Source organism: Parus major, chromosome 6 (assembly GCF_001522545.3).
Source record: "Parus major isolate Abel chromosome 6, Parus_major1.1, whole genome shotgun sequence".
Taxonomy (NCBI): domain Eukaryota; kingdom Metazoa; phylum Chordata; class Aves; order Passeriformes; family Paridae; genus Parus; species Parus major.
Window position 1 is genome coordinate 24,482,924 of NC_031775.1, and position 51,094 is coordinate 24,534,017.

A 51,094-nucleotide genomic window follows, 5' to 3' on the forward strand; every position below is an offset into this window, starting at 1 on the left:
AGGGAAGGGAAGGGAAGGGAAGGGAAGGGAAGGGAAGGGAAGGGAAGGGATAAAAGAAAAAGGAAATTAGCTCTCCCAACATTGGAATGTGAACAATTCTCTCTTATTAGCCAGGAGCAGTCACCTCAGGAGATGGTTATGTGTAATGAACCAGTCATAAAGAGTGGGAGTATGTTAAAAATCAAGAAATGGAGTGGAAGGGAGGCTGGGAGGTAGTCTTGGAAATGAGTAGTTCTCTCCCACTCAGCAACCCAGTTCCATTATCTGAATCAGTATAAAAATACCCACCCACCCATAGGAATGCGCTAAGTCACTCCCTCCGTGCCACGTATCTCTGACTGAGAGTAACTGCTTGCTTTTGAGAGCCTGGAGTGGATCTCTGTGGAGTGCTTGAGTAGGAGGTGAAAAATCGGCAGCTAATGTGATGGCTTCTGGGTTTGTTTTATTTATTCTGAAACAGTTTTTCAAGCCCAAACAGCAGCCTGCCAGGGAAGGTGTGTCTGCTTAGGATTCATTATAGTTACTAACAGGAGCAACATGCCTCTGGCTAATTACACTTGGTTTGTGAGTGACAGTCTTTGATTGGACAGTGTTGCACTCCCCTCCTGGGCAGGGGGTTCCTTCTCAGGTCACAGATTAAGTCATTGCTAGATGATAATTTCATGGTAGGTTATGGCAGTACATGCTTGAACTGAAGACTGCCACTGCTTGACTCTCAAGCTAGTTTTTTCACACATCTCCCGGAAACAAGAGACAGGGACTAGATGCTGCATTTCTGTTACTGCCAGTTTGTAGCAGAACAAAGATCTTCTTGAAGAAATTTGCCACTTCAAACTATCTCTAATAGGAGCTGAATATAGAGTTCAATAATTTGGTGCAATGCTGTCTAAGTTGTCCATGTGGATGCAGGAACAGTGGAGGCAGGTTTTTGGTTGGGATCTTCAAGATTAAGCATTTCAAAGAGTGACTTGTCTGGACAATCTATAGGCTTTTGGGTACAATTTCAAGAAACTTAGGAGCTCTTGAAAAAACAGGTTGCTGTCAATAATAATTAAAACATTCCCCTTTGTCATTCAGTCTGCTGGACAATGTTTCTGACAAGCATTGCTGCGACCCTATGCCACCTTTGACACCGAGTGTGGGGTATCATTCAAAGACCCATCTGCTCATTCATTAGTAGCTTTTGGTCCCCGGTCTTTGTTGAGGCCAGTGCTTTAGAAATGTCTTGAGGAATGTGCAATTCCTGTAGTGTTTTGAACTGAGGTGCTTAAAGAATGTTTGTGGCATTTTGCTGACATTTTAAATACCATCTGCGACCCTTAATGAACACAATGTCCCTCTTCTTGCCCTGACTGTAGTTCTCAGTTTGCACTACTGCTGATGTGGAAAAATCATGCAGATAGCCTGCTATCAGTATTACTCTCTCTATGAACTATGAAACTCTTGGCTGTGCAGAATGGAGGGACTCTCCCCACTAGTTGCAACACTTGACATGAAAGTTTTTTTTATGAATCTGGTTTGAAGTGCAGCAGCTCTTTTTACAATCTGAAATTATTGGTTCTCTTTGCCTAGGGGAAACCTGGCACTGCTTAAATAACTGAAAAATTACTAATTTCTAAAAAAGTCAGAAGACACTGCTTGTTTAGAAACTCTAAAATTTCCTCCTAAAATCATAGCTCCCTGTCCATAAGGCTCACAGCAGTTGTCAGTAATGGTCAGTGGCTGGATTGTCAGCATTGTCCCTGCATTCCTTAAATGAAAGAGAGAGTGGGATTTGGGCAATGATAAGTATTAGCAATATACATCTCACAAAGAGATTTCCCTGAATTCTTGTGAGGAAATGTCTCAACTTTGACATTTAGAAAGGGTTGGGTTTCTCCACTAGAAGGGAGGTGATACCCTGAGGTCAGCTGTGTCTCTTCAGCAGCTCAATCACTCCAAAACTTCCTCTTCTGGGTACCTCATTTGTCAGAGACAGGCCAGCTGTTCTGAAAAGTCAAAGAAGAGTCAAATCTTTCTTCCTGGAGGGTATATGAGTTATGGAGAGGCAAGAGAGGAAGGAAGGCAGGGGAAACAACTGATCTCTTCATTGCTTTTCTTTATTTCTGTTTTCAAAAGGGTTATAAATGTCACTTCTCTTTTAATGTATCTGGAAGCTGAAGTATTCCTATAATGGAAATGGTCATATGGTTTTGGCACCACTGTAAGTTTCCTTTGTGCTATTTTTCATCTCTCTTCTTGAAAGAATCATCTAAGGGCAAGATAGGTAGGTGTTTATCCTTTCCCTATTAGAAAGCTTGGGTTTGAATGCCTTCTGGTTTTGATTTTTGTTTCTGTTGGTTCTTATAAAAATAATCTAAAATAATTCAGTGGTCTTTATCACTCCAATAACAAGCAGGGGGCTACCTCATATAGAGTTTTTATTTTTATTCTCCCTTCCTAGCTATAACCCATTAGCTGGTAGTTTTAGGACAGAATTGAATGAATGGGTACATTCCTTCCTGTCTTTCCTGGAACGTTCCTCAGGTTGACATGTATTGAGTAGCAGTAAAATTGGCCTTGTGTTTGCCCTTTGACTTCTTTGTAAGTAAACTAAAGAATTGAGCTCAGAGAGGTGTCAGTCAATTTTGGTTCCTTTTGCTTGCACAGAGTTCACTTAACTTTCTTTACAGAGAAATTTATGAAGCTATAATTAATATTTTTTTGTGTACCTTGAAGTATTCTGGTGAGCAGAGCCCTGAATGCAAAGGTTTAAACAGCTGAGGCAAACTATACCACAATGTGCTTAGAAAAGCATTTGTAAAATGCTTTGTGAAATGATGAAGTTTGCTTCCCCCACACACCTACGTGTGATGCATCATGCACTGTCTGCCGAATGAACTCTGGGGTGGACAGGAGCAGAGCCTTATCTTTAGAGACATGTTACAGAAATAGAGGCAGTGAAAGGAGAGTTTTCTGTCTCTGTCAGCTGCTGGCTTGTCTAAAGGCTTAGTCTACCTCAATTTATTTGTTACAGGACAATCTCTGATTTTGTTTCAACGTCAGCTTGGTAGATAGCAGAGCTTGCCACCAGCTCAAACATTCTTTTGGGACTTCGTTTTTGGGACACAATATAAAGAGGTAAATAGGTGAGAGATAGGAAGCTGAAATGCCTGTAGGCAATACAGGTGAAAATACAGCTATCAGCTGTACAGCAGTCTATGCTTCACAGCCTCTAGCCTCCCGTGTTTGTAATGGATGGTGTAGGCTGTAGGCAGTGATGACTTGTCTGCTAGGCTGGTTCCTCCATTTGCTGTTCTTTTCACATGAGTAACTTTTTCTTAAAAAGTAAAATCCTTTTAAAAAGCTTTGGGACTGATTGTGGTAAAACAATTTAATTATATTCTATTGCACACACTGACTATCTTTGCAATAACATACCTGAGTATGGGGAGTGGCTGAGATTGGGTATAAATGTTATGTCTTGAACCTAAATGCAGTGGAAATTAAACCTCCAAAACATGCAGACAATTTGCACATGGAGACTTTGTCATATGCTAATGCTCTCATTTCCAGCATATTTGCATGTGCTGGTGAATGAAATTCCTCTCCAGCCTCTCTTTTCTCAGAGGCATGATTTATAGCTTTTAGCCACCCACAGTCACAGAGAAAGCTGGTAACAGAATCTGACTCTGAGTTGAGTTAACCATGGAACCATCCCTCCATGTGTTGAGTGGGTTTGGAAAAGTGTAGGAGGATTGACCTGGTTGTTACTCCTAAAGATCAATATTTCATTTCTCACCAGAAGGTCAGAAATGGGGAAAAGAATTCAAAAACATAACTGAAATCCACCAATCTAGAAATTATGAAGTCAGATATGGAAGGCTGCTTTACTCTCTTGATACTCATCTGCCTTATAAATGGGACAAATCCAGGCTGTTGGTAGAATTTTTCTATTTATTTGATTTACATATCTTCCCTTGTTCCTTGAAAAGGAAATGCATGAAGTTGTACCTTTCTGATATGTGTCAGACTTTTCTGTCCTGCCACATTGCTGTTTATTTTATATTGAAACTCTCTGTGGTTCATCATAGCTATTTCCCAAAAATACTACTTTATATGTACATTTAGTGTCTTAAGTTAATTGACAATTATGCACATGTGCTCAGTTCAACAATGTTGTCCAGCTGTCTTTGTTTGAGCAAGAGCTTTGTAAAAAACAACTGAGCTACTATAATAGGGTCAGAGTAGCCAACTAATATTTGTTATATCCTATTAATCTACATAATTTCATCAGTGCTTTATAATCTCCCTCATGTGATGACATGAAAGAATTTTGCTAACAGCAGTAATCTGTTAATAGGACTTGGACTATGCCCCATTTTTAAGAACTTTAACTGATCACTTCATGAAATTCAAGGAGAAAGTGGGTTATAGAATGATTTTTAATGTGCTCAGCTGCAATTTCAGATATAAATTGTTCTTTGTTGAAATAATTGAAGTTAACTGATGACTATGCTGACAGCATAGGAGAAAAGAGAAAGAGTTCAGCTGAACCAGTTGGAAGGTGGGATAGCTCTGTGCTTTGGTTTGCCAGACCTAAGTTGTTTCGGGTCTTTGGGAAAATTATCTGATCCCTCAGAGGTTTAGTCTGCCCCATGGTAAGGATGATATGACTGCTTCCTACCTCTGCAGTGCTTGTGGTAATAAATACCTTAAAGATTATGAGGTGACAGAGCTGGGTTACTGTTGCACTAACCTCTTCTAACAAGTAGAAATGAGGGCATGGTGGTTGAGTTTTCAGCAGCAGGTTTCTTTTTCTCTTTTCCCACTGTTCCAACTTCATCTCAGCACAAACAGAGGTGGGAAAATGTCTTGAAAGTGCTAGTGGAGTCTCAATAATATCAGTCCCACCAACTGATTTAGGTAAATTATATCAGTGATATAATCAAGGGCAGGTTTTTCTCTTGTTCCTCCCACCAAGGTGTAGCTTCAGTTTTTAATTATGACCTTCAGTGTGGTTTAAAAATAGGTCTATGCCTTTTCCCTTTGTTTTTTTTTTCCCACTTGTACAAGAAAATATCTAATCCAATGCAGCTTTTTCAGCCACTGAATATTTACAGGGATATCAGAGACCTGGTTCTAAACCAGACAGTGGTTTGATGAGTTTCTCTGACAGTGCTTGGTGTAATGAGCAAACTGTTTCTGCTGGTTCTAACCCTAATGGAGAAGCTCTCCTTTCTATCTGTACTTTTTTCTAAATCTTTTTGAACACAATGTTTTCTGCAAATTGTGGTGACAGGAGACCAGTGAAGAAGATTCTCATGTCACTGGTTCTGCAGTAGAGTGCTGGGCAACCCTCATCACCAGATTTTAATAAACACAAGCCAGAGGCCATAAGCAGTAGGAGAAACTCTCGTGAGTGGAATCAAGCAGCAATTTGAAGTTGTGTTGCCTGGCTCCTGCAGCTACCCAGAAGACAGGTATACTCTGTAGCCTGTAAAACAGCTAAAAGTCAGAGAAGCCAATGGAAATGAGTAGAGAAGTCTCTGTCAGAGAGATGCACAATAGAGGTTTTGGAGCAGGATTCTTGCCCAATATAACCTACACTGGCTACAGATTGGTACCATACAGTGCTGCAGTCATGTAGCTCTATCTTCCTCATCTGGAGTTCCAGGAAGGGAAAAGGGAGATTCTCTACAGTATATTTTTTCTTATATTTATGTATCTTTTGTCTAGCAAAGAATACTATAGTGTTGCTTTTTTACCCAATGCAGATTTTCTGGCCATCTCACCATCATCTTTCTTCTGTTTTAACTTCACATCAAAAATAGCCATGTTAGCACTGAAATTGTCACTAAAGCCTCACTGAAATTAGTGTGATGTGTTACTGTCAACAGATGATCTATATGTCTTCATTTACATTTCAGGCAAGCAGTCTCTGAAAATGCAAATACATGGTTTGATGCAGTATGGGCTGTAAGGAGGAGGAACAGATGTGTAGGAAAGCTTTTTACTACTGCTTCCTTTCATCACGGTGATGGTAATTAGCAAAGGAAGATATAATTTTATTAGCATGTGTGTATTGTAGAAAAAAGTATTAGCCAGGGCCTGTGACTCACTGAAGAGAGACATGGAAAATGCAAAATCTTACACTACACAGCTCTTGGGTTCAAATCTAGCCCAGGGTGTTTGCTGGATACTGTTGGATATTGAATTTCTTATTACAGTAGCAATAAGCAGCTCTATCCAGCAACCAGACACCAGGTATTAAGCACAACAGCAATGTAGCCAACAGTGGTTATGTTCTAAAAAGTTTATAATCTCAATACTTCTTTAAAAACAAAAAGCAATAAACCAAAATAAAACAAAGTCCCAAAGAGGTTTGAGGTGCCCACATGCTGGGTTTGGCCTCAGGAAGACAGCCTCCCTGAGACTTCCCTTGTATTCTTCCAGCACCTCTGTGCAGCTCTGAGGATATTTCTTGTGGTTCTCCTATTCCACATACCCAAGGCCCATGTAATTAATTGATAGCTTTACAGAATGCTGGGTGTGCAAAATAAGCCGTCCTCTCCTCTTGACAGTGATTCTCATTGCTGGAGAGTTGCAATGCACCCTCTGACTTTTCCAGCTCTTTTTCAGCAGTTCCATTCAGGCATTAGCTGGGCTGCCCTTAAAGGCTGTGGTGGTTCTCCCCACCTTAGGGGGTCCCCAAGCTTCAGTGCCTAGTGTTGTGACCAGGGCAGCTGCATGGCATTTAATTAACTGACCATCTTGCCTTTGGCAGCTGTGATCAGCAGTCAGGAGTGGCAAAAGCCCTGGATTTTTCAAAGTACAGAAAGCACAATTTCAGCTGTGGAATATCCTTACAGGGAGGATGCAGCTCCCACATTTCTGGACTCTCTGGTTCTTCAGTACCCTGTATGTTACAGTCCCTTCAGCCTCTATGCTTTCATCCACTGCAACTTTTTGTTCCAGATTATTTTTTTGCTAGGGATCTTCTTGGAGCATAGAAGGTGAGAGTTTGCCTTTATTTGCCCACTTGCCCTTCATTTCCTATTACACTAGTAAATGTAAGGAGTATCTTTAGACTGTTCCCTTCCTTTATACCACTAGTTTAGCAAATCCCTAAAACAGGGAAGCAGTCCAATATAACAGGACAAACAGATGGAGAAACAGCATTCATGGTATCTACAGTAGTGTAGTGTTTCTTGCCTCTTCCTCTTGTCTAGAATCTACCATGTCTGGTAGATGCTGTAAAGACAGGATACTAAAGTCAATGAATTTCAGGTCTAATTCAAAATATAGGTATTTCACTATACATTTCTTCTGTTGTTTTTAGTTTTTGCTGCTTTGTTTTATGTGTTTGTTTCATCTGTAGTACATCAAAAGAAAAGAACATACAGTTCAAGGCAGGTTCAGTAATGAAAATACGTCAATATCAAATCCAAACAATATTGTAAAGCTCACACTGAGACTTCTCCATATGGTATGTTGATATTGCCAGCCAAAAACACAACATGCAACTTCCAGAGCTGGGTTCGGTGAACTTTTAAATCTGTACAAAAATAACTGGCAACAGCTTTCCTCATTGCAAAATCCTTTCTACTCTCTCCCAGAAAGAGCTGTTCCCCTGCCGGTTTTCAGCACCTCCTCCTCCCCGTCTGCTTGTTCCTTCCTCCCTCTGTTCTGCTTTTTCTCACGTTTATGTGAATATTCTCCATCCTCAGTTCTTGTGACGGAGAGAGGATGCATCGGAGCTCTCTGCCCATCTTGCTTTCCAGAGACATTACATCACCTGCTGCTGAGCAAAGCTGATTCCCTGCAGCTCTCCCCTTCCCAAACATGGCCTGTCTTGGATCAGTGCAGTCGTCTGGGTGTGTGAATCAGTATTGTTGACCAGTCTGCAGGGTCTGCTGGTTTCCTTGTCCTCAAAATTCCAAAACAGCAAGCAGTTCCCCAGTCGTGGAGCAAAACAAACTTGTGGCTGAAACCTCAGCTCAAGTTGAGGAGAGTGCAGCTGTGGGGTGATGTTCACTGACAACAAGATGTGTGAGAGAGGAGGCCAGAGGCTTCCCCCATCACAGACATGTTCTCTGCAGCCTACATGACAGTGGACTAGATGGTTCTGCTTTTTCTCTCCATTATTGTCCCTAGATTTGGGAGCCTGCTACTGCTGTAGTTCACAAGAAGAGCCAAATATGATGTTAGTGTGTAATAATTTACCATCTAAGTGTTGTAGGCCAGTAAGAAGTGAGGGTAATGACCTCCAGCCTTCTTTGTAGGTCACCATGATTCACTTGGTTTTTGTCAGGAATAATTCTAATATTGCACCTCTGGGTATAATACTCAGGATATCTTTCATAGATGTGATTTCCAGGAGAACTATGAAAGACCTCTCCATCAGAGGTGTTGGTGTGAAGAACACAGGAGTTGTGATCAGAGCATGAAGTACTTGTTGCACTGAAGTGGGAAATCAGGGAGCAGAGTGCTGAGCTGGGAGCAATGCTAATAGCTGCATGGGCCACTGCTGATGGCAGTGAGATGTGGCCATAAGGTGATTGCAGGACAACAGGAGGTGGCAGCATAAAATGTTGTTTTCCTGTTGCTATTTCCTGGGAAGGCTATCTGTCCTCAGATTGCTGTTGCCAATGATTTGATTTGTCTCTTTTCTGTCTCCCTAAATAACGCCTTTTTATCACATCCTACTCTCTCACTACTCATTTGGGCTGTTAAGTACCACCTGTTATCTACTCATCTTTTTCATGTGAAGAAACCTGCTGTGTTAGTGCATTCCTGTTCCTGGAAGCAGAGCTTATTGGGTTAGTCTGGCTCGTGGGCCACACAAGTATGGGCATTAATGTGATTTCTGGCAAAACCCATGAAAATGCCAAGGACAATGATAGGCATAATAGGTTCCGTTAAACATGTCAGTGTAGCTATTTGTTGTGTTCTTTGATTAGGTCAGTTACCCTTAAATCCTCCATCCCTGAGGGGGTGAAACCACCCTTGGGGCCAGAGGTGGTGTGTGCCACACCTTTGTGCCTGGTTTGTGCCGATGTGACTGTAAATGTGGGCATGTCTGCATGGCATGAGCCCGCTGATAAATGGAGCAGTTAAATGAGAATAGAAGTCCCTACATCAGTAGGACTTATTCATGACATATAAGCACTTTTTCAAAGCTAATGTTTGATAGACATTTCTTAGAGAAATGGCTCATCTTTAACCTCTGGTTACACAGTGCAAAATGTGCATAGAACAGCACTGAGTGGGAATGTAATGAATTAACCAGCGGTGATTAATGACATCCAGCTCAAGAAAGGCTGTTATTTTGAGGGAATAGAGGTTTTCTCCTGTGCTGGTGGGGATTCTAATGAAAAATGTGTCATTGTGGAGTAACCAGCTGACATGAGATCAGTAGGAAAGTCCTTTTTTTCCTATCACTTCTCTTTTTTGAGCCATATCTGTCCATCAGTGTAGAAGGGAAAATGCATCATAGTACTGTAAGGCATGAATTAGAAATGACAGGAGAGATAATAGTGGACATCACAGAAATGAGTCAATGCTGAAAGAGGTGGATGAACAATATGAACACCAGATGTTCTGAATGACCAAAAAAAAAGATATTTTTTACACTGTGGAAAGAGTCAGAAGTATCAGTGGTATAAAAGGTTGAAATGAAACTTAAAAAAAAAAAAAGCCATGTCTGGTGAAGAATTAAAAATTCTAATCCACTTAAAAATAAGAAGTAAAAAGATGTTAAGTTAGCTTAAGTTGGAAAATCACTTCATAAAGAGACAAAAATGAGGTGTGCTTCTTTCAAAATCTGATATTTTCCATGTCTCAACAGACATTGTAGGCCCCTTTTTTTGGTGAAAGCCAAGGAGTACTAATATCACTGTGCAATTTCAATTGTGTTAGTTATAAATTTATGGACATCCCATGAAAGTATTTCTGTGGAAAAAATAATTTTAAACAGATGCCTAAGGTTTCATTAATAAGACACCCATGTAATGGAGCTGCAGTACTGTGGAATCAGTAGAAACTTGATTATAATTTTACCAGTTATTATCATTAATAATGCTATACAAGCTTTGTTTTGGCTAATCATAGCTAGATTTTGGTGCAGGGGTTTAGGGACAACTGTGTAGTTTTGAAGTACATCTTAGTAGTACTGCTAAGCAGGTTTTTTTTTATTCTGTTTCTTCTTCCTGTTTTTTTATTGGTATCTTTCAGGCAGACTGTATAATTGTAATACTAAAGTTGAAGGAATTGGGAGTTTCTCAGCAAAAGGTCTAGTAAGAAAAATTAACTAACTTAAACCAGAAATATATCATAGAATGGATTCAGATTTGGCATAAAGGGCAGAAAATTAAGGTTGTAAGGAATACATGTTATCTCCTTGAGTCATCTGGGGTTTTTCCACTGAACCATGGCAGCACAAGGAACGTCCTGGTTAGCATCGAGGTCCTCTCTGTTCTCCTCCCTGCTTACTGGCATTGCTGGGAACTTTCTTAAGTAAAGGCAAGCTTTCAAGTTACTGGACCAAAGGATTCCCATGAATTGCTTTTAAGGCATTTTCTGGTTTTAAGTATCACATTTCTCCCCACCTGCGCTCTTCTCAAGAAAAGGAAAAGAAAGCAGTTAGAATGATGCAAATTTCATTGCAATGTGTTTGATTTAATATCTCTCAAGCTCTTCAATCATGTTACCTTGCTTCATGCTGTGTTAGTCCCTGTCAGGGTAGAAAAAAGAAGCTGTGAAAGGATGATTTGCAATGCTGATGTGCTAGAAATATGAATCTGTTGCTGCATACCCACCACTAACGTTATGGCAGAGTCTGAAAATACATCCGTCCTCTATGTGGCCATTTTTAAAAGTCGAGCCTCAAATTTTCTTCCTGGGTCACAAAAAGAGCTGGACAATGGTGGGCTCAGGTGTGATTACACTCCAAGACTGGCATCCTCAGAGTGTGTACATGCCTCCAACCTTGGCTCCATGGAGCCTATTCCTGCCCAGAAGATTTTGATAGCAGATAGAGGCCAAGGACAACTAATAGTAGATCACAGGCTGAATTATTGAATTCACTTGTCACCTTCATGATTTTAAGAAAAATGTGCTTTCATGTCATCATTAAGATCACATGAAAAAAAAGCTTCCCATGACTGCTGTCCAACCAGAAAGCCTTATATTTTATCTAAAGTGTTATGTTTAAAGCAATTTTTTGTGTATTGGCTATTCAGAGAACAGGGATATCTCTGCAAGCATAAATAAGACAAAATACCCAAGGAATTTTTTCACCTACAGCCTACACCGTTGGGTTTTTGCCCCATTGAAACAACAAGTCTTTTTTCATGTATGTAATTTCTTTTATAGGATGCTCTGGGTCTTGTTCCCATGGACATATACAGAAATATCTTCTTGGCTGGCACTTGCTGTGATTCACTAATAAAAGAATAAGTGTTAAGTAGTGGTGGCACGAGCCTTGAAAACTGGAGCTCTGCTCATAGCCTGAAAGCAGTGTTTGTGTTCAGATGTGCAAGCGCAGCAGCAGAAGAAACTATCACTTGAAGTTTTTTCTGATAAGTGCATCTGTGAAGTCTTTCCCAGCAATGTGGTTTGTTAAGGATTTAGACATGTAATTATTGTTATGTTGGGTGTCTGTTGTGCATGCAAATCTTGTATGAATCACTAAGAAAACAGTTTTGTCTGTCACATGCAACTTCCACTCTGTCATCTAGAAATGTCTATAGGGAACATATTTCCTGTGCAATGCCTTGGCCCCTGAGCAGTGTGCTAGGGTCTTCTAGTGCCAAGCTGGAAATTTAAAACATTTCTCCTCTACCAGGAGCAAAAAAGTTTAACAAAATGCTTAAAACCTGGTCATGGCAAGATATGAGAGATTTTGTGGCAACTATTGACAAAGACAGTACAAATTGATTTTAGAGGATTATAAATGTGGGCAGAATGATTATTAGGTTTAGGCTTTGTCAGGCTTTTACCTCTGAGAAGTATTGTATTGTATCAAAATTTGTATTGTGCAAAAGAGAAATCTAGAAAATTAAAAGTGGTAAAGAAAGCCAGAAGGGACAGGGAGATTAAGCAAAAACAGCAAAAATGTCAAATTTGAAAGTGTTTGGAAGAGTGATAGGTGTGGGTCTTGATCAGAAGCAACAGTTCAGTCTAGACCTGACTAACACATGGTCACTACCTTCCTTAGCCAGCACCTGAGGCAACCCAGAAGGGTTTATGTGGGCCAAAATTAATGACACGTCAATACAAAACATTATATTGTTTTAATTATCAGCAGTAAACTGAATCTTTGCAGAATAAACCAGCCTGTAGAGAGTTTCCTGGTGTGCAGTGAGATTGTGTGCTCAGACTAGCTCCTTTACAGTTAGCAAAAAAAAATAATGAGTAAGCATGTAGAGTTTATTCTTCTTTGAAACTCTTATTTAAGCAAGCATGATGACAACATATCTTAATATCATCTATAGTTATTTTGAATACACTGATAGTCATTTTTGGTTTTGTGAAAGGCTAGGTAGTTATTTGTCTTGGCTTTCTTTCAAGTTCTTTAGGCTCAGGGTTTTTTGAGGGGAGGAACATAGGTCTTCATATTTCCTTCCCTTTTGCAATCCTTTAGTGAAGTTATGGGCCTGTGCGTGGGAAGTAGTTTCCAATTTTATTCCTGCAATCAGCTGTGGTTGCAGTGAAAGCCCTCAGGAGATCTGGCTACCTGATGCTTTCTGCACATTAGGCAGATAATTTACAATTATCATTTGTGACTTTAGTTACTTATACATGCAAAAGAATATAGCTGCAGTGAAGATTTCTGGGGCCCTTGGAAAAATGTGAGCCCAAAATTGATAGCATTTTTATTTCTTATTCTTAAAGTGTATTTGAACTGAATCTGAAGTCTGGAATGAAGAACTAAAATTAGTTCATTGGGCCAATTAAACTTGTTGGTCCTTTGCAGGATGATTAAATGTACTCTCCAGGAGGAGAAAGGAAATTGCATCTTGCTGAGGACAAGAAAGAAGTGGTCCTAAAGACTTTCTGAGAGGTTCACTCAAGAAAACTGCTTCAGTGAAGGTTAATGAATAAAAACCACTTTGCACAATTACAGCTACCCCTGCCCCATGCTGGGGACATTGTGATCACTGCAGTGGCATTCTTTTGTTCAGGAGAGGCTTCTTCCACCACTGTGCACAGCCCCAGGCACCTTCTGATGCCTTGATTTCAGATGGAAGAGTTTCCTGCTTTGAGACACCCACGTGGATGAGCAGCATGTGGAGCTACTCCACCTCAAGCTGTGTGGTGGGAAAAACCTCTTTCTGCATGTGTGCACATCCTTTCTGTGTTCAGAGCTGCCTTGTAGGTTTATCCTGGAAACAGGCTTAGGCCAGAAGTCCTTGAGCCAGTGCACACACACTGCTGGCCTCTGTGTTTTTGTCCATCTGGTGAGGCAGATTAGAGCCTGGGCTCTGTTTGAAGGTGAGCTCTGACCTGCCCACACTGCAGGAGGCTGTAGATTAAGTCAGGGGAAAGGAGATCAGTTGTTATATTCCACCATGCTCCTACTAGTTACTGGGCATGGGTATTCCTCAGGCAGCTCTCTTCTTTCTAAGAGACTATTTTGACCAGGAGGATTTTGAGGATTTTGCATACTGGTTTGGGATTTTAGGATATCTCACAGTCCAACTGCAAGTGCAGAGCATGAGGTCCAGGGCTCCAGGTGAACTGTAACTACAGTGTATGTGAAATGGAATTGACACCATTGTGGACATATCAGACTACCCCTTTCTCATGTGTTCCCTTACATAGATATCTACTGCATGACTACTTCCCTCTGAGGTGCCCTGTGAAAAAGTGGATAGTCTTGGGCCTATAAGGAGCTATTTCTGTGTGCCTGTGAGAGCCAAACCCTTAGTGGTTCCTGGCTTTCTTCAGGAAAGGGTGTGGTGCCTCAAGTCTGTGTTCCTATGGTTGTGACGCTGGAGATGGCCTCAAGAAAAAGGTTCCATGGTGAAGCCTCTTGGATTTCTGTAGCTACTTCACTACTTTTCAGGACACTAGGAGAAACTTTCAAAGGAACGCCTGTCCTCATATAACTGATGGCACATCCAGAACTATATGTCATGTCCAGGTCTCCTGCCTTGGTGTACAGCTACTGTCCAAGCTCCTCCACAGTCCTCCAAAAGTTTTGTGCCAGCTCTGTACCCAGTCTCACAGGACAGATGTTCTGGGAACAACAAAGAATGAGGCTCTCAGAATCTTCTCCAGAGAATGTGAAGAAAATTTTTATCTTCAACAATTCACATGCCTGCTTTTTCCTCATTCTTTGTTTGACAAATTGTTTTCTATTTACAGCCAGCACATTTTAATGCCTTCTCCCTCCCCCCAGCCTACTGGGTTCTTTTTTTCTCCTTCTGACAATGTTACCATATGGTTCTATTATTCAGAGATTCCTCAACATGTATTGCAACAGTCCTGAAAAATAATTAGGTGCTGCTGTGGTGTAAAAGCACATCTGTGATCAATGGCTTCCTCCAGAAATTATGGGATAAAATGTCCCAAGACATTTTTCTGTCTTTCTACTTTCTCTCTGCCCTTTTCTGCCCCTCCTGCCCCCCCAAAAGTATTGTAATAAAGGGAAGAAATTCTGTGGGAACTGCTATTTTAATTTTCTTTCTTAAAAGTACTGCACAGTGTGATTGGTAGATTTTTTTGAGCTGTGATTAGGGAAAGAAATCTCTGGGGAGAAAAAGGTATATATTTAGCCTCTGTACATTTAGAATAGAACTTAATTCTATGGTGATAACCAATGATTTACACCCTTTAATCCAAAAGTCCTCCCATGCCCTGTGGGGAATACAACATATGTCCAGCAAATTGGTAACCATATGCTTCAGTGAACACATGGTCTCTCAGCCCTTCCCCTGCTTCATTCCATTCATGGTTCCCTGCTAAAATGCTCTGGTCTCACAATTTATTCTGCCTTCATTGAAGTCCTTGTGAAGAGAAGAGTTATTTTCAGATTCCTTCTAGTATTGCACATTCTGTGTTTTTGCAAGGTTTCAGGCAGTCGTTTTTGCTGGGGAACTTCACAAGTGAATCGATGAGTTAAAGTTTTCTCAGCTCCTGATGAGAGTCAGGCATATCTCCTACACAACTTTTTCTCTCAAGTGTGTATTGGGAAAATAAATTAAAATCAAGGTTCTCAAAAACAAGTTTTACAGAGGCTCTTCAAAACTGATTTGTTCCTAAATCCTTTCTTTCACCTCCTCGTTTTATCAGCCCTCTAGTGTTGCCACTGAAACTGTAAGATTGTAATGAATAATCCTTTTTGTCTATTTGGCACATGGTGAAATAGAAAGAAAAGGGACACCTATATATATATATTTCTTCTTTGTGGTCACTTTTATACAGAAATGCTGTAACAGAGCAGCAGCACTGTCTGAAAGATAAAACTAGTTCATGCAAAGGGGGACCAAATACATTAGCCTGCAGCTACCCTCCTCCAGCAGGAAAGATTATCCCAGATAAGCAACAGCAGGGTAATGTTGAACAAATTAGCTTGACTGATGAACCCTGAACTCTTGTCAGTATTAATGCCTGCTAAGTTAAGCAGGCCCAGGCTCTATTATGAGGACTTATCCTCATAGGCCAATGCAATATAACCTATTTTTTTCTTACAAATATCATGTAGGAAGGGCTCTGGGTCTTTTCCAATGATCCCAACAGGCTTTTACAGTTTTGGTTTTTTCCCTAACCTGAAGGAGTCATTGTACTGACAGTGGCTGGAGGTGACTGGCTTTGGTGGTGCTCTGGTGCTAAGTTCTTTACATAAGGATGGACTTCGTTTTGTGTTTGCACCATGAGGAGAAGCCTGGGCTGGCTCCCTAGGCATTGCTGCAACAGTGGTAACCCAGGCAAGCTAGTCCTGATTACCTTTCTGACAGCATAGTGTCTTAGAGTTCATTTGCCTTTTCTACATTTAGACATTTGTTTTCTCCCACTGCATACCCTTAAGCCTTTTCCAAAATCAAACTTAGAAAACCAGAGCCCATCAGTCCTGTATCAAAGGGTGCTTCTGAGTGAGCACGGCATTATGAAGGTTTACCACCCTCTCTTCCTCTTAGCAGCCAGGTGCTACATGGTCATTTTGTGGAGGTTTTCTCAGAGGGAGGTAGAAAAATGTATATATTGCAGACTGTCATGGCAGTGGAGTCAGCCTGCTGCCACATAAGAACTCTACTGCGCTGTGGGATTCATGGGCTGGTAGAGGACTGGGTTGTGACTGATGTGCAAAGGTGGGGACAGTGTGTCTTCCAGGGTGTCAAAGCTGAAAAGCACCTCTTCTGTTTGTCTGGCCTTTCTCATGAAGGCAGCCTGCTCTTTAGCACCAGCCAGGGGACAGCAGTGAGAGAAAGGTGGCACAGGGAGTTGGTGCAATGCCACCAGCCAAAGATGATGGGAGAACCTGGGGTGATGGGTGCCAGCTGCTGGGGTTGATGGGCTGAGGCATCCTAAGGGGCACCACTGGGCATCTAGAGTATGGAACTGAGCTTTGATTCAGTGTGGTTTAATGTGTTGAAGAATGGTTTCACAGGTAAAGTTTTTTAATTATTTGGGAAATGAGGTACAGGAGAAATGTGACACACTTGTCTGACTCTTCATTTCCTCCCTTATTCTTTCATTCATGGGCATTTCTTTAAGCCATAAAGAAAAGCATTTGCTAAAAAGGAAAAATACACCTTAAATATTTATGGATATGTATTTGAAAATCCTCTGGAATGAGTGGCATGATTGGTGTAGGATGTGAACTATCCTGGGATGTCATGAAAGGGATGGGAAAAGTGGGTGCTCTGATTTTAGTGCTTATCTATGGGTTCCCAGTGCTTCTGAGGTACAAGAACAAAGATCAGCCTTTTCTTTGAGCTCCAGCATCTGCTGGAAGGGGCCTTAGTGATACATGTTCCCATGAGGAAGAGAATATTTGTCCTGTCACAATGTCAAATTCTTTTCCTTCCTCTTCCCAATTTGGCATGGTGCTTGCATATTTCCTTCCCAAGGGTATTTATTTGGTTTTAGTTGCCTAAGGGGCAGAAATCAAGATTTTTATTCTTGCCTCTGCCAGAATATTCTTGTAACCTTGGGCAAGCAGATTTCTGTGCAAGACTGAAATAATCTTTTATATAAGGCAGTCATTCCCTGTTTCAGAGCAGTATGAGGAATTTGGTTTACATTTATAGGATTCAGACACAAGTTGAATTTGCTTAGACTGGTTAGGAGAATCTGAGGTTGAGACTTGAGTTCAATCTGTTCAGTTCATTTTTGAGATTCTCCTGGGGAGGCTGCTCAAACTGAAAAATCTTCCCAGCAGATAGGCTAAAATATCTATGTTTATTCTGGAGGAGTAACACCAATAGTGTATATGTATCTATATATATAGATAGACATAAAAATTCTCCAGAAATGTGTAGACTTCAGTGGAGGAGCTATTTTTATTACAGGAAAGGCTCAAAAAGAAAATATCCCTGGAAAGCTGTGCTATGTTCATTGAGTAATGCTGTGTGTCTTTGCTTCTCATCTACTCGCTGGAAAGGAGTGACAAACAAAAGCCCTTTTGTCATGAAAATCACACACCAACCTCTGCCAACTGTCAGTCAGAGAAACAATAATTTTGAGAGCCAGATGTGCCACCCACCAAAAAAGTGTATGTGAGATTGGGTTAAAGGACAGAGAAAGAAATTTGCTCTCATAATAGTCTACCACAACAGTGCAAAAGCAGTTCTGCCAGCATTGCTCCTCTCCCCCATTAAGGGAGTTGAAGTGACCATCTGGCTTTCTCTGGGTTCAAGTTTTCATGGGCACAGTTCCCATCAACACCACAAAACGGAAATAATTTGTTCCCAGACCTGATTGCAACACAAGTTGTAATTGAGTCCTTGACTGTTACAGTCTAGATTGGGCCATGGGCTAATTTAGGATGAACCAAGAATATAGATGGGAACAAATATGACAAAGGAATGTCATAGGTTGAAACAAAATCTGGCTGCATAATTAAAAATTGAAATAAAAAATCCCCAAGCAAGTACAGAGGGGTTTATGAGGCTATTCTTGTTCACATGATGCAATCTCATGGTTTAATGCCACCAGCAGTAATGACTTTTCACCATGTCCTTTCACCTTCCTGATGTCAGCTGGTACTTTTGGGGACTCAGGACTCTCTGATGATGCTGCACCCTGCACACACACGTCCTACTGTGGCTTCAGAATAGGAGCTGGAACAATGGCAAGTGCACTGGAGTAAGTTGAAGGAGCAGTTGAAGGGAACTATCCAAGAAAACAGCTGGTTGCTTTAGGTGTATGCTGAAATCATTGGAATAATATAATTTTATATTGATGTTGTAGCTCTGAGACTGACTTCAGGCTATTCAAACCAGTTATCTGCACAGCAAGCCCAAAATTACAGTGCCATGTGCTTAGTTTGCCTGAAAGGACAAGCAAAGGGAGTAATCACAGTGACAGTCAATTACTGCACCAGAGCAGCTTTAATAGAGTAGGGTATCAACAGGGACATCTGCAGTGGCTTTTCAGCATTTACTGGAACAGTGGCAATTTTGAAGCAGGAAAAATATTTCACAATAGAATTAATTCCCTTTTACCCTCAGGTAAATATGTACACCATAATAATGTTATAGGTATTATGTAATGCAGGGATACTTTTGTCCCTGGTAGCTGGCTCAGGGTTCCTGCTATCCAGAAATTTCCAAATGCTTTATTTGGCATGCCAAATCACAGGTGCTCATCTGATCCAGCCTGGTGTCTTCTTGTAGGTGGCAGGGGCATGTGGTACTGGTGTAACTGTAATGATCAGGTGTGTGGTTACTTCTGTTTTGTTTTTCACAGGAGAGTTACAAAGCTGCTCATGACTGTGCCGCTGTACAAAGAGGAATTTCTTTATATAACACAACTTACTCCCGGCTCTGCAAACTGCAACTCTCTGCTAGGTACAGATGGGTCTCCACCAGCAACACTGGGAGACTGGCTAAAGCATAATATAATCTCCCTCTATAGGAGCACCCTAGGTACTTCTGGGATTCTTAGTCTTCACAGCACTAAGCTGTACTTTTGCCTGACATAGCCAGGAAAGAGTTGGTGATAAAATCCCTTTCTGAAGGATTGTGTTCTTAGAAGCCATGTATGTGACCTGAAGCTTTGACTGCATAATCTTTGGGTTTTTGTTCCATTACCCACAGATATTGGATATATTCAACTAATTTCCTGCTTTTCAAAAACATTGATCAAAACAGTTCTGTGGGGCTGCACTGGCCATTGCCCAAAAATATTTTATAAGGGCTGTACAGCTACTGACAAAAACAGCAGAGTATGTCCATCAAGCCCATAACAAACTACAGACATATTTCTTCTCCCTCTCCCCCCGTAACTCCTCTCTGCCTCAAAAGAAATATCTTGATATTTCCCATTGATGAAGCAATAATGTGTTACTCTTTACGAAGTCAAAAAACCTTCCTGACTATAGCACAAAAAGCTGCAAACCAGGCTTTCAAAAGATAATAATGCTTTAGTGCAGCTACATACAGGACAAAAATTGTTTGAGGGAAGCAAGATGCCAGAATTAGAAATTCAATGCCGGAAAACAGCATGCATTTCCTGTCACTGTGATGTTATTATATAGAAAAGACTGCTGCCAGGCCAGCTCTTCTGTGCGTCTCTTTGATAAATAGAGAGAATCTACCCAAATATCAGCCCCTCTCTGCATCAGCTCAGTGATGTTCTTAGTAACTTGTGAATAACTGGCTCTAACAGACTTGCTCTGATATAGCCAGCATGTAAATAAGTGCTTCTTATATAAATTTCTACCTGGTTCATGGTGTGACACCAAATCACTCCTTCATTTGCTGTTTTGTTACATGAAGTGTTGATTTGGGCAGCCTGATAACTAAATGGGGAACCAGGAGGCATTACCAGGCTCTCACACTGTTTGCAGACCAGATTTACTCAATATTCATGGCAAAATCAGGGATACAGCACATCTCATTCTCCTCCAATGGCATGAACTTGGATCACTCTCAGTATCAACCCCATTTGTGTTCCCATTCCCCTGGTTCACACCATAGACGTTAACTGCTGATGTTCAGACTTGAAACATGTTTTTCTAGATAAGTTCATCCTGGTGCTGAGCTCAGTAACTTTTGGGTTAGTTTCTTTTTGTGGGTTTATTTGGGGTTTTTTTAAAGCACATTCCTCAGCTATATATCCTTGTTTTCTGTTTGAAAATCTACAGAAGAGTCCAACTCTGCCATGGTTAATGAAGACACAGGTGATGCAAGAGTGAAACAAAGATCTGCAAATTCGCTGTCTCCTTCTTTGTTCCCACTGAGCTGTTGTATCAAAGTTCATGTAACATTGCAGAAGGTTGTTTTCAGCATTAAGATCTGAAAAAAGATGGAAATACTGGGTCCTGTCAGTGGTTTCTTCACCAAGTTCTGACTTGGAGATGGGCCTGGACTGAAGATTTTAGCCTTTTGCTTTTCTAGTGTTTGTGAAAGCACAGATTCCAGTTTGGACTAAAATCCTTACAAATTAAAATAAGGTACATTAGAAATCAAAAGGCCAAATTCTTAAATGTGTGATGGGTTATAACCATGTAAATTACATGCCTTTGCTTGTTGCCAGCCCAATGAATCTTCTAGATGGGATGAGTCAGACAACGGGTGAAAGTTGAACTGTTACCTTGTCTCTCCAGAGAGAGGTTTGGAAAAAGTCAGTCTTGTCCACATGCTGCAGTGATGAAACTGTGGCCCCGGGGATAAGCAAATCCAGACATTTCATTCACTCTCCCAGGACTTGGCAGTTGAGAGCTGTTTCCACACTGCCAGGACCCGCCTGTGCCCTTTGCACTGCCTGGCATCTATGTTAGGGGACTGGGGGAAAAGGTCTGAATGGCTTCTGTCTCTGCTGGGAGAGACCATCCCCTCAGGGTTGAGATATTTGCTAAAAGAACATCTCACATCCAACTGGTGCTTATACTGTTCCACAGGGAACACCGTGGATAGAGGGAATCAAGTTCAAGTCTCTAAATTGATGTTTACAGTATTTCTTTATGGTTTATGTTGTTTCCCTTGCAGCTTTCCCTGCTAAAGAGGGGAAGTGTTCATTTGGGAAGGATGTCTCATTTCAATGTGCAGATTTAGGACCAATTTAAGGCTGATATTCTTTTCAGAAGTCCAGAGCACTCTTGAGATGATTTGATGTTGCTCAGGCGAGTGGTATAGGGCTGCCACTCCCACATGCTCTAAAATTAAACATTCACAAATCTCAGAAATTCATTACTGGGATATTCAATGCTTCACATCAGCCCAGCTTTACAGAACTGCATGCACAGATATCCAACATGATGTTTTCTAAAAGGGAAAAATCTGCTGTCACAAAACTTCCTCCACTAAAATTTAATGGCCTGTACCCACATGAGGCCAGAAGAAATTGTGCAGTGTAGTGAGTCTCATATTTTAATGTGTAATTACGTGTGTCATTAATCCTAAAATATTATTGGCTAAGTAAATATAAGTAAACCACTCTGCCTTGGAATTTATTTTTATTTGTATTGTATCAATGCTAAAGACCCTCAGTACATGCAAAGCAGATTGGTTTGCAGCTGATGAAGCAAATATGTATTTCTATTATTATGTCTGACAGATGCAGAATGAACTTTCAGTAAAAAAGGTCAGCATTCAAACATGTCACCTTGCAGGTGGTGCTATTATGCTGCTACTGCAGTTCAGTTTCTGGTTTCCTCTAGGTCATCTTCAGTTTCTCATGAAAGTTCAGCTCAGAGGTGAGCTTGCTCAGTGGGGATGCTGAGCATGTAATCTAGCATATTCCAAATTAAAATGGATTCTGTAGAGTGCTTGGAGTGTGGATTTATGCTTTAGGTTTGCACTGTAGACAAAAGCAGCAATTGTGTCCTCCCTGGAACACCTGGCTATGTCTTCCTGCCACCTCCATTCTTGGTGCTGGCACTTGGGGTAGGGAGAAATATTAGTTTCTGCCTGTCCCAAGACTTTTCCTTTTCAGGATTTTGGTTTTCAGCTGGATCAGCAGTCAGTTTGGCACTGCACCTAACCCTGTGATGATCCATACACACACGAGAGCTGATGGCAGTCTATGGCAGGGAGGAGGCAGACTCAGAGTGGCTTAAACTGATGATGGAAATAAGTCCATAATGAAAGCTGCTAGCCTGTGTTAGTGCTGGTTCTCTTTCTACCTCTGTTATAGCCATACTACCTTTAAGTTCTTGCTGGATTTCCTCCTTGGAGTAGATTGCAAATTCTTCCTTCTCAGTAAGGTCCAGCTTTGATGCAGGCCACATTATGGAGTCAGAAGGAGACTCCAGTTTTCATCTGATTTGATCTGTCTGGGGATTTACCCTCACCCTAAGGTTTCACTTCTTGCTTTTCATTCAAAGGAAATACAAAACCTGAAACAAAAATTAGTTGAATCTACAATAGTTCCCTTGCTATCTTTTTGCTTTTGCTTGCAAAGGCATGGAAACTCAGTCTCTGAGTGGTGCTGAACATCATCTTCAACTTAATTCAAGAGGTCTTTAGCAAACTTAGCAAGCCAAGGTGTAGGTTGGGCCCAGAGCCGGCTATGCAGCTGTGGTGTTAGGTTCGGTGGTGAGGGGTTTGTGTTTTTAGGGATAACCTCTGCATTGGGGTTTGCTCTCCAGGTCCCGCTGTGTGTTTCTAAGGCACATTGGCTAGATGGCGCTGAGACACACTTGTGTCCTGGCTGGAATGGGGCTGGTTTAGGATCAAGTCAAAGGGCTGTTTGAGGGTGAAAAAAATACAGCCGACACAGTTTTTCAGTGCAGACATGACTTCATGAGTATCCCATGCAGGGCTGAAAGGCAATTTCTGCAATTTGTTGTATCCTCCAAGCCCTTATATTTGGGACAAGGCACTGATGAAGTGCAGGATCATTCAAGATGTCAGTAGAGTTGGAGTCTGTCAGCAAGTCTGCACAGGATGTCCCTTAAAGGGTCACCTGGTGGGGAATGGCTCTGCTTCTCTTCTGCATGAGAAAGATAGTGTGAGATTTGTGTGACTGCTGCTTTCTTTGAAGAGCTGGGAGGCATGATTTAGGGGAATTAGTAAACTTACTTCATTCCTGATATCTAGGCTGTCTCATAAGCAAAGTCTGAGCTCTATGTTGTTTGCAGACTAAGAACTGAAATGGGAAATATCTGTTCTGTGGTTGCTTTTATGAGAAGAGGACTTTTAAGGTTTTCTCGTCAACTGAAACTATACAAAGCTGCACTCACTGTGAAAACACTTCACCTCTGTTCTGAGGGTATTAGAAGATTGTATATGTTTTTTGTGACCTCTGACCCAAGTCCCAGTGCATCTGGGTTGAGCTTCTTCACAAGTTATCTGTGATGGTTTCAGCCACTCAATGAGGCCCTGTGCAGGTTCTGAGTGCTTGAACTGGTCTCCTTCATAAGACAGCATCATGTAAAGCAACGTGATCCATTCATGACCCTATAAAACCATGCAAAATGGGAGAGGATGTCTAAAGAAGGTTCTTACAAGGCATCTTGGGTTTTTTTGCTTGTCACCAGTCATCCCTTCTGGACCTCCTTTCTTGACATGATGCTTGTCCCCAGATGGAGACATGTCAGTTGCATGGCACTGCACAATGAAGGCTATTTGTTTCCCGCCTGGCAGCTGGGGGATGCCTGCACCCTGCTTTGAGCTCTCCCTCTGTGACTTATTTCTCTCCTGAAGGGTTTCCACTGGTAATTCACACTTTTTTCAAAGACCAGCATTATTTTGTAGGTTTCTTTTACTCGCTGCATCCTACCGATCCAGCTCTCTTCCAGTAGCTGTGAGCAGATAGCAGGGTTGATCCAAACTGCTTCCACCAGAAGCTCTTCTTTATATCTATCCAACATCTCCAAGTTTCTGTGGGAAGACACACCTCTAAGCACAGATTAAATCAACATCTGAAGAACTCTGAGTCCTGGGCAGCTGCTTCTCTCTGTTAGAAACTTGGCTTGGGGAGGAGCTGAAGGCAGTCAATGAGCAGAACTGACTCTGGTCTGTATCCAGGCCATTACAACTCTGCCTTTTTTCAAAAGTTCTCTATTACAAACAAGTAGTAGAGAGTCTCTAGGGGAAAAGATAGCATTTCTTTTGTGGCTATTAATAGTTGCTTGGGATTTGAAGTCCTGCAGCAATTAAGTGCCTTAATGTTGCACTCATAAGAGTGCTTTCTCGCACCTGCCTCTCTTAGGAGCTGTCTATCTTCAAAGGCTGAGTAAGTCAGACAGGAGAATAGCTAATTGGGCATGACTAGAAATAGCATGAAAACTTAGTAGAGGAAATAGCATTCCTCATGGGGATATCCATGAGGCAGCATTGTGAAGGAAGTGGTTGAAAGCCATGAAAGTTGTGTCATGGCAGGCTGAGTTGAGCAAAGTGCTGAGGCAGGGAATGGTCGTGGACTGCTCACAGATGACTCCCAGGTCCAGTGGCTGGATGGAAAATCCTGGAGCCCCATGAAACCCTTACTTCTCAGTGGCCTGGCAAGACTGGCAAGCAGGGGGGATATTCTTCAGAGGTTGGGTGTAGCTAAAGTCTATCTCTAGGTAATCCTTCTGGAGTTGTCAGCAGGGATTTCTGCTGCTTCAGCTCAGCCCACTCCCAGGCAGAAGGGTTAGGGTCAGTTGTTAACCTTTGCTGGCCTGCACTCCTCCAGAAGGCTGAGAGGCACAGGCTGCTTTGTATATGAAATTCTCAGTCTCTGAGGAAAAGGCACTGCCCAAACCAACCATTGCAGCTCTCCCACCCCCAGTTATCCCACAGCTTGGTTCCCACGTTGTAGCAGCAGAGAGGAAACAGTGAGCTAGAGCAAAGGCATTGCTGCTACTTAGTCACTTCGGCCACCAAACTCCTCCTTTCATGCTTTTGTGGAAAGGTGGATTTTTCTGCAAGTCTCAGCTTTTTCCCCTCTCATCTGAGGGAAGCTCACCAGATGTGGGACCTGCCTTTTTGGGTGGATGTGCTCTTTCTTTTATCTGCAGGTCAAAGTTTGCTTCTAAAATCAGTGCTCATAATGAACCAGACAAGTTGTGAGGTTTTTCTTAATGAGGGAAGGGAATTTTACCAGAATAATTATACTTCATGTTACACATGTATTTCCACCCTATATGACTTTTCTTATTTTGAAATAAGCATGTCCAAACAGAGGTATACTGGTATTTTTAGCATTATAATTATGTTAGCAAGTTCTGAGTGAAGACCAGCTTTTAGATACCAGGGTTGTTTTGTAGGGTGAAAAACATTACAGACAACCATTATGTTCTGATTGCTGGTAATCTTGTGTAGTTTTATTCTATTACTTATTTTCACACCATCACTTTTTCAGTCTCTTCCAGAGTTATCTTTAATTATCTGAGGACCTTTTTCCTTGTTCCACATCTGAAATAAATAGCTTTCTTTTATAGGCTGACTTTTTTGCAGTCACAAGTGCAATCTGAAAACATGGCAGTTCTGAAAAGCAAGTGTAGAATTTCATAACACACAAGACCCTTCAGACAGTATATACAGCATGTGGCTGTCCCCACAAGCCCAGCAGCACTGCACTTAATAATTCAGGCTCAGCATTATTGTCAGTATATTTTTCAGATGGCAACAGCTTATGCCATGTGAGAGGGAAGGGACATTTCCTAGCAGAGTGCCCTTATGTACAAGCTTAATAGAGACACCTTTAGAAGGACTCTGTCATTAATTAGAATCACAGTTCCCCCCAGGATATTGATGCAGGCTGTGCTTGCAATGTGTGCAAAACCACGGCTCTCGGAAATAGGTTTGGTGAAGCAAACAAGAAACACGCGGCATCCTGAGATTCTCCACCTGAGGAAAAATCAATGTTGCTTTCCTTAAAGTACTTGTGAACATCAGCACCCAGCAGTCAGGAAACATTATGAAAGGAAGGGGCAATAATTTAACAGATCATTATCTGTATTCCAGTATGGACAGAAGGTCAATTTAGCTGGGCAGTGTAAGCACGAATTAATGCCCAGCAGCACCAGGCCAGGGTACATCTGCATGGTCACGTTCCAGTGCCCGGGATTAAGTGATCCTGAGATGGTCCCTGCTGATGCATCTAAATGGCTTCAGGAGCCCAGCAGCCCCCAGCCCTCTGGCAAGGCAGAGGTACCACATGACTCTCTGCATCTGACCATGTAGATGCTTCCTGTGGTATGGGACGGGCTGTGCTGGCATCTGTGTACAGCACAGCTTGTGATGAATGCAGCCAGAAAAGTCAAGCAAAAGATCCTTCTCTTTCAGTGGCAAAGGCTTGTGCATTGTCTCACAGTTGTCTCACTTCCCATCGGTTCCCCTGGTTCACTGTGGAACCCTAGAGGGGACCCGGGGCTGTACAACCAATTGGTTCTCAGTATGCAGCCATCTCACCCTGGGCATCTTTTTAGTGAGAGGAGAGGCAGTTTGTATCAAAGCCACATGGTCAGTAGTCTGATGCTAAAATTCTTGTGAAATAGAGATCTAAGAAAAGTTTCAGTTACCCAAAGTTCTCTGTTTTTTTCCCAGCTATATTCAATTGTCTCAAGGAAAGTTTGTTACTTCTCTCCAAAATCTGCCTTCCCAAAGGGCAAAGAGAGTGTCTACCAAAAGCCCACATTGAATAAAGGAGCTTTTTAAGGAAATCAGTAGGAAACTGAGAAGAAAATAATTTCAATTTTACCCCATCCTGTGGCCCGTTGTGGGGCCTGCTGGGCTTTGCAATACTTGAAGGTCAGTGTTGGTGCCATTTCTTTCAAGAGTTAAGCAAAAAAACATTTCTTTCCAGCAGAATCCAGAAGATAGGACACCCCAGTTGTTGTTGCGCCCTGGGGTCTTCTCAAGAGGAGAGATGCCTTTTTAGATCCCTGACTCATCTGCCCAAGAGCTGTCCTGACTACTTTGTGGAAGAAAGGGGTGTGCAAGATGTGCTCTTGATCTACACTTGTTGGAGTTGGCCACACTACATAAATTAGTTCACCACTGAGCCAGAGTTGTGTTTCTGCAGTCTAGTGGCCCAGAGACTTTATGAGGGACAGAGGTGCCAGTTTCAGTCAGTGACTACTTCAGGCCCTTAGACAGGGCTGGGAGAAATAATGGTACTGGAAAAAAAAAAATCAGATTTTAGCCCGAGTCCATATTGTGAATGCTGGGGTTCTTGTATTTGGACCAGTTGTGTATCTGCTGAAGTAGAGATGGGCTCAAAAGGCAAGAAGAGTTGTGAAGGGAGCCCACCACCTCAGCAATAGAAATGACAATAAACAATGGTTATTTCTTCCCTGTTACAGGTTTTGCAGGATGCCCTAATTACCTTGACATTATTAGTGCGGAAGTTGTGCTCTATCCACCCACTAAGTACAGGAAACATGCCCAGAGTGTAATTCTATCCTTCACCTCACATGCCTCCGATGGGCTGGAGTCTGAGAGGAAACTGAATAGCCTGGAAAGGTTAGTCAGAGACAGTGAGAAATTAACCCTTTCATTTTCATTCACTGTCCATTATTTTCTGAAAGTAGAATTGGTGGGTGGAGCGCAGATGTTGCCTTGGAGAGGCTTAGAGAAATCTTGCAGTATTAGATCCACCAGTTGCACATAATCACAAGGGGTGCTTGTTGTGCAGCTTGTTTCAGATAGGTTCAGTAAATGAGAAAAATTTATTACGGTTTGTTACTGGCTATTTACTATCCTGTCACTAAGGTTGAAGTCAACGTTGGAATTTCCTCATGTCAGACTGGGAACAGAGACACTGCACAGAGCAAAGAGTTTGCAGTCTAATGTATGACATGTAATAGATGAAAGAAGAGCTACAGAAGAGAGGCTGGAGTCATTGTCTTTATTTCCTAAATATGCAAATTAAAAAGAAATATTAATAGTCAAAAGAGGCCTTGCCATTGTGGACTAATTATTTCCTCTCCATGCCCTGCTTGGAATGGGTGTCCAGCAGAGCAGCAGCTCACCGAGACTCTGATTATTCTGAGTGGATAGATACAAACCCACCTGTGATTCTGTGTCTGAGCTGCTCAGAGGTATTTACACACTAAAAGGGTGGTGCAGTCTGGTAAAAGAGCAGACACAGGTGGAGAAGGGAATATGGGGGGGCACAGGATAAGAATAGATGAATTTTTTCGGTGCAGATGTATTGTTTGAGTTTTGGAATTGAAAACAGTAGGAATATATTCATTAAGGCAAGAGAGGCGAGAGAGCAACAAGCAAGAAAACCGTAAGTTAAACACAAAGGTTGAGTTGGCTTGTGTGCATTTGAAGTGATGCTCTAATTTGTATCTATAGGACAACAAGGATTAAATAGAGATAATCTCCTTACAATGGTTTAATTGGTACAGGTGAGTCAGCATCAGGATTGTATAAGTGTAGAAATAATTGTTTAAGTAAGTCAGGCAAAGGGATTGAAGGAAATACTGGAGAGTAGAGCAAGACGTATTCATAGAAATGTTTATTCCCTATTATAGTCACTTGGAATGAGGTAAAGAACAAGTCAAAATAACATTTCACTGTCTTATTTGCACACTGAGTACAGGAACACAGAGTCTCTGCACAAGAAAAAAAGGAATTGGCCACATTTATATTAAGAGAGTGAAAAAGAGCTTTGCCTTTCACAGTTCATCCATTCTTGATTGTCCATGAAGGAAAGGACAGGTCTATAAATTTTATGCATATAACTATGAAGTGTCATTGCAGTGCTCTGAAGTCTTCCATCTGTGAGTGGTCTGTAAGGGCAGGGATGCTTTTCATGGTCCATTTTGAAGACTGCCATAGGAGGGAATTGCTATGCAGGAGACTTGGCTTTTGCTCTCATTTGTTCTGTGTGTTTCTCAATCAGACATAAAAATCATTCTGCTTGAAATTACCCATCTGCTCTCTGTGATTCAGGACAAAGCTACAAAAAAAAAAATCAAGACAGATCCTTCTCCTCTCTCTACTCATTACTGTGTACTTGAAAACTACAGTCAGCTCTGAAAGCAGATTTTTATTTGCGTTTAAACACTTCTCTGAAATATTTGCTGTAGTAAAGTAGGAAATGAGGGAGGGTGAAAATGCAAAAGTCCCAAAACAGTATGAATCCTGAGAACTTCAAGTCTGAAAGTGTTATAATTGAGTTGTTTGTGGTTTAAAGCTTTTCTCAGGAGCACTTTCACAAAACTAGATATTAGATTTACATGAAATGCTCACTTTGAAACCATGATTTGGATGATTTGTCATGTTATGCTTTGTGGGTGGCTTCTTTGTTTATTTATTTCTTAAGAAAATAAAATGAATGTTTTCTTTACCCCAGATGAAAAGATTCATGTTGGTTAATTAAGAACTTGATAGGAAAAGTGTAACATTTCTGAGCTTACTGAATTCCTCTGTTTTCCATACCTCTGCTGATAATGCAATTAAGGATGCTTAGAGAAGGGGTAGAAGGAGACAGCTTGGTTGTATTCATCTTCTCCAGCTTTTAAAAATATCCCAGTATTGTTTTGAAAAATTTGCAGACTAAGCACTTTCAGATGATTCAGCTGACAAATTTATTTCCATTTTCAAACTTGTTACTGTGAAAGGAAAAAAATGCAATTTTCTGGTTGCAAACTTCTTTTAAGGACAACTGACTCTTGCTTATTTTGTAACATTTGCATTTGCATTTTGGATCAATTGTTCCTGTCATCAGGTGACTGGCACAACTGGAATAACAGGCTTCTTTCTGCCAGTTCCTTTTACAGATTTGACAGAAAGAGTTGCTTTTCCAGCAGGTCCTGGAGAAGCACAGGTCACATTTGTTTTCCTGCTCTTGCCTTCCAGCAATATGGACATCAGAGGAATGGATGCCGAGGAAGTGATGTGAGGAGGTGACACGCAGCTTCTTGATGGCACTGTATGGGTGCCCTGGGATTATCCTCTAATTGATGCCTCTGGGCTGGCGGAAGATGATGTGGTGCAGGAACAGGAGCATGAAGGAGGAATGCAGGAGGTTCTGCGGGCTGATAATGCCTTCTGTGAAGCCTGGAGAACAAGCATAATCCGTTTCAACCAGAGACCAGGGAAATAACATTTTAAAGCCAAGCAAACAGCTGACTGACCCAGGAAGGATAATTAACGAAGCTGAGCAAGAGCAAGGTGCATTAAGGCCCAGCTTGCATTGTGCTTTGACAGAGACTGGCTTAAATTTCCCCACTGTGTTTCTGTTCTCTCCTCCTGGCCATATGTATTGTGTGGCCTGCTTGAGCTGCCAGATCTGAACACAATCTACTTAGGACATTTCATCACAGATCAAATTAAATTCCCTACTTCTCCGTCTCATGACCCTTCCTGTGACATTTACAGCATTGAAGTAAATTGTTATTTTGAGCTGCTTCTGTATTCCCCTGGAACCCAGCAAGAGGAAGGAGCCTCTTTATGCTAGCAGTGGGTGAGTTAACTTTCCAGTAAAGCCACAGAGAGTCAAATAAATCCAAATCGTTATTAGTCACCTCAGGATCAGATCAGCCAGTGGCCATTTCAGGAATCCACAAGGGATTTTTTTTCTGACTCTCTCCCCCCTCCAATGGTTAAGTCACAACCTACTTGAGACCCACTGATGGCTGTGCCCAGTCTGGGCTCAGCGCTGGCTCCCCAGAGCCTGACACATAAACAAGAATGAAAATATTTCACTAATTTCCTACAAAAACTAGATTAACCCATCCCTCTTCATAGCTACCAATGCTTGAAAAGATTGAGAAAAAACAAATCAAGCCTTTATTTACTAGCAATTTACTTCCCAGAAAAAGCACTTAACAGGCATGCAAAGAGACTGTGATACTTCTCCTGACTGGGGTTGAGATTTCTTATTGCTGGATTTTTCTTTCTTGTTTTTGCCATGGCCTCACCTTGGGGAACCTCTGAAGGCCCAGATTCTGCAAAAGGTGGAGAATCCTGTTAAATCAGCACTTGTGTAAAAGCCTGGCCCTGGGCATCATGCAGGGTTGGGAATACACAGCAGTGAGAAAGGTGTTTTCCCTCTCCTCCTTGGGGGCTGGGCTCCAGGGCATCCAGCTGGTCTGCACTGCAGCCCAGCAGTGCACTGATGGGTGTGTGGGGCAGTGCTGTTTTGAGTTGTTTAAGGTTAAACTGAGCCCTGTAGAAACAAAAGCCATTTCCTCCCATCAAACCATGATCCCACACCTGACACTTAACCTCTGTGGTGGTGAACTCTCCAACAGCAGCCAGGCTGTCACCTTGTCTTGTCTGTCCACTTATGTCCTTCACTTGCAAGTGGACAGCTGATAGTGGAACTAACTACATGCTCCTGATTTTCCCATATTAATAAATTCCTGCTTCCTCCCACATCAGCTTTTCCTTTGTTGTCATCACATTCCCCACTCACTGCCCAGCCTAGTCCCAGCCCTCTATTTATCAATATTCTGTTATTATTAGCTGGCCCAGAAATGCATGTTAGAGCACTGGTACCATGAGAGCTGCAGGGTGCATTTTTCTGTTATTGACATCCTTCTCTGCTGTGAAAATACCACCTTCCTCTTCTCTGGCACTTTCATTCTGTAGTGTTGGTAAGGCAGAAACATCTTTCATCCTGCTTTTGACCAGTCCCCTTTCCCTGCCATTAGGAGAGATGGTGATGGCTTAACAAAGAGCATGATGAAAGCAGAAGTGGGTTCTCCTAACTGTTGTCTGGGGTAGATGGACTCAAAACAGACTGAGCTGGCTACAGAGTGGACTGGACCCAAAGCTGACAACTAGAAATAATTGTGTTTGTTCTTGCAGAGCACCTTATGCTGACTGCCCTAAAGGTGGACTAATCACCCCAGGGCTCAGAAATGTGGAGAAGAACTGAGAAACCTTTATTACTATGTTGCTGAAGTAGGTATTTTCAGTAGTAGTTGTATTTCTTTTCTCATAAAAGGCACACATAATAACGTAACCAGCTTCCTTACTAGTGGTATTGAGGACAGCTGAGATCAGAATAATTATTTTTAAGTAGAGCATATGGCTGCTTTTATGTCTGAGCGCAGTTCCATTGCTGCTTCCACTTGATCCAGTCTACTAAATTTTGCACTTGACTTCTTAAACACTGCTCTAGCACTGTCTGTGTCTAGCTCTAGTCTGTTGTTTAGTCAGGTTAATTGTTAAAATCTGCCCTTCCAGACTTACCTAGCTGGAAAAGTTACCTTCATGCTTGAGCTTGGCCGTTGGAAGCAGGAGCTGGAGGCTGAGACTTCACTGCCTTCATAGGCATTACCAACCTGGTTATTTCGATTTTCTTTTCTTGTGCCTTTCAAACCCTGTTCTGTTCTAATCTACACCTCTGGGAAAAATATTTACACTTGGGGCTTTCCTCAGTTAGGGGTGTTTTTCAGAAGTGGTCATATCTCTGGTAATACCCCTCCTTCAACTGAAAAGGAGAAAATTGCTTTTCAAATGAAAAGCCTATGGGATGTAATTCCAGAAAGCGGCTTGACAACCTTCACACACTTTATAAAATGTTTCTCAGCAAGATATAAATCTTTCTTCCTTGTTGCTGTTAGACTCCTGCCACAGCCATATGGCACACAGACACTTGGATCCGGTGTTAATCTGTTCTCCCCCATGCCAGCATTAGTCCTGGTGCAGCCCTGTGGCTGTGGGGACACAGGGTTCCACTGCAGGGAAGGCTGAAGGAGGGAACCAGGGAGAGGGCAGGCATTGCCTGTCTTGCTCAGATATCTACAATTTCAAGTGCTGTTCCCTCAATACAGCCTAGAAGTGTGTGGCTCCTGTCATAGCAATGCATTTTAGCAGCTACCTATCACTAGATCTTTTTTCCCCCCACAATCCTGGTCTCTGACACCTTTTCCCACCATTTACAACAGCTTCTCGAATGGTGCTCCTTGAATGCTTTGAATGAGCTGGTTAAATTGTTATGCTAGAAAATATCTGCTCCTCCCTTTTCATAAATTTTATTTTATTTCACATTTTTCTGAGCTTGCAGGGCTAGGAAGCTGGATCAGCTAGAGCATATGGCTGGGCACTGAGAGAGGAGCAGGATCTGTTCTGTTTGGGTTCACCCACGCTGTTGGGCCCCACATGACACTTGTCCCTTTGCCTTGGATGTCAGGTGATGCTACTGCAAGGCTGTGGGTCCTTGTGTGAACCAAGCAACAATTGAGGTAAGTGTCCCACCGCGGTTTGGTTCTGCTTTGCAGATCCTCTCTGACAGCAAGGAGCAAGCATAGCGTGTGCTGGTGCCTGCTTCTCCAAGTCTGGGCCCCAGAGAGCACATGGACTTACACTGGCCAGTGCTCTGTTCTTGGAGACCTCAGGGATGGATGCTGGCCAGTGCTCTCCTCTCCAAGAACCTGTTGACACTGCCTTTGGTCATGGTGAATAAACACTGGCTGTGACATTGGCCACCTTTCAGTGACACCAAATTAATGCCACTGTTCTCAGATGCTCATGTTGCACTCATCTCACCTTCCCTCTGACATCCATTCCTGCAGCTCTCTGGGCACATGTGGCTTCTGCAGTCTTCTGGCCTTTTTCTTTTTTCCTAGCATAGCCTCAGGATGGTGGGAGGTGAGTACATTGTGCAGCTCTGTGACTCTGCTTGGTGCAGGATCCTCCAAATTGTGCATGACAGGAATGGAAAGCTGTGACTTGATAGCTGCCTGGAGGAACAGGTCTTACCGAGCCAGCTGACTGTGCAGCTGGAAGAGGTTAAAAATTAGCCCTGCAATAATAGATGTGAGTAATTGACTTTCTGCTGGTTTTGTAAGTAGTGCCAGTGTCACTCCAAGCAACCTGAAGCAGGAAAAGGCAGGGGGAGAGGGAGGAATGGGGTGGGAATGGGCAGGAACTGGAAATATTTGCGGCTTATTATATCAAACAAAGAAAGCCTTTGATTTTTGTAAAGGGAGAGATGCTTTGGTCATGCTCCTCTGCATGTCTCTCTTGAGAGGGTTTTATGTATATTTTCCTCCATTACCCCAAAGATGTACTTATCCACTTAATTTACAGTACCAAGAATGTTGAGTCTTCTCTTTACCATTCATGCACTGAATGTCTTCAAAGGACACAGACATGAAGAGGGGACTCTTTTGAATATCCCTTCCATGCAGGGACCAGGTGATTTCTCCTTATTTCAAAAACACTTAACATGGTGAGGCATCTTTAGCAAAACTGTCAGAGATGTAGCACAAAAATCAGTTCCCCCACCATACTTCAATTTTACTGCACAGTTAACCTGGCCCCATCTCAAGCAGAGACCTGCCAGTATTTCTGTGACCTTGATGGTGCTGTACTAATCTGTGTGTGTATGGCCACAGAGCCAGACTTCTCTGGTGCTCAGAGGCTGTGTGCTTATTTTGCTGCCACTTGACTGCCACAGAGGAGCTACAGGAGGTGCATTGGAGAATCACCAGAATTTAAATTATTTTTTTATTTAATTTTCCTGTCTGCAGTCACAGGGTAAAAGAGGTAAGGTCCAGTCCCAGGTTCTGCACTCTACAGCCAACCATGTAATCTGGTCTAAACCAGGAGCACACTCTGGCCTGTCAGAAGTTTATCTTCTGTGTATGGCAAGAGCCACTGATTTTAATTTGAGCCAGAACATGGGTTAACTGTGCAGTGGAGAAATATCCCCTGAGCAGCTTCTCAGGATGTCATCATAAGTCTACAGTTGTGGGAAACAGGGTGGTAAGACTTGAATTTCTGGTGTTAAAATTGGAGAGGAATGATATTGCAGGTTTGGTTTTGTTTGGTTGTTGTTTTTTTTAATTCATCAAAAAGAAGTCACCTTGAAGGTCACCTTTTAAGAATTCCTTGGCTGTTCCTGACAAGATGGTATGTGAGAAGCAATACTGTTTTCTGTGAAAACAGCTCTGTGGAGAAAGGAGAGAGAAGGAGAAGGAGAAGAGTTACAAGTTCCTGTGCTGAAAGATGTGATTATGCTGGACCAAGCACAGAATCTATTATGGAGGTATTAATTGCTTACACCATTTATGTAGTCACATATTACACCTGCTGTTTCTGGTAGGAGTCAAACACCAGTAGTGTTTTCCATTCCAAACTGGATGTGATGCTAAAATACCAGGAATTGCAAGGAACAGGCCTGAGCTGTGTTAAACCAATGACTTAACATGACTTAAAAAGAAAAAAAGCCACGCAGGAAAACCAGATTATGAGATTTGCCACCATTAAATTTAAAAGCCATCCTTTCCTGTTGTTCCATGAGCCCTGGGCTTTCCAAGTTCACCAGTCTTTCCTGGGACGAGTGACTCATGAACCTGATAGGAAAATGCACCTGTTTTTAGCCAGAGGTTAAAGCAGCTCTCCAGTTACCAGAGTAAACAAAGAATTTATTTCTGTCCTTAGCAGTTAGCCTGCAAAGTCCAGGAACACAGGAAGGTTGGCAGAAGCAATTAGGTTTGAGCCAAGTTTGCTGAAGTCAGTAGAAGATTTGTGACGTCCATGGTAAGATGCTCATAGATGCCAGTAGGATTTGGCCCGTGTCTTTTGATAGAGGGGAAATGGGAAAAAAAAGTTGGTGCAGTGATTGTGCTGGCAGCCAAGGACACCGAGGAGCTGGAGGGTGTGGGATATGTATTCCCTTCTCTGGCCCAGAGCTGTTTGTCTGTACTCTTGGCAAAAGAGCAGCTGTCAGTCACAGAGGTGTGATGGGTATAGACACATTTGCAACTGAGAATGATCAGACACTGCAGTAATGGCAACCATGCAAGTGGCCAAAAATATTTGGAATTCAGAGTGTTGGATGTATTGGCATCATGGAAGCTGAAAGGTTTCATGAGCCAGGAGTCACTTATTAATCCCAGCATGAGAAATGGGATGTGTTTGATCTCTATTGTGGAGATCATTATAAAATGCAAACACAACATTAGCTTGTTTCAGGTCAGCACTCAACACAGTATAAAAACAAGATGGATTTTAGCCTTTATTTAACTGGATTTAATTACATGCATGAGCTTCAAAGTGCCTAAGGTCTAATGGATGGTGACCTAAGGTCTGATTGAAAAAGCAACAACACCCTAAACCTTAAGTTTCTTTGTTAGACCACTTGGTATGACTGGACCATGTGAGGTTTCAGGGAGACATGGAAGGAATAAAGCATCCAAAGCATTTGCCAAGATTTCTACCTTTACTCAGAAGAATCTAAACACTGATCTTGCCTGCCCTCTGTACCAACATGGCTCAGGAGCTTGGCTAGGACAGAAAGGTGACAGTGTTTCCAACCACACCTCCCTGAAAAGCCTGCAGTGCTCTGAGACAGAGCATGTTGATACTTGGAAAAAAAAATCAACCACTTGACTTTTCAGTTTGGGAGATCCATGTGGCTAGGAAATGCAAAATATCCAGATTTCAGGAAAAGAGGCAATCATCAAAGGCTCGCTATCTAAATTTATTTTTTATTTAGTGTTAGCATGTCGGATATTGTGACAGTCATCTATTTGTATCTCTGTGATTGATTTCAGAGAATCCTATTCACAAAATCTCTCTTTTTACTTTGGATAGCACAACACAGCTTTTTGTCAGCTCTGTAAAGGATACCAGCCCTCAGCAGTCTCCAGGAATCCCCTCAGTGGACCAACTGATATCCACCTGCTTTGTCTATGAACCACACAGTTCAGAAATGTCACATCCACGTCCTCCTTGACTGCTGAGTGCCACCCAGACACAGAGTGGCGAGGACACCTGATGGGTTGTGCTGGCACTGTGCTCAGCAGGGTGAGATTTGCTGCCTGTTGTGTGCAGCAGTGCACCCATCTACAGCTGGGGCACAGTCCTGAGGTGCTTCCAATGCCTGACCATTTTCTGGCAAGGAGACCCAGTCCAAGGCCCATTGATGTTGTGTGCTGGGCTGAGATTCCAGATGGTGGTTTTGTTCTCCACACCCCTTGATCTTGGAAGACCCCCATCAGACTTCTCCCTGGGGAAGCTGGTAGCTCATGACCCTAAGGTGGGGAGTCTCTGGAATCCCAGGTTGTGTGCATTATGGCACTTACCCTCAGTGACTTGCTTGAGTGTGCCTTCAGTGCCTGAGCCATGGGATCAAGGAAGGACCAGCACTAAGGCAAGGAATAGGGCAGGAGATCCTGACCAAGTCACAGTAGCCTCAGCCTGGTCCTGTTGAAGGTGTCCTGAAACTACTCTGTAAGACTGATCCTTCTTAAAGAGTAATTCAGCATTCCAGAGGGAGCTGCTAAATGACAAATTTAATTTGATTTTCTCCTATGTCCTCTCCCTCCTATATGTGCTCCTGTTCATCGACAGAGCCCATTAATTCTCTGTCAGCTTCCTGCTTTTGCTGTGCTTGAAAATGTCCCATCATTCCGTTTTATGCCTTTAGCAAGTTGCTTTTCATTTTCTTGTACTTTATTTTTCTTTCACATCCACTTTGTTAGACCGTGTTCTTTTGCATCTTCCTTAACTCTCTGTCTTTTAAAGAAATTATTTTTATATCTCAGAAATCTTACATGGTTTAATCATGCTGGCTTACTTTTTCTTTCTGCTTTGAATATTTTTTATTTGATGAGGAGTCTGCTATAGAGTGTCTCTAAACAATCTGATGTCATCTAAAACTACTTTACTGGTTTTAGCTACTGATTTCAATGAATTTTATCACTTCTATGTGATTTCCCTTTTTAAAGCCAAACATTTAGCTTGATATTCAATCTATGTAGTTCTTCTGAGAACTTGAATCACTTTTATCTCTCTCTCTGGCATGAATTGTTCTGACATTTATACTGTTTAAACCTGATATAATAGTATTTTACTAATTAGATTTTTCTAGAAAGTTTCCCAGTTACGTAGATTGCCCATATCCTTATTTGAATTCCAGCATTCTACTTCATCATCCCTTATTTTCAGATCACTGCCATTTGTACCAAAATGGTTTTAAGAGTGGTTGCAGACTAGCTACTATTTTTGTGTACTTTGTGTGTGTGTGTGCGTGCACATGCATATCACTTAATTAGGGCTTCATTTACAGAGACCTGTTTTTTATGTTTCCACTTATCCACATTACCTTCTGTCCTATCCCTTTTCTTTACAAAGCAGTTTGAGAGCTTCAACCAAACTGTGCATTCTTCTACCTCTCCCTTACCCTGTCTTTAATTTAAAACTATTTTTAAACTCTGATTCCATTAAGGCCCAGATCCTTTCTGTCTTATTTACATAGATGTCATTTTTTTCTACATATGCTTCACTTCTATCAATAACTTTCCCCTTTTCTAATAAACCCAGCAATGTGTATAACAATAGTTTTGAAAACTTCAAACATTTATTTTGCATACATAGAATTATTTAATATCACTTATCATTCATCTCCAGGTTTTGAAGTACTCTCCCATGCTGCTCACTTGTGCTCTTCCCCTCGCCACAGTTAATAACACAATCAGTCATGCTGGAAAGTTACACCCAGCCAATATTAGGAAATGCTCCCTCCTGCCTTGTAAATCCCTGGTGCCACCAGCAAGAGTGGAGGAGGAGGCAGAGGAGGAGGAGGTGGAGGGGGCAGCATTCCAAGCATATGGATTCTCAGGCAAGGGAAATGAAGCTGGGTACGTCACACATGCTGCTTATCGTGGTCACATTCGCTCATGGTAAAATCTTTCCCACTGAACAACGGCTGGGATTCTCACCATCTGCTGCTCCAGTGGGAATTTTGTGCTCCTTGGAGATTTCACCCTCATGCTGCATTTTCACAGTACCTCTCAAGCAACGGAGCAGCCCCTTCCCTCTGCCCCAGTTGTGCCACTCTCCCTGCCCTTCCTTGGTGCAGGCACAGGGATTCACCCAGCCCACGAGCAGCAAGGAACAAGGTATCACACCAGCGTCTCTGTGTGGTTAAACTGAAGCTCTTCCACGCTGTGAGGTGGTCTCTGCAGCATAGACAGGCTTTGTGTTTACAGCATTCTCCTGTCCTTTAGATGTTTTCCTGCTGTAATGCACAGGACTGATCAAAACTGGGATGCACTGTCTCATGAGCAAGACAAGCACAGGATGAGGGACAGATGTGATATGCACTCAAGGAGAACAAGTGTGACACCTCTCCTGTTTCCCTCTCCAGGTGCTTCGCAAGGCTCCCACCGTGCTGATTTCCCTCTGATCCATGACCACAACACTGTGCGTCAGATGTCACCCCAGAGCAGCACAGCTCTTTCCCAGGAGATAAGTGAGGGGTTTTTTTGACTACACAAGAGTTCTCCTGAGCTTTCCCATGATGGGAGGGAAGGTGGGAGGGTGGAGATCCGGCTTCCTCCCTGTCCAAGTGCCAGCCCCGTGGGCCTGCCATAGCACTGCTGGGAATATCCAGGGGCATTATGCAATTTGCAGAGGCGGTTTTTCATGCTGCCTGGCAAGGCAGCGTCTGATAATGGCTCTCCCTTTGTTTGTAACACACAATCGAGCTCATGATCTTCTCTCCAGTGCAGGCAGCCCACGGTGTTATGTCCTGTACTGCTGTGATGACGAGAACAGAGTTGTGCACAGGACAGGGAGCCCTGCAGCGTTTTCATCAGTGAATCACTGCTCCAAGTGCTCATTTGGCACAAATCATTAGTGGTCTAAAAGGACTGGAATAATCTAGCTAGGCTCCCGGTGAAAGTGCAGATTGTCTCTTTTTTAGGAGGCATGGGAAACCCTTCTTAAATCTGTTTTTAAACTTTGAATTTGGCTTCTGAGTAATGCCGCTGATTTCATTTTTCAAAGGTCACGGGAGAATTCTCTTCTGCTATCTCCAAAGGGCATGACAAACGTTCCTGTAACAAAGTAATGAATTGTTCAACACAATGCTCTTAGCAATTACCTTGCCATAAAGGTATTTGCAGCAGGTACAGTAAGATAAACCAGTTTTTTTCCTATTGTTTTTCAAAGAGGGAAAATTAGGGTAAGGCTGTAGCTGTTTGGTGGTGAGTTTGAGGAATAAATATAATTTGATGTATTTGCTGAATGTTTTAGTGGGTCTTAAAAGATCCTGTAATAGATTTAAAAGTCTATTTATAGACTATCCCTTTTAGAGGCTGGAAAATGCATTCACTCTGTATTCTATGTACCTATTTAAATTGCATCCAAATTTACAGTTTTCCATAACATTAATTTAGCACCTTTTCTGAATGCTTCCTCTCATGTAGTCCTTATTTACAGGATCCTGTATTATTTTCCACAGTATCATTCTGCCTCTTGCGTGAGAGCTCTTTCACATTTTAGACTCAAATTCCCTTGTAACACGGTGGGCAAAGGAGTCAGCCATGCAAGAAATTAGAAGCAAAGAGTACAGTTTGTTACTGAATGCAAATCTGGGTTTGTTTGGCAGGAGGGAAACCAACCCCGCACCACCAGCAGCAGTGTGCTGGCCTGTGAAGTGTCACTGCAAATCCGGTTAGACAAGTGTGTGCCTGCCTCCCTGACCTCTTCCACTTGGCAGTCTTTTCTCTGCATTTTTGTCTGAGAGGCTAATGGGGGAGTGAACAACAGGAATCAAACTGCCCCTCCAGCCTTAAGCTGGGCCCAGTACATCCCAGTGCACATGCCCTGGCTGATTGGCTGGGTGGAGGCAAAAAGAGATTTCATTGCTCTGGCATATGGGTAAGTAGAGTCCAGTGCAATCAGCCATGTGTTTTTTCACCAGCATGAAATAAAAATGAGACTAAGGAGACAGAGCCACATTTGATGTAAAGGCTGTTTGTGGCTATGTAATGGGCAGATGTTCATAACTGGTTTTGCTGCAGAAGAGGAAGCAGTGTAACAGCTCTCTGGAGTGAGTATCCCAGGAGAACACCTATTTTCTTGGGGCTGGGGGCTGAGATGTAGCCCCTGGCTGGAGAGAGAACATCAGTGGTGGATTTCCAGTCTCTGTTTGAAAACCTGAGTGACCATCACTGCTCCAGCAATGCCTGTACAGAGCTCCCCTCCCTGAACTTTGGTTCACACACTGCTAGTAAAAAGAAAGATTCTGTAGTTAAAGCATCAAGAAATAGAAAAAAGAAAAGTGTCTACAGCTCTGTCACCAAGTTATCCTGCATATTTGCAGGTTAATATACAGAGTCTAGCCCCATAGGGCACCTTTTCTCATACTTGTCTCATCGTGTTGTGTCTGGGCTTTGCAATAACTGTCCTGTGGGGTAAACCATGACATCCTTGTATTACGTGCATTTGTGTCCAGCCTCAAAATGTTATTTCATTCCCTGAGGTGAATGCTGTTATCAGGAGAATGAAGTGTCCCAGTCCCCTGGCAATTATTCATTAGGTAAGATTTAATGTGTCTGTGCAGGGCTGGCAGCTACCAGTGGATCCCACTGGAGAAGTCTGTGAGCCAAGCTTATGTCAGCTTTCGGATAGCGATAGGTGAATAACAGGAGTAAAAATAATAAATACTAGAAGATCAGGAGCAGTTTGACCAAAACTTAACCCAAAACCTTTTCTTTTCATCTCATGGCCAAACTTGCCATTCAGATCAGAAGGCTGGGAAGGCTCAAGATCGGTTTGCACTCACATCTAGAAAAAAATCACAGAGCTGCACTGAGGCAAAGCAATGTTTGGGGTCACAAACCTGTGACTATTTGTTCTACCCATAGTTCTTGAGGTCTGAAAAATGCTTTAACTTCTTGTGGTTTTTTATACACATCTGACACCAAGATTCCTGTTTTCCAGTTCAGAAGACTGTCTCTGCAATATTTACTGCCTGAAAAAGAACTGTTTGCAGCTTTAGTTGCATGACCTTTGTGTGAAGAATGTCTGTTAGTGTATATAGGCAGAAACTAAGGAACAGCACACAAAAGCACAGTGGACATTAAAGAAATCAAGTAAGTGGAAAGATATTAATTGCCTGGCAGTTAAGAGTGGGGGATTGATGAGATCTCAGACAAAATGCTGTTCCTCTGGGTGGACTTTCAGAGGAGAGGCCAATGACTGGACTGGTTGACGTAGGAGCTCAGCACCGGTGGTATAGACTGGACTTCAAGGTTTATTTAAAGCTACTCCAATACAGTACAGATGCTTGGAAGTTGTGGAGGGTAAACCTTTTCTTGCATGCTCCAGCAGTGAGGATGTACCAAAGGGAAGAGCTGTTGTCACCAAAGCTGGTGACATTACAGCTCTTGGGGCTCTGGAGATTCTGCCTGTTTGGCTTTTCTTTTTTGCCGTCTTCTGTTCTATCTGTCTGTTATTCACCCACAAAATTACATAATATATCAGCTAGAACTGCATCTGCCTGCTTAATGGATGGCTCATTATCTAAGGAAGGAAACAGAGAGGGGCAGATGCTTTTATGTGCCAATAGTACTGCTGAGATGTTCATGTGCATTACAGGAGAAGGAAAGGGTGTAATACGTCTGTCCTAATTTATAGCCAGATGGGCTGAAAGAGTCAAGGTGTAATGAAGGTCAGCATAGCTGACCTGGTGAAGGCAGTGGAAGTTACTCTCTTGACATAAAAGCAATTAATTCTCCAACAAAGTCCCTCTTCCATGCAGCAGAACAGTGAGGCAGTCCTCTCTATATTTAAAAGTACTCCCACAGCTTTGATCTTTTCCATTTTCTGGAAATGTAAGCTTGCAAAGAGGGTCTGGCCTTATCTGGGATGATGTATTGGGCCATGTGGTGCTGGCCTTGCAGAGCAGTGTGGGCATGCCTGCTGTTCCCTATCCTGCATCATTCTGGAAAGATCTCCAAATGCTCTGGCTACCACAGTAAAGGCACCATGCTGCTGCACTGCCCAGGTACCCTGCCTGCTTGGAAATGCCATGGCATCACTTCTTCTCATAACAGCGGGTCCCCTTTCAGTCACATAGATGATATTTAGCTATGAATGAAAATTAAAAAGCAAATGAGAGTACCAAAACTCCATCTCTAAGGACCTTAAAATGTGGAAGTATGTAACTGTATGGGATTGAAAGCAACACTTTAGCCCTGCATACTCTTCAGTGTCAGATATACCCCATTCCAATCAGTAGATTATGCCAATCAAATATAGATTTTTCTTTTACTGATTGTTAAAATAAACACTTGTTTTGAGCTCAGGACAGAGCTGTGTGGGCCAAGTTTCAGTAGAGCTTGTGGCAGATACATACTGATTGAACCATATGGTGGGGGGTTTCTGTGCTGCCTGTGGTGGTGGGAGACCAGAATGTTGCTTTGGGTTCCCCCAGACATAAAAATCCATTACATTTTGCAGCTGTAGTTTCATTTTATTTCACTGTCTGACTAACTTTCTTCTTACTTGATTTTATTTCCTCTATATGTTTCCCACACAGAACATGAAAGATTCTAAGTTACATTTTGAACAAGTTTTAAGATTAATTTCTCCATCTATGTGAGGTGAGCCTGGGTTTTGGTAATAAAATGTGCTGGAATTGTGGGTAGAGTGAAAAAGAAGATTCCTCAGTAAGGGTAAGTGCTGATGACTTTGTTAAGTCAAGGTGTAATATGCTATTCTGCTGACTTTTGCCTTGTTTAATTGCCTTCTGAATCCCAAGAAGCTGAACCATGCCTCACCAGCTCATTATATCCCCTGGGTTTGCTCTCCCCACCAAATAGGTGCTTTCCCTGCAGTCTCTGGAGGCTCTTTGTTGCTGTTCTGATACATCAAATGTGTTTGTTTTGCACATTGATGTTTGTGTTTTCCGCACTGCTTGTGTTTTCCAATTCCTTGGAGCACTGAGGATGCTGCTGAATTGTCAGAATCACAGTTGGATGCTGACTTGAGATTACTGTCAATGGCCTCATTATGTTAACAAAGGATATTTTAAGAAATACAAAAGATGTGGCATTTTCTTTCTTGGGAGAGGGAGGGGGAGAGAGAATGTGTGTATGAATGGACTTACACTGCAACTGCTCCCACTCTTCAGCTGGAAATGACTGCCAGCCTCTCTCCACTTCGTAGTCAGAGTAATGATGGCTTCTGATTTGTGTTTTGGGGCTGCTCTCAGTGTACTTGGCTCACCCGTGTGTGCAATTCTTCCTCCTGAAGAGCTCCTCGCCTCTGTCGTGGCACATCTAAAGCAGGCACAGCCTTCATAGATACAGCAGTGGGACTTGCAGCATCACAGCATCTTCGTGCAGTTGCAAGTCAGAGGTGTTGTGGTCTCATTCCCTCCTTCGAGCTAGCACTAGCATTGTGGCTGGAAAATTAGTCACTTTGGGAAACTGAGCTGGGAGAGAAGTAATGCTGTGAGGGAAAAAGTAATTAATTCCATGTCCACTTCCCTTCTGGAGGAACACAGCTAAGTGTGACCAGGGCTAGGGAGAAGTCGGCACCTTAGTTTGTTCTGCTCCCTCCAGAAATTCTTGAGGAAGAATATCAAAGAGGAGGATATTGACTGCAAATCTTCTGTCTTTAATGAAATGGAGACTTGTGCACAGCCTGTATCTCTGAATCAAAGGGAGAAAGCTCTTTCCCTTCCTCCCTGCTGTCAGGCCATCAGAAGGTAGTTGGCATATCCCTTATTAAAGGAAATGTGGTCCTTCCCTTAAGCTTGTCTGCTCAGTGGTGTTCTGTAAACACAGATCAGTAAGGTGTTGCAAATCCTATCCTATTACCAGCATTCAACAGCAAATGAAACACCCTCAAGCCTAGCATATTATCATTTCATGAATTTACAATTAAGGACCTAGATAAGATTAATTACTTCCAAGGTGACTCTTTACAACTATCTCTTTATAATGGAGTTTGTAACCAGCCCACTGTGGTTTTGTCACCAGGAGAAATCACAGACAATTTAACAGTTGGATAGGAAAGGTTCATTTAACAGGCCTTTTGCTCCTTCCCTTATAGTTCCCTTAAGAGAAAAAAAATCCCCAGGAAAAAGCGCATCCAGCTGATAATGAACTTGGAAAAGAACTGTCTTCAACTGGGGTATTTATTTCTGTTGCTCCAAGTAAAAGTATTTTAGGCATTATGTTCTTCCAAAGCCTCCGAGTGGATCAAATGTAGCAATATTGCAACAGAATAGATCTGTACATGCTGGATAGAGTGACCAGATCTCTGACAACATTTTTTTCCATACAAAATGCTGAGACAAGAGGAAGAAAGGAGGCTGTGAATTCTACCACAAAACATCAACTGCATATTTATTTATTTATTTGTTAACCTGCCTTATGCCCAGCTGAAAGGGACCAACCTGGGTCCAACAAAGTGCTGGCTCCCAGCTGATGGGAAGACTGTAAAGCAAAACCCAGCATGCCACAAGGAACAGGATGCAGATGGATGGGCTTTCCCCAGAGGAGATGCCACTGCCTAAGAAAGAGCCCTGTTACTCCTGCTCAGGCAAAATGCTGATGTTAGTGTGAGAAGAAGGGGATAGACTCCCTGGGCTGTATACCTCAACCACAGCCTGACCAGAAAGGATACATTAATTCTATGTCTGTTCCTGGCCTTCCAATATACAGACCAGGGAGTGTTATCTTTAGATGAACATGCTAAATTTATCCCACATGAGACAGTAATTTCTTTTCTCTTTCCCAAGACAGCATTCAGGGAAGTTGATTAGTAGTCGCTGTGCTTGGGGGTCAAAGTTCAAGCAATAAAAAGCCCTTAGCTACACCCTTCAAAACCAGCAACAAAGGCTGAGATTTCAGGGTGGTTGTTTTTGATAGGTGGCCTGCTCTGAATTTTGAGACTTCTCACTGCCCACGTTTTTCAGTCTGTGAAGTAGAAACCTGTGCTTTTACTTTTGGTACTAACTCCTGAGGGTCTCAGCTCTTGCTCCAGCTCTTGAGAAGATGGGCTTCCTGGAAGACACCTTATATCACAAAATCTGTGGTAGAAGCCTTGTTTAAGCTTCTGAATTGTAATGCAAAAAGCCCACAGGAGTTAGGTGAGAATTGTGCAACTCCCTTGCAATCCTTTCCCATTTTCTAATGAGCGCTTGTCTGCTCCCTAGTTACAAGATCAGGAAGCAATTCCCGTTTCTGAAATATCAGCAAACCCTCCTCCACAAAACTGAAAATGTTTTGAACATTAAAATGAGGCTGAGATTTTTCAAGTTTGTCTGGGGGAGCAGAATGACTTGTCCCCACTTTGATGAGAAAAGACTGTATTGCTACGGTGCCTGGGCAGCTCTGCTTGGGACATCATAACTGGGACTTGTCAATCTGTCACAGGCTGAGAAGGAGCAGCAGCAGAAGACTTGTGCCATGAGCAATGCTGGCCATGAACATAGAGAAATCAGAGAGCTCCTGAGCTGCTCTTCTGTGGGTACCTGACTGCAGCTTGTTCAACTGTAAGTCAGTCACTGAAGTTAGCAGCTCTGCCTGAGAGATATCTGTAGAACTGAACCATAACTGGGCTTCATAATGCATTGGCAGCATTTTTTACTGCATTTTGACAGAGCACTTGCATCACATCATTCCCATGGCATGAGTTGTTTATCTCTGGATGAGGATTAGCACAGCACTGTACCATTGTTTAGCACAGCTGAGTAAGTGGGTTAGTGTAATCCTCCTGAGGATTGCTGTCCTGAAGGGATTCCTGAGAAGGCTTCATGCTTGTACCAGGCTTTTAGATGATTTAAAATGAGATTTTTGAGGAGGCTTTGTGGAATTTTATGTGATGCAGTCTGTCTCTGAGACATTTGGGCAGTAGCTGGGTCAGCAAAGGCTATTGCAGAGCTTAAAGACAGTCAGTATTGGTGTATGAAGAAAACACTACTGAGACAACAGATGAACAAAGTATAACTGACAAATGAGCACCCCGGTACAGAATTCACCACAGGGTCCTGCCTGGACAGTTGTGTTTGCTGTTGATGTCTGGCACTTATAGATGTTGCTCCTCGATATATTCTTGTTTTGCATCAAAGCACTTGCTGCACAGCAAATCATGTGCAGCATTGCTCTTCAGTAGGGGGATAAGCATGCTGCCATGGCACTGTCCAAACACTTGGAAATCTGTATCCTAGTGCTTAGAAGAAAGAGCAAACTAGAGGTCCTCAAAGCCACAGTAATTTGTATGCTCTGTCTTCTCTTCTTTTTTGCTATTAACTACTTCATGAAATTCTCTGTTTGGAGTCATGTAGGAAATTTAGTCCCAGTTCATGCATCTCAAATGCAGAAGAGACCTTTGAATTAAAGTTACTAAACAATGTTTTCAGCAGGAAAAGAAAGCGAGCAGCACCACTCTGTCTTAGAGGAACATTTCTAGACCAAGAAGGTCCTACACAATAACAAGACAGAAATTATAATAGCTGCAACAGGAGCTTTGATGATGAGGGAGATTTTAAGCAGTCCAGTTCTAAAGCATATCCTTGTGCTCCTGGCACAGATGCAGGCTTCTCTCCCACACACCTCAGTCACTCATGAAAAGCCAAGTTCTGGAATTTTAAAAGGCAAAAATATTACAGCAACAGCAACAACAAACATAACAATCAGATGTTAAATGGTTCCTAATGATCTTATCAGTGAGTTGTATAATTAGGAAGGAGGAGAAAGAAGCATTCAACATTCTTCAGGACCTGGTCAGTTATTTTACTGTCAGTCATGAACCTTGACCTTTCTGAAAAACTTTCTGTTGCACTGGGAATTGTGGAAAATGTAGGTCCCCTTTTCTCACAGCATTGCAAGCCTCCCTGTGGATCATCTTGTCAAATTATCTAAGTCTGCCCCCAGTCATTAAGATTTTCAGGCTGGTTTGAGGGGTTCCCCTCCCCATCCCTGCTGTAGCCATGCCTTTGCACTTCAGTGTGTTCTTCCCTCATGCAGGGCAGAGGTGGGTGGCCTGTGCTAACCCCAACTGCTGAAATCATCAGAGAGGATTTTTTAGGAAATTAAAAAGAGTGTCTTAACCTGGGTTCGTGTGGCACCCCAATGAGAGAAATAATCTAGCAAGCTAAAACAGATAATTTTCTGCTGGATTAATGAGCTGAAGCAGGTCTTATGAGCCCCAAAACCAGCAAAAAGAGGGCAATGGGAACTTCTCCCAGGAGCGAGAATGGGAACAGAGACAAGCAGGGATGGGAGGAGGAAGAGCATTTCACGCTTTTGGCCGCAGCAGCTCCACCATGACGTGTCATTTCACCCTCTGTTGTGCTGTTGGGTTTGAAAATAGCCCTGCTAAAATAAAACAGGCTGTGGTTTGGGCTTGGGTGGATTTCAGCATGCACGAACCTGGATGAGCTCCAGAACACGGTTCCACCACTTCTTGCACTTGGTCGCAGCAGAGGAAGTGATTTTGGGAAGCAAAGAGGGGGAAGTGAGACAGCACGGGGCATACTGAGCTGAAGGGAAAGGGAGTGGGATTTCTCAGCCTCGCTCAGTCAGTGGTGACTTCAGCCGTGTTGTACAGACCCCTTTCCTGCCGCAGCAGCAGCGGGCACTCAGCCCCAGCCCGCTGTAGCCGGGGCCGTACGCGGTTCCCCTCGGAAGCCGCAGGGTCGGGCGCAGTGGAGCCTCTCCCGCAGGAGCTGCGCTGCTTCGGCCCCTGGGCCGTGCCCTCCGACCACTGCACACCCTGGCTGGTGGGGCTCCCCTGCTGCTGCCCTGACACAGCTGCTGTGAGACAGACTGTGAACCCAGCATGTAACTTCCTCTGGAAACAGAGTTTGTCGCCTTCTCCTCCACCTCCAGTGACAACTGCTGTGACCTGAGCCAGACCTCTTCACTTTTACAGAAGGGGCCTGACCATTGGGACCATTGGTAGCACCTCTTGCAGCCAGTTAAGCTGAAACTCTCTGGAGGTTGCACTTCAGTCAGTTTTAAGCTGCAAAGCTTGAGAGGAAACAGTGTCTGACGTATTAAACTTTATACCTTTCAGAAGGTCAGACTTAGTCCACTGGCCTTCAACTGTGATGTGGGAGCAAGTTGAGTTTCCATTTCACTGCTTGTTGCCATAATGAAATATCCCCATGTTTCTATCACAACCCTTACTGAAATTCAGGCTTTGATGCAATTGAACTTTGAAGATATTTGGCCCTGCTTGCACTGTGACCTATTTTGCTATTAAAAGTAATTTTAATTTCTTATTGATGATTCCTGTTACTGCTCCCAGCCTACGGTCCTTTGTACATCACTGCAATATCTAAACACAGTTAGTTTTGCCTCATGACTGTAAGACAGGAGAGTCCCTTTCACCCCACAGCTTGGGAAATGGAGGCACAGACCAGCTACTTTCTAATCAGCTGGGCATACCCCATTCCTAATGTGGATGTCCCATCCCTGGAATTGCTCAAGGACAGTTTGAATGGGGTCTTTGAGCAGCCTAGTCTAGTGAAAGATGTCCCTGACCATGGCAGACTTGGAACTAGAGAATCTTCAAGGTCCCTTTCAGTCCAAACCATTCTAAGATTCTATGATTAACTAGAGCCCTGGGTTTAGATCCTTTCTTGGCCATGGACAATCTTCATCACCTCACATGTGTTTTGTGTTGCTTATGGGCACTTTGGACAAAGCATCTGGTACCTTTTGTATTCTAGGAGGAAAAAATGAGATCAGAAAACAAACTTTCTCAGGAACCAGGAGAGACCTAAGCTCCAACCTGAGAACATATACTTGAAAGAATCGCAAATTAGATACAGTGCAAACTTTATTCTTCTCTTCCCGCAAGTGTAAAACCTTCTTGGAGTTCATATATGTTAGGCAGGAAAGACATCTCATTTAATATACCAACTCTGTGTATGTAGAAAAAATGTCAGGACCAGGATTGAATACGTGAATCTGGGGAGAGAAATCTCATTTGTGCAACAGAGCAAGAGCTTGATTTTGGTTATGATTTCTCCCCATTAGCTGGTCCAGATAACTACCTGACACATCAAATCTAGCCATCCTGCTTTGTGTAATATGTAAATTCATTTACAGCCATCTCTTATGGGGAAGAAGCTATACACTGTGTGTCCTCTGTTAATTGTATTTTTTTAAGAGAGCAATCAGCAAGCTTTTAATTAGCTGGTTACCTTAACAGCCTCAGAGAAGGCTGTGCCTGCTTTCTTTCTCACAGACCTTGTACCATGCTCCTGGAAAGTGCTGAGCTCTTGTGTCAGTATGAAACAAGAAGGTAAGGTGAAAATGTGTAAGGTCAACTAAGCTCCACTTCCCCACAAACAGGCATCTTAAGTTATGAAGACAAAACCCCAGAGAAGAAAGGATGCCAAGGGAGAGGGGCAACAGGTGGAGCAAACGTGGAACACATCCTAGTAAATCCATTTTGGACAAGTATTAGCGCTTCATCTGTAGCACATGGCAATGTATCACTGTTCCAGCTGCTGAGGCTTTGAACCATCTTGTGAAACTTGTTCAAAACCCTGGAGGAGGATTTAGCTCCTCAAGCTCCCCAACCTGTTCCAGCAGGAGTTCGTGGGCAGTCAGCCATTATTGGCAGGACATATGACCTAATGCCTGTGCTGGCATGAAGAAGAGAAGCTGAGGTTGGATTTAGGCCTCTTTTTAGGAACTATTTGGCTTTTTCCCTATAAAATGCAAAATAAAGATGCAAACCAACTCTCTCTCTGTCTCTCTGTCTCTCTCACACACACATACAAACACACGCACACACGAGTGATTGGGTAATTGACTTATTTGGCTCTTAATGCCTTATCCTGGGCACCTGCTTGCATAGCTGTGACACGTCAGGTGCCTTTGGGATTCCATGAACTGCAAAGACATGTCTTGTACTGCACGGCATCCTCAAAAATCCCTGTGCTAAGTAGAGGAAACATAAAGCTAGAGAGTAGGTGGTGTTGGAAATGAACAGGCAAAGAGGAAGGGAAGGTACAGGGGAAGAGGAAAGGGAACAGGAAGAGGAAAGGGAAGGGGAAGGGAAGAGCTTTTGGATGCCATTCAAGATAAGATGGCTGGATAGGGGTCCCATGGGAGTACACCAGGAGAGGGAGAGCAGAGCTGCTGACATATAAGTAATGCTGTGACAGGAAGCCGGTGTTGTCTGTGAGCTTGGAGAAGGAAGTGTAAGGGTTAGGGTTAGAGTTAGGGGGTGTAAGGTCTTGAGCCTAATGCTTTTTCCTTTTGAGAGAGAATTTCCCTTCCTTAGTGGTACAATACTTCCCTCTTATCTACCTAGTCCACAGACTTCAGGCT

The 51,094-nt window shown here is 42.6% G+C and overlaps 1 long non-coding RNA gene across 1 annotated transcript; it reads left to right on the top strand.

Moving 5' to 3' along the window:
- Nucleotides 1-29,821: 29,821 nt before the first annotated feature.
- Nucleotides 29,822-50,474, top strand: LOC107207137. The gene is made up of 6 exons (XR_004498118.1): nt 29,822-30,501; nt 31,851-31,946; nt 33,055-35,040; nt 35,436-39,910; nt 40,393-41,881; nt 43,330-50,474. It is a non-coding gene; the product is annotated as an uncharacterized LOC107207137 (long non-coding RNA).
- The last annotated feature ends 620 nt before the right edge of the window (nt 50,475-51,094 follow it).